This window comes from Malania oleifera, chromosome 5, assembly GCF_029873635.1.
Source record: "Malania oleifera isolate guangnan ecotype guangnan chromosome 5, ASM2987363v1, whole genome shotgun sequence".
In the NCBI taxonomy this organism is placed as follows: Eukaryota; Viridiplantae; Streptophyta; class Magnoliopsida; order Santalales; family Ximeniaceae; genus Malania; species Malania oleifera.
Window position 1 is genome coordinate 77,572,419 of NC_080421.1, and position 72,089 is coordinate 77,644,507.

Genomic DNA, 72,089 nt, shown 5'->3' on the forward strand with positions numbered 1-72,089 from the left:
CGAAGCTGCAAAGGAAGCGTTATGGCTTACCAGTTTACTCATGGAACTGGGTGTATAACAAAGTGGAGTTTTGCTGCGTTGTGACAGTTAGAGTTCCATCTACTTGGCGAAGAATCAAGTGTATCATGCTAGAACCAAACATATTGATGTAAGGTTCCACAAGATCTGGGAATTGATATCTTCAGGTGAACTTGTACTAGAGAAGGTTCACACATATGAGAACGCAACGGATATCTTGACGATACCGGTTACCACTGAAAAGTTCAAGCATTGCTTGTACTTGCTTCATGTCTCCAAGTGCTAAAAGGGAGACAGACCCAACCTAACATTTTAAGATCAAGGTAGAGCAACGGAATATGTTTTTAGTTTTCTCCTAAGGGGCATATATTCCCCAAGGTAGATATTGTTGTGTTTTGTGGCTCATATCTTTAAGAGGATGACATACACAAGGAGAAAAACAGAGTAAAATCAACATGCTGGGGGGAAATCGTCGACGGTTTCTCCATACTGTTGATGGTTTTGGTTGGGTTCCATAATGTTAGCTTTCGGTATTTATATGTCAAAGGAACCGTCGATGACTGACTAAACTTTGCTAAGACGATTTGGTCTCGGTATTAGTTTCGTTCTGGGCAGCGGGGCTGATTTCAAATTTTGAATTATGGATGTTAAGTTGGTTGAGGTTGGAGGGAAACCCTCTGAGAACTTTACATATACATTGTTCTAGGTGTATTTTCATTGTAAGAAGATCATTGTAAGTGTCTTTTGACACCAATATAGTAAAATATTTTGCCGATTGCTCCCATGAATGTAAGCATTGTCGAACCACGTAATTCTTTGTGTAGATTTATTTATTTTCATATATATTGTGTGGGTGTGTTTTGTATGTGGTTTTCATTGTTTGTTGCATTGATATTTTGCTATGCAAATACAATTTATACAACAATTATAAAAAAAATTATTATAATAATTTTATTTAGTGTTATATTTTTAAAATTTACTAGACATGACAATTGAAAAATAGTAAACATATTTTGTATTGGCTTTATTATTGTTCTTTTTAAAATTTATGTATATTTTTATTTTAATTATATTTAAATTCATATGATTATTTTATTTTAATTTTTTTTTACAATGTATAAATTAAATAATTTAATTCAAAAAAAACTATTTGTGAATATTAAAATTTGTGACAATAGTTTATCAAAACAACTAAAAAACATAAAATTTAATTTTTAATTTTTTTCCACAAACAACTTAAAACTGACAACAAAAATAGAAAACTAACAACCTAAATAAATGTGTTTTAAAAATTTGTTCCTTCATTGTTCAGAAATAGAAACAGAAAGAATAAAATGGCAACGATAGAAATAGGCCCACGTAGGGTCTATTTGCTTCTATTTCTATTTCATGTTTTGTGTTTTTATTTCAATGGAAAAATAGAGTACAGAAACACATTTGGTTATATTATCAATTTTTTTTTCTTTTGTTTGGCTTTCAATTGTTCTTGAAAAAATTGAAAACTAGGTTTTATGGCTTTCGATTATTCTCAAAAAATTTAAAAATTAGATTTTATAATTTTTAGTTATTTTGACAACTTATTACTACAATACTTTTAATATTTGTAATTAAATTTTTAATTAAGTCATTTATAATTTTACTTATTTTCTAATTCAAACTAAAGTACAATGATCATATAAATTTACTTTATAAATAAAATAAAAATATCCATCAATTTTTTTTGAAAAAAATGATAAAATCTGTTTAAAAATATTTTTTGACATTTTCCAATCTTTCTTGTAAAGTGAATTCTAAAATATAATAATTAAGTAAAATAATTATATTATTTTTTATTTTTATTATAATATTATTGATTTGTGTTATTTTATATTTTTATTATTTTAATCATATTTTATATTTGTTATTTGCTTCAAGAATAAAAAATGAGCATTTGTTCAATCAAAATTTTAATTTGTTCTTATTTTATAAACATTAACCATATAGTTTGTTGGTTTTTTATTTTTTATTTTTTATTTTTTGATTTTATTTTTGTAATTTTTGACAATAATGCCAAATAGTCCCCCTAATTTTAGTTTTTTCAAAATTAACTAAAAATCAACAATAAGTAGAATAAAAAACATAAATGGTACCATGCAACTGCCTTGTTTGGGCAAGCTGAATAATAATACACTTGCAGAAATCCAAAGTTATGCACAAGATATTGTTTCACCACATGCATTTTTTTGTTGGAGCACTCAACTAAACAAATTGGATAATGAGTCTGCCCCCAATTCTTTGCTATATTAATACCAATATTTAATTAAAATTTTGTAGTCTTAAGACTTTGAACCTTCAACGTAATGAAACAAAAAAAAAAACCTTGAATCTACTATTCGGTGATTTCTTGAAAATTTTATTAGACTAGATTCTATAAGTAGTTAATTTAATTCTTAGCCAGTTGACTTCTAACTCTACGTCAATGATGTTTGAAAATTCCCTTAAAATGGATTTTTAGCATACTTTATGAATCATAACCATGTAAGAATATAGAAAATAATTTGTGATATACATTGTGTAATTTCCAACAAGACAACCGAACTTCGAATCAAGTACTTTTTCTTTCCTTCTATTGCTTTTAATCAAGTATCAATTATGTGAAAACTGTTCAATCTTCTCTCTTCTTATCACTTTTATGTAGACGCACATATAATTAGTTCTTAATTAATTATTTTATGTAGTCACACATATCTCCATCACGTGATCATGAAGATTTCACACATATTAATATAAAAATCTCACATTCTCCCACTTAAGGCGCATCAAGAATCCATATACCTTTTATTTAATTAACATCACCATACGCTCGACAAATAACTAATATTGATTATGACAATTTTACATCAATCATCCAACACAATTCATTGCATGTATCACATGATTATCATTAATTTAAATAAGTCATCAATATCTTTTACCTCCCACCCTTTCTCTAGTAGTATGATATCTCAACTTTATGTGTTTTGATTGTCTTGAATGCTTATTATTTTAGAGAAGAAAACATCAAAGGATGCTTGATGTGCCTTGAAATAAAATCCATTATTCAAAATCTCAAAATGAAATTACTCATGCTACAAATTCCACTCCTATTACAAAAAAAAAAAAAAAAAAAGTTGTACTTATAAGTGAGCATACGATCATTTGTTCTTTGAAGATTTCACATTTCCTTTTTCGTAACTTTCTAGTGATCCATTGCTAAATTACTTTAATCAACATTCTAACATCAAAACAATTATCATGATGAGTACATTTATGAACTTCCAACAACATGTGCATATGGAATACCTGGCATTTGCATACGCTTAATTTTGCTAACAAGATTTTTAATTTTCACTTAATTTGTTACTTTTCATGACAGTGGATGGAAATGTTAAATTTTTTAAGAACATTTTTAATATAGTTCTTCTAATTTAAACCAATTATTATCTTAAATTTATCACAATAAAATTTAATGCTTAATACAAGTGAGGCATCTCTCATGTCTTTCATTTCAATGTTCTTAGGAAGAAATCCTTTAGTTTCATTAATAAATCAAGATTTATTCCTAGGATACTAGCAAGTAGTAAATCAGCCATTAAAGGTATATGAATAGACCCTTTAAGAGATAGATGAGAGCACGTCCAAGCTAGTGGAGGTAGGAAGAGGAAAAACCAAGTGTTTTTGTGTATTCTTTGGGTTAGAATAGAGGGGATTTGATTGGAAGGTTGAAGAAAGATCCTACTTCTCTCTTTTGTTCATTGGAGTGTGTTCAATCAAGAGTGTGCCCTCCACTTGATATATAGAGTTCGTTGCAACATAAGGTCAGTGTTCTAACTCTTTTTCCTAGCAGTGGTTAGGGTTCAATTCCTACCGCTCGAGCTATACATCCGCGATTTACCTCCTACGTGTTGGGTGTGGGCATGATTGGCGTAGGCAACATATTAGTTTGGGCAAAATGTCTAGGATACTATTGTTAATCTAAATATATATATATATATATATATATATATATATATATAAACTTTCTTCCTTTGTTTTTAGATATATAAATTCATTAACATCATTTTTTTTTTAATTTAAAGGAGTTAATGATATTATGAAACCTAAGGTACCATGGTGGGAAGCTTGTTCAAGTCTATGTATAGATTTCTTTAATCTACACACTAATTCATTATGCTCTATCACAGAACTAGCCCTATCGTATTTCTTAGTAATCATAGTTACCATTAATGTACTTGTTAATGTCTTACTGTAAGCTTAAAATTGTCTTTCAGAAGCTAAATATTTACACACCTATACAAATGTTGAGCATGATTTAACAAATATTCTTAGTCATTATACTTCTCATTATCATAAGGTTTATCTATTAGAATCCTCCCAACTTTCTATGTCAAATTTGTTCCAATTAGCTTTTGAGGTCCACCGACATGGAGAAATAGATCTAAATGTTTCATCATAATATTATGAGAACTTGTTCCTTCTAATGTAGGAAATCAAACCCTTCAACTCTAGAATTTTAGAAATATTATCTAATAGAGAAGTTAGAACAATAGCTTGTAAACATATCAAGAGTCACTAACAAAACTTAATGTGACATTTAGTTATACTTATTTTGAGCAATCTAGCACAACATTATATTTATCCTTCTGGCTAGATAGTGACACGTCATTGCTTTATTCTATAATACTTAGCAAGCTTTAATGCCATTTTTTTTTCAATTTAAATAAAAATAGATAATTAATCAAACATGAAAAAAAAACATATTAAATGTGGGGTGAGAATAAAAAATGCTTCAACTATTTCCCAAAATCAAGGAAAAATAGAAAAATTGTTGGCTTCATTAGTGATGACCATGCCTTTGTTAAACAAAAAGTTAATCATAATACTCCAAGTTATGAGTATCCGTTATGAAATTGAAGCTTTCAGTTCTTTTTATTCTATTGGAACAATATTATTTTATTGATCAATTTGGTAACTTCCAATTTGATTAAGAACACAATGATTGATTATATATATGTGTGTGTGTGTGTGTGTGTGTGTGTGTGTATAAAGATAATCTTTATATGAAGGCAACTTTTATCGATTCACAAAATTTGCTTGAACCTTATGGCTCTGATATTGCTTGTTAGAAAATTTTCGTAAGAAACATTTTTAACAGACTTTATGAACCATAACTATGTAAGGATATAGAAAATAATTCATGATATACCTTGCATCGTTCCCAAGACAATCAAACTTTGAAACAAGTACCTTTTCTTTCTTTATATTCTTTTTGATCAAGTATTAATTATGCAAAAACTGCTTAATCTTTTTTCCTCTTACCGACTTTTATGTTTGGTTTAATAATAGACATTCTATTAAATTTGGTTGAGTGGTAAGAGGGACCGAGAGTCCCTTATATAGTTCAAATACGGAGGGAGCAATTGACCATACCCATAGGTTGATCAGCCATTTGCATGCAAATTTTGAGAAAAATGCATTTTTTTGAAGTTTCAATCAAAATATTTGTCATAAAATTTGAATGCTAACATACTTAAACATTCCAACATGCATGAGTTACATATGGAAATGTTAAAAACATGTATTAATCAAACTTTACACTACAAAAATGCAAACATGCTTCTTATGCAAAAACTCAAATTAGAACTTGAAAAAAAATAGGATAAAGGGTTAGAACACTGAACTTATGTTGCAACAAACTCTATATATCAAGCGGAGGGCACACTCTTGATTGAACATACCCCAATGAACAAAAGAGAGAAGTGGGATCTCCCTTCAATCTTCCAATCAAATCCCCTCTATTCCAACCCAAAGAATGCACAAAAACACTTGGTTTTTCCTCTTCTTACCTCCACTAGCTTGGACGTGCTCTCATCGCTCTCCCAAAGGGTCTATTCATATACCTTCAATGGGATAGAGAGAAACATCATTTGAATTTGAATCTCAAACATTTGAATTCAAACTAACAACCACCAATTACCAATTGCTCTAATTGTTGCCTGACATGTGGCAACTTCTAAGACATGTGGCATGCTCAGATCCAGTGGCCAATCATATGCAAATAACCCAAAATTTTAAAATTTCACTAGGCTACTTGACCACTGCAAAATTTGGCCAATCGCTTGTGGGTGGCGCCAAATTGTAGAAAAATAAAAAGGGCCAATCGACCACTAAATCGTGATTGGTCAATTGCCATATGTTGCATCCTTTTTTTTTTTTTAAGTTAAAATTTTCATATACTCACTTCCATCCCTCTTCATTTTATTGGGTAAAAAATGACTATCAACAAAGACATGAAATGGTGACTCACATCCTAAAGTAAATAATATGTCATATGAATTATGAGGCAACTTTTGACATAATGTTTGTCAATGAAAGAGTTAGAAGATTGACGTAATGTATTTTTAAAGTATTTTACTATTAAAAAATAAGTTAGTACAAAAAATTATGTAATTTCAAAGTTATTTACATTATTACATTGTTTAAATTAGTTGGAATGGTTCAACTTCCCTTTACTATTTTTTTTAAGAAAATAATTTTCATTTAGAATAAGATAAAGAATGCTAGTATTTTTTTTTTTTCTAAATTGATTATACTTTTTTTCATGTTCTTAAATCTTTATGCACCAATGATTTTGTTGTAAGTTTTTTCTGCTTAATTTGGCATAGTCCAAGTCAATTGCACAATACACAACTTTCCAAATTACATTTCCTTTTCGCATACTAACATCACCAGTTGTCCATTACACAAAGTAGGAGTAAACATAATTTGGTTAAAACCGAATTAACCGTATTATTCGAGTATATTCGATTCGTTTGGTATGGTTGAAAATTTATTTGGTTCAGGTCGTTTTTGAGTTCAGTTAATTCAGTTAACCGAATTAACCGAATAGTATAATAAATAATTATATATATATTATATTAAAATATTTTATATATTATATATATAATATTTTTTATATATTAAAATTATATATAGTATTTATGTTATTTATATTTAATTATATTAAAAATCTATATTTATATATATTAAAATATTAAATCGGTTAAAATTGGTTAACTGATTTAATAAAAATTCGGTTCGGTCGGTTTTGAGTTTGGTTAATATGGAATTTTTGTCGGTTCGGTTAATGAGATTTTTTAATCGAAAGTTTTTGGTTAATTAATTGAATTCACCGAACCGATTCGACGCTCAGTCAAATCTTGGTATTATTCATTTGTACTTTACTTTACAATTTTGTGGGCATAAATAGCCACTATACATAATTGGAATGCTAAAGTTTAGGACTACTAATCTCTTAGCCATTAGAGCATATGTCTAATCTAGGAAACATATTTACAATCAATCTATATACGAAAGCATACCAACTTGAAAAGTCAAAACTTGTAGAATCTTTAACACTCCCCCTCAAGTTGGTGCGTAGATGTTGCTCATTCCCAATTTGTTGAGACCATCATGAAATGCTCAACTTGATATGGCCTTGGTAACTAGATCAGCAAGTTGTTCTTGAGACGAGACATGATGTGTTTCAATGATCCTTGCTCTTAGTTTCTCCTTGATGAAACTGTTAGCTTTACCGTGATCCCAAGAGGGGGGGTGAATTGGTATTTTTAAATTTTACCTCCTAGGTATTCCTTTCTAACAACAGTATGTTCACAAGCCTAGGGTCAATCTAATGCGATTAATGTAAATATACCTGAAATTAAATAAGGCAGTTTAAACAATCATATAAGCACTAGAAAGCAGTAAAGAGAGGATGACACAGAGATATGTTATCGAGGTTCGGCCAACTGCCTACGTCCCCGCCTTGGCTAACCAGCACAAGGATTATCACAATACCTTGCTCACTTAAACGGGTGGAGCAGCACCTATACAAACCAGGTCAAATTACCACAGGGCTGACCTCAACCTTTACACCAATCCTTACCAGGCTGGATTACGGCCCCCTCAGGCCACGCCTGGAATCTCTCAGATATATAATCAAAGGTACAATACAAGAGTGCTTTCACGTAAAGCAGATTTGTACCACAAATGCGCACAAACACAAAAACCACAGATGATTTAAAATGTAAGCTCTGTGTGGTCTAAATATGTCAACTCTCAACAATGTTTTCTATCTGTGTAGCAAGTACGTGAGAGAGTGTCAATAATAATTTGTGTACTACGGAATATTCAGTCAAGAGTGTTCACATAGAATATCAAACAAGCCTCAATATTATCAATCAATAGAATGCGTATATGCTTGGATTGCAAAAAGGATAATCTTTGTTTTCGGCAAATGATATATATACTTGTATAAATAATACCACAAAGATTGATATATCACACACACGAATATCTTTTCACAAATATATCACTATGAGCACCTCAAGATATTCGGTAATGTTTGAAAGTATTTTTGCAATCTCCAAACAAAGACGAACTTCCTAAGATATTGCAATGAGAATGCAATACTTGGGATGTCACAACAAGTCTTTCTTAGGGCAGGCTTATTGGCAAAGCCTCCTAAGAAAATTTAGGTTATGCTCTCAAAAATCGATTCAAATATGCAACAATATGGAGAGCTAACCTTTAAGTAAAAAGTACTCAATACACTTACAAATGATTTAGATGAATGAAGAGTGTAAGCTTGAGTAGGTTTCAAAAGAAGTGTGAGTAATGAGAGGCAAAAATGAGTATTTTGGCTTGAGAGAAATTTTGTTAATCTTTTTGCTAATACCTTCTTAAATCACCAAATGAAGGAGTATATATAGACATACTAAAATTTTTGACCGTTGGGGACTTATTAGGGATTTTTGGAAAAGATTAATGACACTTAAGATAATTTAACCCTGTTTAAAAAAATTATTAACCGCGATAAAAATAGGAGCAACCCGAGAGGTCCGGTCGACCAAAAGTGTTTCGGTCGACCGGGACTCAAGTAGCTCGGTCGACCGGGGGCATTTTGAACTGAGTGGTCGGTCGATTGGGAAAGGGCGATTTTCAAAAATACCGAGGTTCGGTTGACCGGGTCCTTTTTGAACTACAGGGCTCGATCGACCAGGTTGTTGGGAATTCTCCCAATACCCCTCGGTCGACCAGGTAGATGTAGTACAAATATGGTCGATCGACCGGGAGGTCAAAAAGTTGACTCCTAGGTGGTTCGGTCCACCGAGGTCAAATGACCTATAAGGGCTCGGTCGACCGGGCCTGGGTCAAATAGTTAACCTGGACCGGTTTCGGTCGACCGGGCCAAATTGAACTGAGTTGGCCGGTCGACTGAAAGTGCACCAAATGTGCATTTCGGTCCCTTCTTGCAACATTCAAACCCTATTCAAGTGCCTATTACATACAAGTGCAAAAGTGAGTGTCCTAAGGTCACTTGGGTCCAATTTGGAAACACCGAAAAACTCTGGTGCCGGTCGACCGATGGTTCACCCTAAGGTCTTTCTATGGTTCGGTTTGAGCTTGCAAATTAAATCATGCATGTGATGTGTGTGAGCTTATTACAAACTGAAAACCCTTATTACAGACAAATTTCATTTAAAAACTATTACAATTAAGAGTATGAAATTGTCTTCAAGTCTTTAAGCTTTTCACGTGCCACTGAAGATATGCTAATATGAACCTGCACATGAACTAGATATTTATTAAATACAATTGTATTTGTCATTATCAAAACCAGGGTATGACCTATAAGGTCAACAGAAACTTCCAAATGTTTGGTTTGATCGTGCTGAATTGGGTTGTGGGCAATATCACAAGCTGCCATGTTATCGCAATATAGCTTCATTGGGCTGTCACGCTTAATATTCAGATATTCTAATAAATTATGGATATATAATAATTCATATACTGCCTTAACCATTCCTCAGAACTCAGATTCAGCACTAGATAGAGCAACTATAACTTGCTTTTTGCTTCATCAAGTGACCAAATTTCCTCTTACAAATATGAAATATTTTTGTTGTAGGCCGCCTATATTTGATTGATCCTGTAATGACCCGAAAAATAATGGTATTTAAAAAATAAAGAGATAGGGAAATGGAAACAGGAACAGAAGGAGACAGTAGGCTTTGTCGACGACATTGCATTTTGGAGATAATAACTTGGAATTCTCATATAGGGCCTCATTGACGAACACAGGGAATTCGTCAACGAGCGCATAAGGGGACCTTGTTGACGATGGGGGGAAGTTCGTCGATGAAATTATTAAAGGACTTGTCGACGAGGTGACGTGTCTCGTCGACGAATCCAGCTCTATAAATAGTGAAAACCATGATTTTTGATGAAGAAATGGCGCAAGTAATCTCCTTTTTCTCTCTCTATGCCCTTCTCCCCTTCTCTCTTCAATTATGGGCCCATTTCTCACTGGATCGAAGATCTAAGGCTACCACGACGCTCTTGGCGAAATTCTCTACAAGTCTGCCGGAGCTGATCGTTGGAGAAGTTGGTTTGGATTTCGTCCCAATCTCAGGGTAAGACATTTTGTTCAGTATTTGTCTTTCCCTCAGTTATAAGAAATACAATACACAAAGAAATACTGATGTTTAGTTCTTGAGGTTTTGATTTTCAGGGTGTTGAGTGGAGAACCCTGCAGGTATCGGGCTAGAGTACAGTTGGGGCTTTTCAGAGACAAGGTAAGGGAAATATGTTATGCTAGGAGATTTACTTACGTTATCAGAAATTTTATATATGTATGTATGTATACCAAATATTATACATGATATGAATTTTTAAAGCATGTGCGGCCTGAGTATATGATATTGATATGGAGTTTTATGTAGTTTTTCAGTATTTCAAGTTATACAGATATAGTTAGATAATTGCAGATTTTATACAGACAGAATTTGTATACATATACAGTTTATTTCAGATGATCACATAGACAATTATATATATATATATATATATATATATTAGTATACAAATATTTATTTAGAACAGTATATATAGTGTATATAGAAAGTTATGTTTTCCTAAATGCCATAACACTTTGATTATACAGAAAGGAAGTACAGACAGATTATATAGAAAGAAAGTACAGATGGATTACACAGTTATAACATCAAGATGCTACAAATATTATCGTATTTATAGCACAACAATATAGTGTTATGGTTATTTTGGAAATATAATGAAAATAATATAAAGAGTATAGTATGTATATATATAGTATCAGATCTCTGCAGAAAGATTACAGACAGATACAATACAGACATAGAATACAGAGCACGGTACCGTTGCTAGATATAGATATAGTGCAACCACATATCTCAGATAGTGTGTGGGTATCGTCGATCGTGCTCGGAGAGTATGCAGCTCCCCAGTTCGCTGGGTGGAGGGGGCTAGTTTGACGAGGTAGCAGCCAGTCCCGAGCTTAGAAGTGTATGCAGTTTTGGCCGGACTGGAGTAGTGTAGAGTATAGTGACTTACCTGGAAGGCCAACCGGGTTAAGTCCCGCCTACGGGCCACGCAACCCTGTCATGAGGGGTTAAATCATGACATACAGAGTCCCAGGGAAAGAGCACAGTTATTTATATGTATACAGTTTTATAGATTTTGTTGTATATAGTATGATATAGCATTATGAATGATAGAAAGTTCAGATGATATAAATGTTTTAAACTACTATACATGTGTTTTATAGATTTTCTAGATCATGCAGTTTTATATATATTAATGTTATAGTTTTATGACTCGGTTACCACACACTAGTAATAGCATATTTCCACTTACTGAGCGTCGACTCACCCCATTACTTTAACATTTTTCAGGTGAGCCAGCTAGGCGAGCAGATCAGGCTCGCGGATAGAGATCCCCTGGTCACCCTAGTTATAGGGTAAGTTTTTGTGTAGGGTTTTGTATTTTTGGGGTGGTTGACACTGGAGAGAGAGAAGTATTATGTAGCTATGGTTGCAAATATTGAATTCTGGTGTTGTATATAGATATGTATATGTGGTTATGTGATTATGTTTTCTACTACTTAGGGGTGTCCATTATATTTAAATATTGGAGTAATCTGTTATTATTATTATAAAAAAAAATAGTGAGGATTTTGAGGACGTTACAATTTGGTATCAGAGCCTAGGTTGCAAGGTTTTGTAGACTTTAGAGTGCATCGGAAAACAATACCAGAATATAGGAAAAAAAATTTGAGGTTTTGTTTAGTGATCTGGATACAAGATTTCGTGATTGTTTCTGTGTTTTCCTTGGGGTGACGATTCCAGGAAAATCATAGTAAACTGTTGACGAGTCATGTGTTTAGGTTGCAGGATTGGATTGTGGGATAGGATTAAGGGGAAAAGTCGATAATGAATTTGAGGTTTTAGTTAAAGGAAATAAGCTAGATCTGTGTGGGAAATAGGATTCTAAAAACGTTGTTCTATATGTTTGCAGGATGGAACCAGGAGGCAGTAGCACTCACGCCAGTGGGGATGATGGAGCTGGACCTTCTGGCGCAGGAGGTGGAGATTCCGATGCTGTGCTACGTGGTGTGGCTCAGCAGGTTATGGCTGAGATAGCACGGAGCTCTAGAGAGCAGCGGGGTCCATCTCTAGTTTAGGGATGTACCATAGAGATTTATGAAGATGAATCTGCTGGCCTTTCTTAGAGCGGCTGATCCTGTAGTTGCTGAGAATTGGATACATGAGGTGGAGAAGATTATGATAGTACTCCACTGCGCCGATAAGCAGAGGGTCTTATATGCTACATATAGGTTGGCGGGGGAGGCCGAGAGATGATGGTCAGCCACGAGACTATTGGAGGAGCAGAGAGCGATACCAGTGCCGATGACCTGGGCCTGATTCAGGGACATGTTCTTTGATAGATATTATCCTACTTCAGTTAGAGATGCTCAAGTACAAGAGTTTCTGAGTCTATCCGAGGGGTCATTGACTGTCCAGTAGTACGCTGCGAGATTTATCGAGCTATCGCGTTTCTACCCCTATATTGTCCTAGACGAAGTGAAGAAGGCTAGAATGTTTGAGAGAAACTTGAGGCGTGATATTTATAGGTAGGTGGCAGTACTGAGGATCCAAGACTTCTCAGAGTTGGTTATCAGGGCTATTATAGCAAAGGAAAGTTTGCCCTGAGACACAGAGGCATAGAGTCATAGGAAGAGGACTGCACCCTTGAGTTATCAGGAGGGTCCTAGCTGAGGCCCTTGGAGAGGGAGTAGATTTGGCAGAGGCCAAAGACAGATGGTAGAGCATGTAGGATTTTAGGGCGGACAGCTTCCTGTCATTTGTCCTAGATGCGGGCGAAGACATCCTGGTGAGTGCCGACTGGGGGAAAATGTTTGTTATCGATGCGGGAGACCCAGTCATATGGTTTGATTCTGTCAGATGCCATCAAATTATGCACAGGCTCCTAGACTGTTTCGAGGTGGATATTAGGCACCCCGCGATGGTCAGCATATGAACACTGCGCCGGCGAGGGTCTATGCATTGACATCGGGAGATGTTGAGACAGCTGGAGACGCTGTCGTAGGTACTCTTACTGCTTGACCATATAAAATGATTGTTTTGTTTGATACAGGTGCCACCCACTCTTTTATATTGGAGGGATATGTGAAAATAGCTGGAATAAAGACACAATCATTAGATATAGAACTGTCTGTGGGCACGCTGGTGGGATCTGTGGTTAGATGCAGGAGGGTACTTCGGAATTTTTCAATAAATATTCAGGAGAGAGTGCTATTAGCTGATCTTGTGGTCTTGGATATGCAGGGATTTCATGTGATACTGGGCATGGATTGGTTAGCTATTTATCACGCTAGCATTGATTACCATAAAAAAGAAGTGATTTTCAGACCCCCGGGTGAGCTAGAATTTAGATTTGTGGGTTCAAGTGTGCGTGCCTCGCCACAACTAGTGTCGGCTATTCAGGTGAGGGGACTGCTATAAGGTGGTTGCCAGGGGTATGTCACATACATAAAAGAATCACCAAAAGAAGAATTGAGACAAATTGTCATACCAGTAGTGAGGGAATTCCTAGATGTATTTCCAGAAGAATTACCTAGTTTGCCACTTGATCATGAGATTGAGTTCACTATAGACCTGTTGCCGGGATCTGCGCCAATATCTAAAGTACCATATCGTATGGCTCCATTTGAGTTGAGAGAATTAAAAGATCGGCTACAGGAATTGCTGGACAAGGGTTTTATCAAGCCAATTGTGTCGCCTTGGGGAGTGCCAGTTCTGTTCGTGAAAAAGAAAGATGGGACCATGAGACTGTGTATGGATTATAGGGAGATCAATAAACTAACAGTTAAGAAAAAATATCGTCTCCCTAATATCGATGATTTATTTGATCAACTCCACGGGACCCAAGTTTACTCTAAAATTGATCTGCGGTCAGGCTACCATCAGGTGAAAGTTAGAGCAGAAGATATTTCGAAGACCACATTTCGTACGAGATACGGGCATTACGAATTCTTAGTGATGCCATTTGGGTTGACTAATGCACTAGCAGTATTCATGGATTTGATGAATCGGGTGTTTCACTAGTATTTGGATTAGTTTTTGGTTGTGTTTATTGATGATATACTGGTTTATTTAAGGAGTTTTGAGGAGCACGAGCATTATTTGAGACTGGTATTGCTGGTATTAAGGGAAAGGAAATTATATGCAAAATTCAAGAAATGTGAGTTCTAGTTAAGACAGGTTACTTTTCTTGGCCATGTGATCTCAAAAATAGGAATATCAGTTGATCTGAGTAAGATAGAATCTGTGGTGAGTTGGGAAAGGTTAGCAAATGTTCAGGAAGTCAGGAGTTTTCTGGGATTAGCAGGTTATTACCGGCGTTTTGTGGATGGTTTCTCCAGACTATTAGGTCCATTAACACGACTTACGAGAAAAAATGTAAAGTTTGACTGGACCGACGACTGTGAGCACAGTTTTCAGGAGTTAAAGCGGCGGTTAGTTTCAACTCCAGTATTGGCTATTCCTTTAGGGGAGGATGAATTTGTAATATACAGTGATGCCTCTTTGAAGGGTCTTGGATGCGTGTTAATGCAGCACAACAGGGTTATTGCATATGTGTCTAGGTAGTTTAAAGAATATGATAAAAATTATCTTGTGCATGATTTGGAGTTAGCTGCAGTGGTATATGCTCTCAAGATCTAGAGGCATTATTTATATGGAGGGAAGTGTAAGATTTTCACGGATCACAAGAGTCTAAAATATTACTTCACTCATAAATAGCTAAATATAAGACAAACAAGGTGGCTAGAACTTATTAAAGATTACGATTGCACCATTAGTTACCACCCGGGGAAAGCGAATGTGGTAGCTGATGCTCTGAGCAGAAAATCAGTGGGTCCAGTGTTAACAGCCGTTGTCTATTTTAGAATGGAAGTGGGACTACGTGTCTATGGATTTCGTTATGGGGTTACCACCAGTGCGGCAGGGATTGAATGCAATTTGGGTAGTTGTTGATCATTTGACAAAGACTGCCCAGTTTATCCCTATTAAAGTCAGCTATTCCATGGACAAAATGGCAGAAATTTATGTTTAGGAGATAGTTCGCATCCATGGTGTGCCGATATCCATAGTCTCAAACTGAGATCCTCGGTTCACTTCACGATTTTGGACGAGTTTTCAGGAGGCTATGGGTACACAATTAGCATTCAGCACTGCTTTCCATCCCCAGACAGATGGTCAGACTGCTTGAGGATATGCTTCGTGCTTGTGTGCTTGATTTTGGAGGCAGTTGGATTGATTTTATGCCGTTAGTCGAGTTTACTTACAATAATAGTTATCAGGCTAACATCGACATGGCACCATACGAGGCATTATATGGTAGGAGATGTCGTTCTCCTCTTTTCAAGGATAAAGTAGTTGAAAGGCGAGTTTTAGGTCCAGATATAATACAACAGGCATCCAACAAGGTCCGATTAATTAAAGAAAGAATCAGTATAGCACAAAGTTGGCAGAAAAGTTACGCAGATACTCACCGCCGAGAGTTAGAGTTTGATGTGGGAGATAGAGTATTTTTCAAGATAGCTCCTTTGAAAGGAGTTATGAGGTTTGGAAAGAAGGGCAAGTTGAGCCCTAGGTATATTGGCCCTTTTGAGATACTGGAGAGAATAGGGTCAGTTGCCTATAAGCTAGCTTTGCCGCCAGCTTTGGCTCGAATTTATGACGTGTTTCATATTGCTATGTTAAGGAAATACGTCCCAAACCCATCCCACATCATTAGCTATGCAGAGATAGAGCTTAAGGATTCATTGGCATATGAAGAAGTACCAGTACAGATTTTGGACAGAAAGATTCAGACTTTACACACTAAAGAAATACAGTTAGTTAAAGTTTTTGTGGAGGAATCACACCATAGAGGAAGCTTCTTGGGAGCTTGAGGAGCAGATCAGACAGAAATACCCGCAGTTATTCTAGGAGGTATAGAGGTAATCAGGTAAAGTATAATAGTTAGATAAGTTTCTTTTGCAGGTACATGTATTGATTTTAGTTAGTACATAGTTTTTAGTTTTTATATGTGTAATATCCCATAACATAAATGCAACCACGGTATTCCTCCGCCACAAGTGAGGGTAGGCAATAAAATAAGTAGACCATTTGCCTTTATGGGATAATAGATGGAGATACGGATAGTAAATTTCGAGGACGAAATTTTATAAGGAGGGGAGAATGTAATGACCCAAAAAATAATGGTATTTAAATAATAAAAAGAGAGGGAAATGGAAATAGGAACAGAAGGAGGCAGTAGGCTTCGTCGACGAACGTGACATTGCATTTTGGAGATAATAACTTGGAATTCTTATATAGGGCCTCATCGAAGGACACAAGGAATTCGTCGACGAGCGCATACTCGTCGACGAGAAGATACCGAGAAGGGTTTTTGGATAGTCTGAAATTCGTCGACGAGGGGGGAAGTTCGTCGATGAAATTATTAAAGGACTCGTCGATGAGGTGACGTGTCTCATCGATGAATCTGGCTTTATAAATAGTGAAAACCCTGATTTTTTTATGAAAAACTGGCACAAGCAATCTCCTTTTTCTTTCTCTACGCCCCTCTCCCCTTCTCTCTTCGATTCTGGGCCAGTTTCTCACCGGATCGAAGATCTAAGGCTACCATGACGCTCTTGGCAAAGTTCTCTGCAAGGCTACCACGAAGCTATTGGTTTGAATTTCGTCCCAATCTCAGGGTAAGACATTTTGTTCAATATTTGTCTTTCCCTCAATTAAAAGAAATATAATACACGAAGAAATACTGATGTTTTTTTCTGGAGGATTTGATTTTCAGGGTGTTGAGTGGAGAACACTGCAGGTATCGGGATAGAGTACAGTTGGGGTTTTTCAAAGACAAGGTAAAGGAAATATGTTATGCTAAGAGATTTACTTACATTATCAGAAATTTTATATATGTATGTATGTATACCAAATATTATACAGGATATGAATTTTTAAAGCATGTGCGGCCTGAGTATATGATATTGATATGAAGTTTTATGTAGTTTTTCAATATTTCAAGTTATACAAATATAGTTAGATAATTGCAGATTTTATACAGACAGAATTTGTATACATATACAATTTATTTCAGATGATTACATAGACAGTTATATATATATATATATTTAGAACAGTATATATAGTGTATATAGAAAGTTATGTTTTCGTAAATGCCATAACACTTTGATTATACAGAAAGGAAGTACAGACAGATTATATAGAAAGAAGTACACACGGATTACACAGTTATAGCATCAAGATGTTACAGATATTACATTATTTACAGTACAACAATATAGTGTTATGGTTATTTTGGAAATATAATGAAAATAATATAAAGAGTATAGTATGTATATATATAGTATCCGATCACATTTTCTTACCACTTTACTCACCTGTCTAGCTCTAAGCATCTCTAAATAACTGTGGATACTTCTGACATATCTCTAACTCTAACTCCCATGAAGCTTCCTTTACTGCATGATTATGCCACAATACCTTTACCAACAGAATTCTCTTCGTACGTAGCTCCTGCTCTTTACGATCTAGGATCTGTACCAATATCTCCTCATATGCTAATGTGTCCTCAAGCTCCAAAGACTCGTAACTGATCACATGCGAAGGATCCAGAACATACCTCCTAAGCATGGATATGTGGAAAACGTCGTGAATCCTAGATAGTGTTGGGGTAATTCTATCCTATACGTGTAATGACCTGCTTAACTAGATATTTTTTTTACACTAATATTCTACATGCTCTGATACCATGCTGGGGGTAAACCCAACTAAAACCTAAGCAGTAAGAAGCGGAAATCATGTAACATAACCATAAATCATTACATACAATACCAGAGTTCTAAAATGTTTTCCAATATATACAAATATAACTGTATTCCCAAAATATCCTCAACTGGTGAGGGCTATACAAAAACGTTCCCAAAAATGATACTCACTCTCTGACAGGGCACTACAGACGCCCCTCTATTTGCGAGCCTGATCTGCTCGCCTACCTGGATCACCTGAAAAATGTTTCAACATTGGGATGAGCCAAAGCTCAGTAAGAAGAAATATGCTATTACTAGTGTGTGGCAAATGAGCTACTATATATCATGAAATTTGTTTTCATATAAGCATGAATAATTGAATGTAAAAGTATAGTATAAATAATAAAATACACCACCTCTTTCCATGTTGCTTAATATAACAGTATTTTAGGTTTTAATTCAAAATACTTCTAGTGTACATAAGTAGGGTCTCTGTTTCTGTAAATCCGTACGTATGTAATAGTAACTGAGACTGTTCCTTGTGGCTATCTGTGTCATGATATGCCCCATCATGACAAGGTTGTGCGGCCCGTAGGTTGGATTTACCCTGGCTGGCCAACCAGGAATAAATCACTGAACTCCATCAGTCGACCTACCCACCTTAACCCATATCTGGATGGAGAGTCTAACCTCTTCAAGGGCTAGGTGGTCAACTTTACTACGTATTATCTGAATAGGTGGTTGTACTCATAAAGTAACATAGTATCTATAGCAACGGTACCATGCTCTGTAGCTGCAGTCCAACAGGGTTTGATATCATATAATATATTTCTATACATATCTATCTGATTTACCATGATTCTGAAGTATTCGTAATAACCATGATGCTGCATAACTGTACTGTAATTCATATGTCATAATACTGAAAACTGAATAATCATACATTGAAACTGCATAATTATAATACTGATATTCATGTATTATGGTACTGAGATCCGTATAATCATGGTACTATAATCCATAAAATCATGGTACTGAAATTTGTATAATCATAATACTGAAATTCGTAAAATCGTGAAACTAAATTCGTAAAACATATCCTCGTACCATGTACATATTCACAAGCCACACCATACCAAATACATAATTAAATAATTAACTAAACTGTATTATATTTTAAGAAATACCTAGCATAGCATATTTCCCTTACCTGACTACTAGGAAGCCCCTACGGAATACTAGCCTCACTACTGTAGGGCCTCCTACAAAACACCCTTAAACCAACATATGCCAGAACATAATATCAGTATTTCTCCGCCTACATTATTTTCTATAACTGTCATAAGGCCTAAAAGGGACTAAAAGACCTTAACTTGAATTTGGGACGAAATTCAACTCTGTTTTCTCGACGATCCACTCCGGAAGATTTGCAGAGAACTTTGTTAGGAGTGTCGTGGTAGCTTCGGATCGTAGAGAGAGAGAGAGAGAGAGAGAGAGGAGAGAGAGGGGCGTGAGGAATGACAAATATCTTGGTTTCCCTCCTTTTATACTGCCAAATTCGTCGAAGAGACGTGTCACCTCGTCGACAAGTCTTTCATAAAATTCGTTGACGAAGCCCTGTATTCGTCGACGAAGCCCTGTATTCGTCGATGAGTCCTTGTAATTTCTTGAATTTATTTTATTCTCCAAAATGCATCGCGTTCGTCGACAAAGTCTACGGCCTCCTTCTATTTCTGTATCTATTTTCTCTCCCTCTTATTATTAAAATGCTATTATTCTTCGGGTCACTATAATACACCTTTCATCAGTGCAATCTTAAAAAATATGACATCACCTATCTCGAACTTCAGATCTCGTTGGCGAGTATCCGCATAACTCTTCTGCTGACTTTGAGCTGTTTTTATTCTCTCCTTGATAACCTGGACCTTCTCAGCGGCCTACTGGACAAACTCTAGCCCTAAAATCTGCCACTCATCGACCTCATCCCAATACAATGGAGATTGGCATCTCGACCATCTAGTGCTTTATACGGTGCTATCCCAATGTTGGCCTAATAACTATTGTTGTAGGAGAACTCAACTAATGATGGATATCTGATCTAACTGCCACCGAAATCTAGTACACACGCCTGTAACATATCCTTTAAGATCTTGATGGTCCTCTATGACTGTCCATCCGTCTGCAGATGAAACGTTATACTGAATGCGAGTTGTGATCCTAACGCTTCGTGAAGACTCTTCTAGAATTGGGAAGTAAATCGTGGATCACTATCTGAAACAATAGACACTGGTACCCTATGCAATCTAACAATTTCCTGAACATATAGCTTTGCCAACCTATCCATGGAACAACTGACTTTAACCAGGATGAAATGGGCTGTCTTCGTTTAATCTGTCAACCACAACTCAAATTGCATTATGCCCGTGAAGTGCTGATGGCAAACCCGTGACAAAGTCCATGGAAATGTGCTCCCATTTCCATTTAAGGATAAAAAGTGGTTGCAACGAGCCTGCTGGCCTCTGGTGCTCGGCCTTCGCCTGTTAGCATATCAGGCACTACTCTACGAAACGAGCGATCTTTCTTTTCATATTAGACCATCAGAAAGATTCTCACAAATCCATGAACATCTTCGTACTTCCTGGATGTACTGTGTAGAGCGAATGATGTGCCTCCTCTAGAATGACCCGCTTGATCTTGACGTCATTCGGTACGCAGACCCTAGTATGGAATCTCAACATCCCATCATCCGAGATGTTGAAATGGTTTCAACCCATTCTGCACTCCCTCCATAACCTCTACTAGCTCTGAATCTTTCGTCTGAGCTGTTCTGATCCTTTCCCGTAAGGTCAGCTGTACCATCAAGTTAGTAATGAAAATCTAATGATTTCCTTCCACTAGTTTTATACCTAACCTTTCCAGGTCCATACCAATATGATGCTGAACACCCACTGTTGAGACTGACGCATCCACTGACTTTCGACTCAGAGCATCAACTACCACGTTAGCTTTTCCTGGGTGGTAACTAATGGTACAATTATAGTCCTTTATCAGCTCCAACCATCCCATCTACCTCATGTTCAGCTCATTCTGGGTGAAAAAAATATTTAAGACTTTTATGATCAGTAAAAATATCGCACCTTTCACCGTACAGGTAATGCCTCATGATCTTCAATGCATACACTACTACTACTAATTCCATATCGTGTGTTGGGTATTTCTTCTCGTACTCCTTGAGTTGTCGAGAAGCATAAGCAATTTCCTTTTCTTGTTGCATTAGAACACACCCGAGACTCTTCTTAGATGCATCACTAAAGATTACAAATCCACCATCCCCTGATGGAATGGTCAACACTGGTGCAGTAACCAGTCGTTGCTTCAGTTCCTGGAAACTCTAATCACACTTATTAGTCCATTCAAACTTTACGTTCTTCCTCGTGAGTCATGTTAATGGACCTGATAGTCTGGAGAACCCTACTACGAATCGTTAGTAGTATTCTGCAAGACCCAGAAAACTCTTGACCTCCTGAACATTCTTCGGTCTCGTCCAGTTCACTACCACTTCTATTTTACTCGGGTCCACTAATACCCCTTCTATGGACACTACATGCCCTAGGAATGCCACTTGCTCTAACCAGAACTCGCACTTCTTAAAATTTGCAAACAACTTCTTCTCCCTGAGTACCTAAAGTACCAACTTCAAATGAATTGCATGTTCCTCAGGACTCCTTGAATAAACCAGGATGTCGTCAATGAAAGCGACCAAAAATTGATTCAGATACTCGTGGAACACCCTGTTCAGCGAGTCCATAAATGCTGCAGGAGCATTGGTCAATCCGAAAGGCCATGCTAACCAGGAAATTCAATAGGTTCTTCAGAAAGAACTGTAGGCCATACAGAAAGTTTATAGATTCAGTATCTGAGAAGGGAGAGCCTAGTAAAAGAAAAGAAAAATCAAATACTCCCATATGCTATAATTGCAAAAAGGTCAGGCATATCAAACCTGATTGCTCGTTGCTGAAAAAGGAGTCTAGGAAAAAGAAGAAAGTCATGAAAGCAGACACTCATGGGATAAATAAAACAGCAGCAATTCAGATTCATATTGTAGTGACTTGGAGATTGCTAACTTGTGCCTGATGGCATGGGATGATGAGGTATTATCTTCTTGCTCCTTATCTTTATATTATTTTGATGATGATTGTGATTTTGATTGTAGAGACTCGGAAAATAATAACAATTAAATAATAGAGAGAAAGGAAGATTCGAAAAGGACACAACAGGGTTCGTCAATGAATGTCCTGGTTTCGTCGATGAACTCCCCTGTATGGTTTGTGGATGAGTCTCAGTGTCTCGTAGATGAAGAGATACCAAGAGGGGAAATTCAGAACCTTTGTCACGCCCCAAACCCGCAGATGGGTCCTAGCTGTGAATATAATAATCTAACATGTCTCTGTATCAATTAAACATACATGATACAATACTGAATGAGGGTCCAACCCCGTGGGGTACATGTAAACCCTATACTCCTTCACATACATATCCATACTCATCAAATACGCAGCAGAAAATGTCCTTTCTATACATATATCAAACCATACCAGAGTTTATACAGAACTAGAATATACGTTCTCAAAATTATAGTACATACTCCAGTTGTCTACAAAAGCCAACAATGACAACCCAGTTACAAAATTCATACTTACACAGGTACTAAACGCAGCGAACCGACACCCCCGCTTCCGAAAGCTAGGATGCTAGTTTCGGCTATCCAAAGGACCTAAAAAATATTTGCATATTTGGGGTGAGACACCTCTCAGTAAGGAAGAAAGCAGGTTATATCAGTGTGTGACATACGAGTGTTATTTCGGCATAAAACATAACACAATACAATACAATACAATACAATTCAATACAATTCCACTATTTTTCACAAATCTATTCCAGTACATACAATACCAAACATACGGTCAGTGTCGTCACACTTAAGCACCTGATACCCTGTAATAACCGAAGCCTCATAGCAATATTGTTGCCAGTATGGTGTAGCTCACACCCATCAGTGACTAGCCGAAAAGAACAAGCGATATTTCACATCCTCGTATATAGAGCCGGTCACTCTCACCCATGGTAATTAGCTGAGACATGGTGTCAACGTACGATAATTAGCCACCCCTAGCTGATTTACAAAGACTGAAACAATTTTGGAACTCATGTCTCTATACTCATCAGCGTACGGTAATTAGCCAACCTTAGCTATTTTTACAAAACCTGGAACATTTTACATACAACAGTTCATTCCACACTTATTTTGTATACAACAAATCCTATCATTTTCAGTTCAAGAATACAGTTTAATACAAATGTGGGTACAATCATCTCAATACTACAGTTTTAATACAACATATGGTCTCTACAACAAAATAGAGATGATACCCGAAACCCCCAAATTTTCTTAAAAATTGTAACCCAAAAATCCTCCATTTTCACCCGTTAGATTTTCCCAAATAAGTAATCAAAACATACATATGATCGTAAACTACAGGTTTGCCAATCTCGATTTCAAAAATAAACTGATATAAATAGAATTCTCTTACCTTTTCCCGAATACCAAAATACGAACTCTACGACCCCAAAACTACAAGCCGAGACACCAAATCCTAAACATCTAAGAATTATACTTCACTATAATTCTTACTACTACAGATAAACTGAAATAAAACTGAAATCAGACCCTTACCTTGGTAACTTGGTTTTGGGGTCAAAATCTGAAAATCCCCGAAACGAAGATCTGGTACACTATTCTCAAAGAGATTCCTTCCCTAATCCACGCAGTAACATCGGATCATCGAATCAAATGACAAACAACGAAGAATCAAAGGGAGAGAGAGAGAGAGAGAGAGAGAGAGAGAGAGAGAGAGAGAGAGAGAGAGAGAGAGAGAGAGAGAGAATTTTAGCTTACTTAGCTATGAAGCAATGAAATAGGATATTTATAGCCCTTTTGACCCGACCAACCTCGTCTATGAGATGGCACCTTCGTCGATGAATCATCCATACATTTCGTCGATAAACCGGCTCCTTTAGCGATGAACCCTATTCCGATATCTTACAACACGTTCAGTATCTCTTCGTTGACGAGGCTCTAAATTTTGGCGACGAAGAGTATGAGGGCCTTTGTCGATGAAGCCTGAAAAATTTACCTTTTTACCCTTTCTCATTTATTCAATCTACATATCTCGGGTCGGGTTCTTACACCTTTTGGTTCGTTGACGAGCTCATCATCTTCATTGACGAACTACCTCCTTCGGTTCATCAATGAGTCGATGTGTCTCGTCGACAAAGCCACGTGGCCATCTGTCTATATAGGTGCAAAAATCACATTTTCAGCAAGGAAAATACTTCTCTCTCTATTTTCTCTCTCTAGCTACGATTTCTCTCATTCTCTCTAAGATTTCGGCCCCATTTTTCTTCGGTTCGATGATAAGAAGTTACCACGATGATCCTGGAGAGATTCTCTACAACTTAGCTAGAGCAGAATTTTGGTTTGAGAAGTTTAGGCACTATCCCAAAATCAGGGTAAGTTATTTTAGGGTTTCTATTTGTAGTTATCAGCTGAACTCAGATTTTGTATGAGATGAGAATATACTAGTGTTTGAATTGATTAAACTAGGGTATTGTAATTTCAGGGTTTGGGTTTCCAAACACCACATGCATGGGTTGAAGATCCCAGTGGGTGTTTCCTCAAAAATTCGGGTAATATTGATAAATAAATAGTAGTTTATAATTTTATGGATAAAGAAATATGTGAGCTTGGGGAAAAGTTGAATATAGTTATTATCTGAGTTTGGATTGATTGATTTTGGGAATATATATTCTTTCAGCTTAATATACTGTAGGCGTGAGGATATAGTTGGAGTCATGCCTTCTAGTTAGTCAGGTAAGAGAAATATGTTATGCTAGTAATTTTAGGAATTTTACCAGTAAAACATATGTATTTTGGAATATTAAATTATGTGTTTTTAGGAAAAACTCTACAGATTATATGTTACTTATATTATCAGAAAATGCATATTATAGTTCATGGGTATTCCTATTTATTTAGTTGTGTGACATGAGTTAATAACAGATCAGTACAGAATTTATATAACATTTAAAATATCATGATTTACAATATACGCACAGAAAAATATTTTACAACATTTACAGAATACCATGATATACAGATTTCAGAACTATAACATTCAGATATTTTAGTTATTCAAATATTTCAGTTAGTCAGATACTTCAGTTATTCAGATACTACAGTTTATTCAGATAAGTTATTACAATGTTATGGTTATTTCAGTTGAAATAGAATCATAATAAAATAGTAAGATATATATATAGAATAGTATTATACAGTATCAGACCCTGATAGATTAGATCAGTTCTCAGAGCACGATACCGTAGCTATTTTAGATCAGAGTGCAACCACATATCTCAGATAGTGTGTGGATTTATCAGCAGTTGATCGTGCCTTGGGAGGTACTACAGACTCCTCGGTAGTCCGGGTTGAGGCGTATATATATATATAGATTTTCAGAATAACAGCAGATATATTTATAATTACAAGAAGTATGATTAAATAGAAAGTCCAGAAACTGTTGTACTTTAAGCCACATAGGTGTGAGTTATACAATATATTATTTTACATGCCATCTTAGTTTCATTTTTTTAATAGTATATTATTCATGTAAACTGAGCTGCCACACATTGGTAATAACATATTTTGTTTTACTGAGAGTCGTCTCATCCCAGTAATTTAACATATTTTAGGTGACCCAACTAGATGAGCAGATCAGGCTCAGAGGTAGAGGGGACGTTCTTATTGCCCTGTCTGTAGGGTAAGTGTTACAGGGAGATGTATTTTTGAGTAGATCTTAGGAGGTTTGGTGGATGTTTCTGGAGTGATGTGTATGTATATTTTGGGGAAAATACTGAAATTCTGGCATTGTATTTATGGTATTATGATCTTATATTTTTCGTTGCATAGGTGAGTTATTTTATGAACAAGTATTTCTCAAGGCCCACTTTGGGACTGAGATGTTATAGTAGAATTTTTATCAGGGGTATCAGAGTAATATGATTTTACAGTATAAAAAAAATGGTATGAATTTTTCAGGTCGTTACCCAGATAGCATGCTTACATTTAAAGAATTGTAATATGAATATATTCGTATATCTAAATTACTAAACAAAATGACCAAGGCAAATAATGTTATGAAAAAAAAAATGTGAAAATTGGTCAAAACTTTTTGAAATTGCAAATAATTCTCATGCTTCGATTCTTAAGGAAAGAGATTTGAAAATTGCTGAGCTTGAGAGAAAATTGGAGGATAGCTTCAAAATTGTTTATAAATTTACTGAGAGCCAACACAATTTTGAAAAACTTATTGCGGCCCAAAGAAACTCTCTTAGCAAAAAAGGTCTCGGATTTAATGGTATTGAAAACGTGAGACGACTTGATCTTTATTTGGGTCATTTCACTCGAAAATCAAAATCCCAAAAAAGATCCTCGGTGTCGAATGATATGTTTTAAATGCAAACAAATTGGTTATATTTAGTTTGACTGTCCACTTAGAAAAAGACATGTAAGAATTAAAAAGGTGTGGAGAGTTAAAGGTGATCTAGACACTAACCCCTTTGGACCCAACATAATTTGGGGACCACGTCAGTTACTTAGATTTTCTTGTAGGTGTGTTTGAGATCATCTTCATCCAAGGACAAGTGGTACTTGGATAGTGGCTGCTCATGGCATATGACCGGCGATAAGACCAAGTTCGCATCCATCACTTCTAAGGAAGTAGGATTCGTAACATTCGGGGATAACGCAAAAGGGAAAATCATCGGAGCAGGTAAGGTTGGTAAGGAACCTTCCCTTGTTATTGATAATGTATTACTTGTTGATGGCTTGAAACATAATTTGTTAAGTATTAATCAATTATGTGATAAAGGGTATAAAGTATCTTTTGAAAATGATAAATGCATCGTTGAGAGTAAGTCTGATAACAAAGTACTTTTTACTGCTGAACGTCATGAAAATGTATACACCACTAGTTTAGATAATTTAACTTTTCAACAAATTACATGTTTTTCTGCTATAAATGAAACTAGCTGGTTGTGTACACCACTAAGATAGGAACCCAGTGGTATTTTCTGTTTTTCAAGCGGCACACTTATCGCCGAGAAATGGAGGAGAGAGAGAGGATTGAACGGAGGAGAGAGAGAGCAATTTTGATGAGAGAGAGAGAGCCATGTGGGGGGGCCTTCTCAGGATACTTCCTCTTGAAGTATCCTGGTGTAACATATATATATATAATAATAATAATATTATTATTATTATTATTATATTATATTATTTAATTAATAATAAATATTAATTTATCAATTAAATAATTTATATTTTTATTTAATTAATCATTCATTTATTTTTTTTATTTTTATTTGTTTACACTTCCATGCATATAATTTTTGGGATCGTTACATGATATATGAGGCAAAACTTTCTCGAATACTATTGAAGGGATTCTCCCTTTGATGTTGTCTTTCAAAACTTTTAAATTTATTCCTATAACTATCAATGATTATACAAAAAAACTCCTTTAATTACCAACAATTATCTCAAAATAGTCATAAATTATATCAATTTTATTCCTATAAGTACTCATAATTATTCCCAGATATCCCTATAACTGTCTACAAGCATATCTCAAAATAGAGAAATTATTAGGTAGATTGAGTTTACCACGGTATCCATAGACTAATTCAATTAAATGATAACAACTCCTAAATAGACCAAATGAGCAAATTCTCATTATTTTTCCTTCTTATAATATATCCTTGTCTTCTTAATTTCTCATTTAGGAAATAAATACATCTTTTTTACCTTTTAAATATATATATATATATTTAAATTTATATATTTTTAAAATAAAAATAATACTAAAATCGGAAAAAGATTTGAGTTCAAGACATAACATGATCTTATTTACTTGAAGAAAGGGAAAAAAATTTAGTTATGAAAAAAAATAAATTAGCTAATAGAACATACATAAAATTGAGAATATATATTTACCAATATAAATATATATATAGTTGATATATAAGTAGATTATAAAATTTTTTCTTAACTTTTTGTAAATATGTCTTATGATTTTCTTGGTGAATTATCGAAAAGGAGTCAATAAGTGGGTTGCAATATTTTCATCCCTTCAATTTAGCACCATTTGGGGGAGTTCCAAGGCCTTGCCTAGATGGGAGTTATGGGTCATGGACTAAATAAATAAATATTATAATATAAATAATAATAAATATATTTTTATACATTTCATAATGAGATTGATTTTTAAAATATAATAGATATCATTTTTTTTTTCACAATTATTAGGAATATTGTAATAGTATTATAAGGTGGGTATTATAAGGTGGCGCATCTTAAAAATTAAGAAATGTTTTAGGATAACTTTATACTCTCAAATTTAGGTCCATAACACTTGGAAATGTAATTTTTTTTTAAAGAGTAGAGAGCATGGAGCGCGTGCTGATGCTAGTTTAAATAAAAAGTTTGGCCAGTGGATCGGTGTCTCATTTCCGCCGGCGCGAGCGTTACCCTCTCTTCCCTGTTCCTCACTCGCCTAGAGTCGGACAAATAATCGAGACTCATCGGTGCCTCTTCGCCGCAGACTTGGAGAATTTCAGTCCGGAGGGGAGATTATTTTCAAAAATTTCAGGGTAGGACAGGACAGACAAATGAATGCATTCGCTCATCGAGTTCTTCTTCTTCGTTCCGCGCATGGAGATTTCAACGGAGGCGGCCGAGTCCAGGGGACTCGACCTGCGGGGCTTGGGATTGTGAATGTTATGATCAGCATGAGAGACAGAGGCAAGAACCGAAAACCGTTGCAGAGAGGGAGGAACCTCAGCATCGAAGCCATTCAAACGGTTCAGGCATTGAAGCGAGGAGCAAGGAAGGATCCCCAGTCCCTGCACAATGTGTTCGACTCCATGCTCAAGCGGTTGTTGAAGTTCGATATGATGGCCGTCCTACGCGAACTCCTCCGCCAGAATGAATGCTTTCTCGCTCTTCAGGTTCAATTTGCCTTCTCTCTCCTTACCTTCTCTCTCCTTACTTCTTGTAACGTGTTTGCGGAAATTCCTAATTACTGCTTACTACTGCCTGAAACTTGATCCGATTCTCAACAAAGTGAATTCAGTAAATTGAAACGAAGAGCAGTTTTAATGCATCTGTTATTATCCCTCATTCGATTCAGGTTTTTGAAGAAGTTCGGAAGGAATCTTGGTATAAACCTCAGGTTTCCTTGTACGCCGACATGATATCAGTATTGGCTAGCGAGGGGCTGTTGGATGAGGTGGAACTTCTGTTCGCATACTTGAAAGTGGAATGTAGTTACTTAGAACTTGATACCGAGGGCTTCAATGGCCTTTTGACGGTTCTGATGAGTACCCCCAACACCACGGGCCTTGCAATGGAGTGGTTTTATTCGTCGAAGGAATTGGGATGGGATCTGGATAGGTCTTTCTTTAGAATACTCATCAATGGTTTAGAATCAAATGGAGAGACAGATCTTTCGGCAGTTGTGAGGCTGGAAGCTGAGAAGTATTTTGGTGTATCGACTTTGGATTTTCTGGAGGAAGAGACTAATTAATTAACTATACGCGCACAGTTGATTGGAAGCATCTTTTTCCGTTATAGCCCAAAAGCACAAGTACTGCAAGCAAAATTTGGAATGTTATGAGTTGGTTATTCATGCATGTGTGCATTTCAGGCTGGTAATCAATATGCTATGCGAACAGTGCTCTCTGTGATTTCACGGTAAGCACTTTCCATTTAAAATTTGCAATTCAGATGTTGTTTGAGATAAAAAAAAAATGCCTTTTATCATGTGCACAATAGACTAGAATTGCCATACTGACTAGGAAACAACATCAGACTTATGTAATGCATATAATTGTATGATTAGAGTTCCAATAGCATGTTTTGCTTATCACTTGAGTTCTATAACTATGTTTGGCAGTCTTTCTTTGAGCAATATTTATTAAATTTATTATCTGAAGGCCATCTGTGTCATAAAGCAATTAAGATTAGCAAATTAAAGCATTACATGTAGAGGGAAGGGAACCATGCCTTTTCCTTTGATAATTACGAAAATTCCATCAATATCAAGATTCGCTAGTGATGAATAGATGGTAAAAGAACCAACAAATCACATGGGAAAAAAAAAAAAAAAAGAAGGCAGAGAGCAGCACTAAAATTCCCCCCCTCTAATTTTCTAATTTTTCTTTCCCGTGATTTCTAGAAAATTTCGGGAGAACAACTGAAATTTGGTTCAAAATTTACCAAAATCTTGAAATTTCACTTGAATTTCTGCAAAACCAAATTTTTATCTCAATTTCATTTCAGGACCCCTCGAAATCTGAAAATTCGACCGAAATTTAAGTCCTTGGGTGTAATTGAACCATCAACAAGAGTGACTTAGTGTGTAAGGTAGTTTGTTTCAAGGACCCGAATAAATTAGGACGACCTATCATATGGGAGGACACACCAGAATCAATAACCCAAGGTGAAGAGGATGAAGAGGCAAGAAGCCCAGCTGTATCTGAATAGGCCACAGTAGTATTAGATGTAGATGATTGAGTTTGGAGTTGTTGAACCATGTGGACAGGATTGTTATACTCCTCTCGGGACAAAATAGATGATGTACTCAACTTGCCAGTGGAGTGGATAGGTACACCTGAGGTTGCAATGGTGGGATCACCCTTGGCAAGAGACTTATTGGCCCAAGTCGTTTTCCCATGGAGATCCCAACAACCATCCACGGTATGGTTTTCCTTACCACAATGTGCGCAAATGCGGGAATTGCCACGGTGAACTCCTTGTCTTGATACACTACCTTTGCCACGACTACTTTCCAAATTCCGTACTTCCTCCCGCACTTCCCTTACCATGGTTGGAGGTACTGCTAACCATGGATGAATTCTCATAAGAAGATGTTTGAGAAGAAGATTGAGAGCTGTCTTTGGTAATACATTGGATTCTAGCATGTGCTTCATTCATGGATGATATGGATTCACTAGCAAGAATCTAATCACGAATGGATTGAAGTTCTGGGCTCAACCCAGACAAAAACTTGACAGTCAAAAATTTTGCCCTTTGCCTCTTAATCATCTCAATGTTGGAGCTTATTGGTCGATAGATGTTGAGTTCCTCCCACATACCCTTCAAAGTGCTACAGGATTCACTAATGGACCTACCTTCTTGGTCATATTTGAACTTCTTATATATGTCAAAAGCTCTAGTTTGATTTTTATCTTGTGAGAAGCTTTCACGAACATCCCATACAGCCTCGGCTGTTCTATGAAACATTACATTTGCAGCAATTCGTGGCTCCATGCTATTCACAACCATACTAGCAATATGTCATTCTCCTTCATCCAATCTTCATAATCCTTGGAGTCCGGAGATGGTGGAGAATGCAACGAACACTTTGGACTTCCCTTTCATGCCAATACACACACACACACTGCCTGAGACCACAACAGGTAGTCGGAGGATTTGGCCTGTTTGATGCTTGTGATCTGTACATTAACAGTATCAGCTGAAGCTCTCTTTGTAGAGCAAGATTGTTAGAATCAGGATTCTAAGTGGGATTTTTGGAGGGGTTTCTAGGATCAAATCGTAGAATCGGATTGAGAATAATAAGATTCTACTTTCAGTGTAAAATAAATATTAAAAAATTAGATATGTGGAACTTTATGATGAGTGTTAAAAATAAAAACTTGATTAGTAACTTAGTAAGTATAAGAAGTTAAAAATACAATAAGAAGTTCAAGCAATAAAAAGAAGGAAAAGAAGAAGAGCAAGATAAAAGGAGAAGAGGAAGGAGAAGAATAGTGCTCAATGTTGAGTCTTTTGAAGAAGCAGATCTGTTTTGAAGCATACCTCTGCAGCTCTGCAGGGTCTGCTGGCTTGGCTCTTTTCTTGATAGTTTCTGATCGTAAAACAAGAACTCTGTGTTGAAGAGGACTGACATGTTCTTGTTGAACACCAAACAAGGAAGAGGACTGAGGACTGAGTTCTTGTCGAACACCAAGAACTCTGGTTGTCAAACTCAAAGGAAATGCTGCTCAAACAGCAAGACTGCTGGCTGCTGCTGATTGAACACCAGTCACCAGATGAAGGGCTCTCTGGTTGTCAAACAGGAGAGAAATTCTGGTGCTGGGTTGCTGAACTTCAATGAGGAGTATAAGACTGAGGTGTCAAACTCCAGGGAAGTCAGGTGCAGATTCTGCTGTGTTTTTGAACACTTTGGACCAAACATACACCTTTTGGGGCCTTTGGGCTGATAAAAACATGTATTGGGCTGTTTTATTGAAGTCCAAAAAGAAAAAAAAATCCCAATCCAGGTAACAGAGTAGGATCTGTATTTCTACCTACAATTCTATGATTCTACTGATTCTTTTATGATTCTACCCCGATTCTACTTGATTCCGATTTTTGTTGCAACTTGGATTGTTTGGGTGAATCTGGGTCGTAGAATTGTATGATTCTATGATCTGGTTGTGATTTTAATAACCATGCTGTAGAGGCAATAAAAAACACCTCCTATTATACACTACAATCAGCACACGCCAGTATAGGGAGCAAGTAACACAGCAATTCTGCAAAATCAGGCAGCACACACAGGCATGGAACAGCACTCCAAATCTTAAAAGTTTCAGAACTTGAGCAGGAAGCTGTTACCACAAAACTGAAGTTACAATATCCTAGTAGGAATCATAGGCATAAATAGTCTCACTAATCCTGTCAAAGCTGGCTTTGAGCACACAGTAGAGAAGACCACACTTTTGACCATGCAGAACAGGGCAGACCACAATGAAGCACTGCTGGCACTTAAAACAGCAGTGCAGACACTCCAAAACCAACCTGGCAGCAGCTAGAAGCATAGGCAGGCACAAAAACAGCAGCTAGAACATCATAACGGTATCATCACTGGACCAGCAGTCGAAGAAAACATCAGAGCAGCTACAGCAGTCTGCAAGAAACAGTAGGGTGTTGTCTTTACATGAGCAAACTACCATGATCCACACAACACCCACAAAAGTGGCTCACGGCTGAGAGGGAGAGGCCCTAAATGACTCAAACCAGAAAAAAAATTCTCTACTTTTAAGAGTTGACAAGGGAGAGAAAAAGAAAAAAGAGAGCAAGAGAGGGTTGTACTAGGTCAGATTAATCACGTTCAGAGAAACTGCTCCGATTCCATGTTGTAAATCTGAAATAAATTGAAGAACCAAGGAGAAAAATACAGAACTCACGGTTATAGATGAAGAGAAGATGAGAAGGAGAACAGAAAAGTCAGCAGAAAAATTTCTCTTGCCTTCCTAGTTATCTTAGATATACTGCAGAAAAATTCCTTCGGAAGCTGCTTCAAATTTCCTTTTTGGAACTTTATTTATTTTTTTTTCTCATAAGCTGAACATTGGAGAACCATTTACTATAATATTCCAAGAACTTGCAACTATCTGCAGGAACTTTTCATGTTTCGTCCAACAGTTAAGAAATCTGAAGGGGAATTTTGCATTATAAAACATTGCAAAATCTAGTCACCACAGCTGGACAGTGATCTGATAATCCAGGAGAGATAACTCCACCTTCAAGCTGGGAAAATCATGATAAATGCTGGGGGATACCATAACTCTGTCTAATTTTATTGCCAAATTATCTTCCTCTCTTTTATTAAACCAAGTAAACAGAGGGCCTATGAAAGGATTGTCATCCAAATTTGAATTATGCACAAAAGTTTGAAAATCTTTCTTGCCAGAGAGGGTATTATAAGATACAATAGTACTACTTTCATTAATCTCCTTTATGTTGTTAAAATCACCCATAACAAACTACAATATGTTGTTTATAGTCAGAATAATCGAGCAAAAATCCCGAAGAAGCCTTCTTTCTATCACATTAGTAGATGCATGGAGAAAAGTAACTCAGAATTTCATACCATTCATAGTGAGAAGGACAGTCAAAGCTTGCTTGTGCTTTCTCACTTCTATAACATTTACTGATCTGGGATTATATCCGACCCAAACCCTTGCAGTAAAACAATCTCTCTAATTTTGCAGAAATATCCAATCATGCTGAATGGCTTTTGTAGTTTCATTATTTTTTACAATCCTTATTTTTGCCTCCATGATGCCAATTATCTGAACTTCTTACATCTTTAAAATACTGCTTAATTCGTTAATTTTTAAGGAACTATTTAGTTCCCTAACATCCCAGAAGGCAATTGAACAGCTAATTTTAAAGAAGTATTTTCATTTTCTTCAATCCTATATTGCTTTTTAGGAGGTCTACCTTTTTCCTTCCCTTCTCCTCCTCCTGTTTGTACTTTGTTCCAATTGTACCAGTATTGATACTCTGAACACTGTGGACTGAATTTAAATTATTAGTTTCCACAACAGTTTTCTGCATCAAATTTCCTTGAGAAGCATCATTGATGTCTGTCATACCCTTTTTGATGACACTACCAGTTGGAATATGACTATATCTTTCCTCAACCCCAATACTTTTTTTTTTTTTCCTTTTCAAATTAGTAATAGCATTATCTTCTTTACTCATAACTTTGATAGAATTACAACTTGTTCGGAACCACTTATAGAAAAGTACTTTTTTAGAAAAAGTACTTATTTGAAAAATTAATTATCTAAAAGTAGTTTGAAATGGCTTATTATAAGTACTTAAAAAAAAAAAAAAAAATTTATAAAAATACTTATTTTCCTAAAAGAAAAAGTAGTTTGGAATGCTTTGAGTCCTTATCTTTTTGCTTTAGTGATGAACCAATTGACTAAGAGTATTCAAAAGGAGGTTCCATGGTGTATGTTGTTTGTAGATGATATTGTATTAATTGATGAAACTAGGGACAGGGTAGAGGCTGAATTAGAATTATGGAGAGAAGCTTTGGAATCTAGAGGCTTTAGGATAAGTAGAAATAAGATAGAATATATGAAATGTAATTTTAGTAATGATAGGAGGAATATTGGTGATAAAGTTAAACTTGATGATGAAGAAATAAATAGCACTTGTAGATTTCGATACCTTGGATCTATTATGCAAGCTGAAGGAGAAATTGAAGATGATGTAATGTATAGAGTTAAAGCAATTTGGGTAAAATGGAGAAGTGCTTCAAGTGTGCTCTGTGATCGTAGAATACCCTTAAAATTGAAAGGGAAGTTTTATAGGACAGCTATAAGACCAGCTATGCTATATGGATCGGAATGTTGGGCGACGAAGAAACATAATATCCAAAAAGTAAAAGTTGTCGAGATGAGAATGCTTAGATGGATGAGTGGTATAACATTGAAAGATAAATTAAGGAATGAACATATTCACGGTAAGTTAGGTGTAGCTCCTATAGAAGATAAGATAAGGGAGAGATAACTCAGATGATATGGACACTTGCAACGTAGGCAGCATAGTGCACCAGTGAGGAAGAGTGAGTTAGTTACTGTGGGGGGTAGTAGAAGGGGTAGAGGTAGATCTAAAATAATTTGGGAGGAGATAGTGAGTAAGATTTTAATATCCTTGAATCTGTCAAAAGAAATGCTCCGTGATTGCATAAATTGGCGAAAAATGATTCATATAGCCGACCCCACCCAGTGGGACTTAAGGCTTGGTTTTGTTGTTGTTTTTGTAAAAAGTAGTTTGGAAAAGGGCTTTTTGAAATAAGTATTATTGTGGTACGCCCCTTCCCAGGACCCCACATACTTGGGAGCTTTGTGCACTGGGATGTCCTTTTTTAAGTATAAATTAAATGCTACTTATAGATATAAATATTTATAAAAAAGTATTTTTACGAAAAAATACTTATTTTTTAAGACATTCCAAATGGGGGGCTTAACCAACACTTCCTTTTGTTGTTCATTTTTCAAACTACCAACTGCTGGCTTTCCCTATGCTTGTTTAGCGATCCACTTATTTTATTCTTTACAATCCTTAGTTGTATATTCAAAATTAGAACATTTTGTGCATTTCAAAAGGCTTCTACGCATACTCAATAACTGTTAAAGCTTGATATGCATTGTTGGCCCACTAACAACTTAAGCTTTTAGGTAAAGTGGTAATCTAACATGGTCTCAGAGTAAGATCCGACTTAAACCCTAATTGCATAACCATCACTAAATCAAACCCTAAATCTCAAAGTCTACTTTCTAGGCCCATCTTTGATCACTTCCCTGCCACTCTTGACATCAGGGGAGTTAAATGGGGGCCAACTAGACCTGACAAAATGGATAAAAATATGTTATTCTGAACTATATTCAACCTGTTTAAACCAACTCATAACTGAGCCACATGTTAAATGAGTTGAATATGATTTAAAATTTTCTTATTCGCCTTTAAATGAGTCGGTTGGCAGATTTAGGATTTTATCCAATGGATATCCGCGTATCTGCTAAAAACCAATATTTAAATTCATTGATAATCCCTTATGCTTATGCTTATTAGGCATCAATTCAATTAGCATAAGCTCTATTGGTCAAGGTCTAATCCCACACTCCCAATTCTTGCACTACTATATGCACCTCTAGGTCTGTCCCATGCCCACATTCAAACTCAAGCCCAAATACTCAATTTTCTCATGATTAAAACAAAAGCCTCTAAATTCATGTTTTGAAAAATAAAAAAAATTATAATTTTAAAAATAATTTAAGTTATTATGTTACAAAATAAATTGTTCATCGGATGGTAAAAAAAATTTAAATTAGGGATGGGAATGATTGATTATTGGTCATCTGCACGGATTATTTGTTCTGATCCTGTATTTAGGTAATAGGAAAGGCTAGTTTCATGCTTGTCTCAAAATTGAAAGTAACAAAAGAAAAGCTAAAGATATGGAATAGGAACAACTTTGGAAATGTCCAAGAGAAGAAGACTGTAATCCTTAATGGCATCAAGGAACTTGATGAGCAGGAGATAATCCAGTGTCTTGATGATGGATAGAGGGCCAAGAGAGCCCTACTTTAGAAGGAATTGAATGAGGTTATTAATCTTGAAGAAATATCTTGGAGGCAAAAACTAGAGCTTTATGGCTCAAGGAGGGGGACGGTAGTATAAAATTCTTTCATCGGACAACAAATGTTCATCTTAGACGTAACACCTTATCTAGCATTGAAATTGGGCGAATCACCTTGACTAGGGAAGAGGATTTTAGGAAAGCTAATTGTCATTCTTGTAAGGACCTTTATGTTGAACCTGAGGCTTGGGGACCTATGGTGGATGGCATCAATTTCAGATCTCTCAATTCGTACATTGCGGGGTGGCTTGAGAGACCCTTTGGTGAAATAGAAGTCCTCTAAGATGTTAAAAATTGCAATAGGGATAAAGCGCTTGGATCAGATGGCTTCTCCTTAGCTTTCTTTTAGGCTAACTGAAGCTTTTTCAAGCACGACATTTTAAATGTGTTCGAGGAGTTTCATAGATCAAGAAAATTTGTTTGTTGCATCAATACCACCTTTTTCACTCTTGTTCTAAAGAAAGTTGTGTTTGTTAACATCAAGGATTTCCACCCTATTAGCTTGGTGGGAAGCATTTATAAAATCATCGCCAAAGTCCTAGCCTAGAGGTTCAAAAAAGCAATACCAGAATTCATTGGTTAGTATTAGGCTATCAACGTGCTTTTGTGGCTAGAAGACAGATTATGGATGCTGCCCTTACTGCTAATGAGGTGGTGGATGTCTATTTGAAGGAGGGAAAAAGGGGAATAGAGTGCAAACTGGATATGTTGAAAACATTTGATCATGTCAACTGAAACTTCCTTCTTTATCTCCTAAAGAAAATGGGTGTTGGGGGCCTTTTCTGTTTATTTTGGTTATGGAGGTGCTTAGCCTCATGTTGATGAAAGCTACTCAAGGATGGAAGAAATGGAAGGCTTACAGAAGTTCTCATCTACTTTTCGCAAATGATATTGTCATTTTTTGTGAAGATGATTCACTTCATATCCTCAACCTCCAATGCTTTTTGGTAGGGTTTGAGGCTGTCTCAGGCTTGAAAGTGAACCTTGGTAAAAGTGAGCTTATTCCAGTTGGAGAGAACATTTTTGGGGGGGGCGGGGGGGGGGGGGGGGTGCTTTTCATTGCTAGTCTTTTGGGTTGCAAGATGGGATCCTGAAAACTGAGGTGTAGTCCCAAGAGGGGGGTGAATTGGGTTTAAAAAATTCCTTTTAATTCTTTTCAAGAATCCTTAACCTCTTTTAGTTCTTTTAATGAATTTTTGACTTCTTGTTGATTTATCCAATATACAACAAATACTTAAAACAATATTCAATCCACAACCATATACCAACAAAGTCACCAATACAACACAAGTAAATAAAACTTAAACAATCAATCAACCATTCATCAATCAAAGTGTTCAATCCACAAATCCCCAATCAAGATAGCTTTTTGGTAATTTTCAGCTTTTCAGGTTTTGTTAACAGCCCTGTGTATATGAAATTTTATGCAAGCCCTGTAGATAATGAAATTGTTTCTTCAATGCAAACCACAACTCAAATTCCCAACAGCTCAGAATTTAAATAAACTCTTAGTTAATTTGTCTTTGGGTATTAACCAATCAACGTACTCCCTTTGAGGTTTCCGCAAAGTATTGATCAACCAATGTACTCCCTTTCAGTTTACACAATCCCAAATCAAAATTAAACTTTGGTTTATTTAATTTCCAATCCACGTAGTTTTTATGATTAAGGAATTAAAAAACATCCACGCAGTTTATATGTTTGCTGAAAATAAAGAGAGTAAGGGAAAGAGAGTGAGACTTGGTTTTTTACGAGGTTCGGCTTATCCCCAGCCTACGTCCTCGCCTTTGGTAAACCACCAAAGGATTCACTAAACCAGTTCCTTTCTGGGCGGAACAAAACCGTTACACACTCCTTTAGTAGGCTAGAGCCCACCTCTCCAAGTGATACCTCACACTCGGTCACTTCTTCAATAGGCTATAGTAATCACCTCTCCAAGCGATACTCCACGCTTGGTCAACGATCCAAACACCTTGAATCGTCCAAGAACTACAAGAAATACGAAGTAAACGCAGCGTACAAGAATACTCTCAAACAGAGCAGATTAGTACGATAGTCAATACTATGTACTTCAAGAATTTAAATATCAAAATGAAATAGAATTAAAGCTCAAGATAAGAGATCACCAAGGGTTCTTTAGTGATTGAGAAAACTCAGTATTAGAACTGTAGGCTTATGAATCAGTAGCAATTCAGATGAATTCTCCCCGATGGAGTGTAAGCAAGAAAGAGCTTTGTGAGAGATTGAGAGTTGAATGCTTGAATGCTGTGTGATTGCTTGGTTAATTAATTCCTTGGGTTAAAGGAGTATTTATAGACTTTTAAGAGTGAGTTTCCTTGTTTCCCAAGTTACTTGGAGTGTCCACCAAGTTTTTATAACGTTCACATTTGAAAAACTAATTTTTAGAATTTTCCTGTTGAAGTTTAAAATTCAAATTCCCGTAGGGTCAGTCGGTTGGACAGGCAACTGGGTAGGCATTTTACACAGGGTCATTCGGTTGGACAGGCGGCTGAGACATTTTTGTCTCCAAAAATAAATTTTAGGAAGTTGTTAGTCGGCTGACTGAACACGGTTCAAAAAGAGTCAGGCGGTTGGGCTTGTCAGTCGGTTGACTGATCTTAGTTCAAAATGTCATTTGGCTGGACATATATTCAACTTAAGGTTTTTGTCAGTCGGCTGAGCAAATATAGCCTGTTTAGGTCAGTCGGCTGACCAATTTTATTTTCTGAAAAATTTTTATTTTTTATTTTTAAACCCTTGTTATTTGAAAGAATCAAATGTAACTTTTCAAAAACATTTTCCAGGGTTTTAAAAAATTTAAAAACTGGTCTCTAAGTCCATATTCAACCCTAAAAGAGCTTCAAAAATATTTCAAAAGATATTTAAAATATGAAGCACTTACATAAAGACTTCTAAGACTTTGGACATTCTTGGCGCTTGAGTCTTCATGCTTGTTTTTTGAGCTCTTTCGCTTTGCTTTTCTTTGGCTCTCTTGCTTTGCTTTTCTTTGGCTCTCTTGTCTTCAAACTCTAAACTTTTAGCACGTTCTCTTTAACATCCACACTCTCATGATCTTCAAGCTTTAATAGATATTATCTTTGCATCCATTGACTCATCTTTAAAATTCTCATTCTTAAATCCTGAAATATTATTACTTAACCAAATATGTTAAGTTCCACTTGTTTGTTAGCATCAAAATAGGATGTTAAGCCTTGTAAGGCCAACAGATCCTTTCCCATTAACTACCTCGGTCTCTCCCTTGGAGCCAAATTCTAAGACAAAGGAGTTTGGGACCCCATTATTGAGAAGTTTGAAAGGAGATTGGCGGGATTTAAAAGAAATTTCTTACCAAAAGGAAGTAGACTCACCTTTATCAGGAGCACTTTGATGAATCTTCTAGTCTATTTCATGTCCCTCCTTCCCTCACTGGCCTTAGTTGCTAGGAAATTGAGGGAATATAGAGAAGATTTCTTTGGGGAAGCTTAGGGGAGGAGTTTAAATATCACCTTGTTAGATGGGGAGTGGTTAAACAATCCATATATTCGGGAGGTCTGGGCTGAAATCCCTCCTCACTTTCAATAAAACCCTCCTCAAGAAGTGGTTATAGGGGTTCATGAAGGAGAAAGAGCACTTTTGGTGGGATATTATTGTTTCTAAATATGGGCTCGAGCATAATGGCTGGACTATAGACAATAGTGAGGGACCCTATGAAGTGGGAGTTTGGAAATTCATCAGGAAAGGATGGCAGTCCACATATGGAAATATTTTAACCTTGACAATCTGCAGAAAATGTGGCTTACATTCACGAATAGGTGTTTTCTTTGCATGACTATGATGTAGAATCAATCAACCACATTCTTCTCCACTAGTCTTGGAACTTGTGGAATATGGTTCTATCCTTGACTGGACATTAGTGGGTTACGGCAAAATCTGTAGAAGGGGAGGTTTGGGCTTGGCAAGGCATCAAAGCCACCAAGGAGAAGCGGAAGGCTTTGAACCTCATCCCTCTCACCATCTTTTGGTGTGCTTGGAAAGAAAGAAATAAGAGAGCCTTCAATGATACAACTACTCCGCTTTAGATTTGCAAAGAGCAGTGGATTGCTGTTGTTTACAGTTGGCTTAGTGGGCAAATTGTTAATGATCTTAATGTAATGCTTGATGTTTGAGACACTGTACAGTGATTGATGTTTTGTACCATGGGATGGTATCCCCTTGATGCCTTGCTAATATAGAATTCTCTTTACTGATAAAAAAAAAAAACGCAAACCTGCTGCTGTAGAAGGATCATCAGTATCACCAAAGTCCAGGAGCAGGTTCAGGAGTTGCAGGAAAAAGCTGCAGTCACCGGAAAAATCCTTTATGCTACTGTCCTCTTCAAAATATCAAGAAATATCTCCTATTTTGCAAAACTAACCACATAGCAACCCACAGAACCTGCTGATCTGCTAGCTTGCAAAATTTCACAGCCAGAGGAGCCTCCATGTGCCACCATGCATTGGCCAAAAGCCGGCACTGCTGACCCCACATCCTGGCATGTGAAAGTCTTTTGAGCAGTCATTTTGCTTCACTTTCCAATTTAATATATCAAGCCTTAACACTCCCCTGCACGTGCAGCCAGACAACACATGGAGAGATACACACATCATAGATAACACCCATTACAAGGAATACAATAATTTTTTAAACACCACATAATGAACATGACGACAAGACAAGAATCTTGGACCTCCTGGTAATCAGCTGTGATACTATTTTAGGTAAAGTGGTAATCTAACATGATATCAAAGCTGGTTACCAGGAGGTCTTGGGTTCTAGTCTGGTTGCCTGCGGTTACTATGTGGTGTTTAAAAAAATTATTGTATTCCTTGTAATGGGTGTATCTATCGTGTATTTATCTCTCCACGTGCTGTCGGGCTGCACGTGTGGGGGGAAGTGTTAAAGCTTGATATACAGTGTTGGTCCACAACCTAATAGTTTAAACTTTCAGGTAAAGTGGTAATCTAACAATAACAATGGTTAAGATTTCTCCATTTAGCATTTTCAAAATAGATTTAGGAAGATTTGTATTCATATCAATCTCAACACATTTTCACAAATGATAAATTCCTCATCTGTCTGGTATAAGAATCTAGATGGAGAGGTTTTCCAATTGCTCTTGCATATGATTGAGCCCCTGCTTATGTCCAATATATTGAGACAAAATTTAACCCAAGTAAGAATTTTATTCAAGTTTAGAGACTCTAATTCACTACTTGGGTTCCATTCAGATAAGAAAATTGGATTATTTTTGATGAACCAAGTCCGTTCTCAAGTATCCATATCATATCTTCTTCTTTATAAATCTAAAGATGTATGTTCCTGAAGGCAAATAAAAAAATCTCAACACTGCCAACTTTCTCAAGATTTTGTCAACAATATTCTTCACATAGGTAAATGGTGGTGGTTTTCCCAGAAATTGTACAAAAAGAGAGCCATTCCATTTATCAGAGGCAACGTCAAATACATCCTGAGGAGGATCAATCAAGATCTTACCATCTTTTCTTGTTGGTTCATAGTATTTCAGACCTGGTTCTTGAATTTTTGAAGAATCAAATAAATCCTTCCAAGATGTTGCAAGATGTGACGTCTGTTCAGCATTTTTAATCATCTTTGATTCTTGAAAATCATCTGATTGCCAGTTCTTTGAACTCTATTAATTTCTGTAGATCAATACCAGCGAGCAAAATTTCCTCGAGGTAGAACAACCTTCACCATCTACGCTCTTTGAAATAAGATTCATCTTTGTAATTATACTGGGAGCTGAGAGATCGAAATCAGATTTCGAATATGATTGAGACTTACTGATATCAGCTACAGAGAATGGGAGATGTTTCAGATGAAGGCTGGGTTGCTGGCAAGAAGCTCCATTTTGGGGGGAGGGTGGGTGGCAGCAGGGTAGTTAGGTTGATAAATTTAATCTTATTTTTAGATAGTAGGTGAAAAGTTTTAATTTAACAATTAGTTTCAGGCAACACTCACCAATTAAAATAATAAAGCATGCACAGTATAAATAAAGACAGAAATCAAAGTGTAAGGGTGAGAGAGACAACTATTATATTTTAGTGATTCAACCCAAAACCTGATGTCTATGGCCACTCTAGGATTACCATTTCCTTAAAGATCCCCGTGAACTGCCAAGGAGTCACCTTCCTTAAGCAAGAAACATAACCTTACTTTATGCAATTAATACCCATCCTCACACATTCCGAAAGTTTCAGACACCCAAAGCTAACCACGATATTATGATAGCTCACACAATCATAGTCAATAGCTCCCAAAAAACCTTACAAAGGTGAATAATCAATAATGAGTTTCAGTAAAACTGAGTGGGCTAGAGTGAGGGAGAGCAACTAAAACAAATTCAAATTTAAATGTCTTGCTAAATTATCAAGATAATATTAAAATCTACAGTGATAGTAATTATCTTTATTTAAAAGAGGAAAAACCAATCAAGATACAATTCTTACAATTACCAAGAACGACGAGAGTAATTCAAAGATTGAATTTTGAATTTCAAGTCCAAACTACTGCAATAATTTACACATGTCTTCTTCAAATTTATTTGAAATAACTCACTTATGATTTGAATTGCAAAATGCAAGAAAGGATAGAATGTGTATGAAGATCAATGTGGTATTGTGGTGTAATAGATAATGAAATGTATTTTCTAAAAGGAAATTGTTGGATCATGCCTTCATGCTCTTCTTTGTTCTCTTTCCACCTCCCCTTGTGCCCCCAATATGAGGATGTTGTCAGATTCTTAATATGCATTTTCTCTGACCCAACTTCTCTATGCTCAAGCTGAGTCTCAGGAGCTGTTAATCATGGTTTGGAGTGGTATTTAGTATCTCTATAAAGGGTCTTAATTGCATTTTCTTGAATTTCTTGTACAATGCATGCAAACTAGAGATGCGTTATCCAATCACACAATACGGCTCGTTATGGTCTTTGTTACTCCCAAAGTCCAGATTGGGTGCATTGCATTTTTTGGGAGGAGGCTGATATCTTTTCTGGATTTCCTCTTCTTTTTGTCAGAAATGTCTTATTTACTGTTTTTTTTCATAAAAGAAGCAATTTCATAAAGGAGAAATGAGATGCTAAGTGGAGGACAATATACCATCCTAAAATATAAAAGAGAAATATTTGCTTTATTTTGTTGCAGCAGTCTTCAAAGTAATGGTGAATTTTTATTTTCATCTTATATATATTTATTTTATTAATTATGAAATTTTACTTAATGTGTATAGTTATCATCTCTTTGTTCCTTGGGGCTGTTCGAACAGGTGTCTGTACATCACAAGTTCAGGAAGCCCATTCCCACAGCAACTGACAGCTCTAATACATGGTGAGTGTTGCTAGAAGGAGCTATTAAGAAAGCAAATGGAAAACTTGGCAGACCAGATATCTTTCTGCTTCAGCAGATGCCCGCAACTTCTTAGAACGGGGCTTGCCTGCAATTGGATTCTCTCGTATGGCAAATACTCCTATTCTACTTCTTGACCATAATGCAGTAAGCATTGATATCTATAATGTTTTGATACTTTCGCATGTTATGTGCACACCTACAAATTCATGCCCCTTCGTTTTCCTAATTTTATATAAATTTATTACTTGTATATGATGAACATACACCATGCCAGAGATTAGCTTAATGCTGGTGTTTCTCCTAGCATTCCATAGTGATCCCTCATAACATACAATGCTTAGTTTGCAAACATGAATTCCGGACCTTGAATTTGGATTTGATGAATTTGGACAAATTTCAAGAAAATATTATATTACGTCTTGTCCAAATTCAATGCAAACCGAAATCCAAATCCTCTCCAAACATAGGTAAAAGTAAATACATGTACATGGTATTTAATAAATTATTTCTACCATATCAATGCGAGTCCAGGTTGAGATGAAAAATACATAGATGTGTTCTATGTTTGTCATCCCATCCCATAAACATCGAGCAATTCATGCTAGGTAGCCCTCTATAAGCCATATACACTCCAAGATCTAACGAAGGTGTGGGGATTCAATATTAATGTTTATTATACAACCCTCCGGAGACTTAGCTAGCAATTTGTTGACTCAAATCTTTTGAAGTTCATGCTAAATGCAATTTGCAGCTAGTCAAACCTGACTTTCATATAATTTTCCATTCTCTGATATTTCTAAGCTAAAATGAGTATCTGAAGGGAATTGGTAAGCTTTTGGTGAGCATTCTAGAGATGAAACAGCCAGAGAGGAGTTGTGAGGGAGTGGTGGAGAGGTATTTTCCTCATCTTCTGCACAAAATATTTGATGAATGAATTGGGAGTCTGTCTGTCTTTGCCTGAAATGAGGAAGGGAGGGGATTTGTCAATCGTGTTTGCTGAGAGAGAATCTGATTCCATCATCGCCAGTTAATTTACTTTGCTGAAAATTGTGCAGGCTACAGTTTAGAGTATGCATTTGCAATAGACAGTTGATACTCAGTATGGTATCATAGTTTTTGTTCACTTGAATATACTGTTGAAATTCTAAATTTGTTCTTGTCCATCGGTGATCTTGTGGTTATGAAAACAAAATACTCTATTTTGACTTTTTGAGCTATGGTAAATGTGAGGACTGGTACAAAATAGACGAACAACAAGGCTCATTAACATCATCACTATGTAAAATTATAGAAACAAAAATTAAAAATTCGGAACAAAAGCTAAAAATTGAAAACTAGCTACTTATTGTAAAGCTATGACAATTTAAAAATCTAATTGAATAAATGTTCATTTTTATTATTGAATTAAATGACAAAAAAATGATTAAAATAAAAAAAATGTGGAAAATATGAATTAAAATATTAGAAAATAAAAATGAATTCTATATATTTACTTAGTCATTGTATTTGAAAATACTTTGTGCTCGAAAACAATTTTATTGTGCATGAAGATTGAAAAATAGTAAAAATATTTTTTTAAATAAAATTTATTTTTACAAAATCTTAGAAAATTTATCGATATTTTTGTTTTAATTAAATTTTAAATTACATGATCATTTTATTTTAATTTTAATAAAAAAATAGTTTAAAAAATAAAAATTAAAAATATTAAAAATAAAAAATTATAATTATTCTACTTAATTGTATATTCCAAAACTAATTTTTATGCTCTAATATTGGCATCAAGTTTTGAGGATCAGTCGGGTTGCCAACATTTTGGTGACTATTTTCGAATCAAATAAGTATAGATAACCAAGTTTCTAACTTGCTTTTGTTTTTTGTTTTTTTTAGAAAATTGAGTCGTCACTTTATTTTAATTTTTGAAAAGATAAAAAGGGAAACTATTTTGAAAAGAGATTAGGTTTGGGAGTATAATTGTGAATAGAGAAGGTAATGTTTTAAACATTTTCTTAATTTGAATTCAAAACATTAGCACCCTAAAACACTCAATTCTCTTGAATGGTTATTGTGCTTACTTTGTGTGTATCTCCCTTTTTTGAAAATAAGATTTTGAAAGAAAATATTTACATTTTTAAAAATGTCTAAAAACTCAAATTTTAGAAAACTAGGCGGTCAATTGCTTGCAAAGATTAGTCAACTGCCCACTGTAATTTTCCATTTTCCTTTGTATGTTTATTTAAGAAAACTTCCTGTTCTTAATCCCTTTCAAAAAAGCTTTTGTAGGATTCATGCAGAGGTTCAAATTTTATGAGAACCCTACTATTTGAGTGCCAAATCAAATTGAACATAAAAAACACAAAAAATGAACATAAAATAAAACGAGAAGAATGAATTTTTGTTTTTTGTTTTTTATTTTTTGTCTTTTGTTTGGTGTAATTGAATCTATAAAATAGATTGCTTACATATTCTCAAAAGAGGAATCAAGCCACATATAGTTCTTAAAAATATTTTTCAAAATAAATTTAGAAAATATTTTTTTGTGGATTACTTTGTAAACTTCCTTGAAAATACTTGAAAACTTTTGACTTGTAAAAACTTGAAATATGAGCTACGAACCTACCTTGAAAACTCTACTTAAACTTGGAGAACAACTAAAAGTCACATCATGGGTGTATGACTCCAAGGTTTGAAGAAAAACTTAATAAAAAATGTGAACAATTTTAAGAAAATGAATGAACTTGATCATATAATGTGAAAACATAGTTTTTTATGAAAAGAATCACAAAAATCTCACATAATTGTTAGTAATAGATTTGACTGCACTCAAATGAATGTAGAGATTCAATATATGACAAAACTTCGAAGAAGAATGTATAAAAGATACAAAAAAGCACCTTTCAAGATTTGGTGGTTGATTGTCTTTAGAGGCCTAATGGATTGTTTGGTAGCCAGCGACTATTTAAAAAAAGAAAAAAGAAACAAAAGCCAATCAATTGCCTGCATTGTAATTTCTCTAATATGTGTCATTTTTTGACACTTTTTACATGCTTCTTTTCACACATTCGAAAAATAAACATTTAAATAATTACACGACATAAGTAACAGTATGAAAACCATGAAAAAACTTGGTAGATCTCATAAAAAATACATGCCTTTAATGATCATGCATACCAAATTTATGCAAATGAATGAAACTTGAAAAAGAGAAGGATTAGACACCGTCCTTGTGATGAAATAGCGCTCTATAGATCAAGCGAGGACCTCTCTCTTTTAAGAAAAATTACAAAAGTACTTTTCAAAAAATGAAGAAATGAGAATTTCCTTATTATTTTCTTTCAAAATAAAGTCCTCTTAGAAACCCCTTTTTTCCTGCCCTCACTTGAAGTTCCTTACCAATTGCCATTGTCAATAGTTGAAAGGTGGTATTAAATGGGCATGTGGCAAGCTCAAAATTGCTAGCTAATCAAAGAAAAAACAACTCAAAATTTCAAATATTGGTGAGGCCGGTCGACCACATACGGGTCATGCCAAAGGTCAAAAATGGAGGGAAGGCCGATTGGCCGTCCAAATGGACCGGTTGTCTGCCTTAAGTAAATTTGCTTTCTTTTTTATTTTTTCTTTAACCTTTTTGTGCACTCAACTTGGTCTTTTGTTTTGAAAGGTAAAAAAATGACTATGGATAGTACAACAACAACAACAACAACAACAACAACAACAAAACCAAACTTTAGTACCACTAAGTGGGGTCAGCTATATGAATCATGTTCTGCCAATTTATGCGATCATTGACCATTTCTTTTGATAGATTCAAGAATATTAAATCCTTATTTACTATTTTCTCTCAAGTTATTTTAGGTCTATCCCTACTCTTTCTATTGCCTCCCACAATAATTAAGTCACTCTTTCTCACAGGTGCACTATAAGGCCTACGTTGCAAGTGTCCATACCATCTGAGTTGTCACTCCTTTATCTTATTTTTTATAGGAGCTACACCTAACTTACCACGAATATGTTCATTCCACGACTATGGACAATCTAAAAGCAATTTGATTCTGCATGAAAATTGAAAAATAGTAAGAATATTTTTAATTGAATTTTATTGTTTTTGGATCTTAGAAAATTTATGTATATATTTTTTAATTACATTTTAAATTCATATGGTCATTTAATTTTAATTTTAATTAAAAATTATTTATAATACAATTAATTTAATCCAAAAATGTAACTTTAGCTATAAAAGTATTGCGATACTATGTTACCAAAATAATTAAAAATTATAAAAGCTAGTTCTCAATTTTTGTTAAAATAGATAAAAGCCAATAGTAGAAATAAAAAAAAAAAATTAATAACATAAACAAATATCGTGAAAGCTTCTTGCATTCAAGGGAAAGTCAACATTTGGAGCTAAACATACCTAGACATGTTTAAAAAATTTTGGACCTGCAGTTGATCCCTTATTTATTTATTTCTTTGTCAAGCTTTTAAACGCCACCATCATGGATCTCCTATTCCGATTTGCAAGCATACCTTAATCCTCACACCTTTATTAGTACTTCCAAAACTACCTTGATGTGTAAGGAGATGACAAAAAATCTCATTACATTTCAAGATATATGATCAGAATTGACAAATGCAAAAGATTGAAGGGATTTACATGGGTAAATAGAAAAGCATCTAGCAACCCATGAGAGCATTCCTAGTTAAAATTTGTTTACATTTCAGTTGAACTCTTAAAATGGGTTGTATTACAGATAGTAGAGAGTTGATGAATGCTCTCGTCCCTTCCCTTACTCTTTTTCATCTCTGTCTTTTGAATGTGGGGTTTGACAAGAAATTTGAACTCAAATATAATCACTCTAATCTTATGTTTGGAAGCGTGAATTTTAAATCTCAGATCTAGATTTGTCATTTGTGTGGATTTGGATGAAATTTGACATAATTTTTTGTAATACATTTTGTTCAAGTTCGCATAAAAGCCAAATTCAAGATGATGAAAGCGATATATGAGGGGTCTGTCAATGTATGCACACACACCATGCAGTAAAAGATAGTTACGCCATAATGGGGGCCAACCTTGAGTAAGTGCAACTCAATTACCCTAATATTTGCAATAGATATCAAAGATGGGTGTAGGTTAGACTAATGATCTTTTTTTATGACCCAGTAACCTTAATTCAAGATAGATCTTGGAATCCAATCAAAGAGACGAAAGGGATGATGTATAAAGAGGAAAATGAGTTAAGTTTAATTAAACCCTAGCATCCATGACATCCAAGAGCTTTTTTTTTTTTTTTTTTTTTCAAATCCTATCTTCGGTTGCCTTGTGTATTCATTTCTACAAGAAAACCCATTTAAGGAGGCTCATGCTCAACATAGGAGGTCATAACCTTGATCATTGATTATTGGTGCAAATATAGATGGTCCAACCTAGGTCAATTTTTGCATCAACAATTTGTGCAAATATAGATGGTCCGACCTAGGTCAAATTTTGCATCAACAATTTGATGTTGTCTATGGTAAACAATAACAACAATGCCATGATATAGTCACACCCTATAAGAGATAAAAAAAAAGGAAAAGCTAATTTAGAGGTTTCCCACCTTGGCGACCCTTCCTAGCAAAGAGAATTAGGGCCTTAGGTTCACTCGGGCATGCTCTCTTCACTTAGCAAAAATTTCAAGCCATGCAAGACTAGATGAAAATTTTGTAGAAAATGTTCGAGTATTGTTAGAGTGCACCCCCTAAATAAGCGAAGAGTAGATTAGGTACACTAACTAATCATCCCTGGTGAGATGATAAAGCTCTAGAGGCATAGGTGAGTTAGCTAGCTTGCTAACTAGGCATGATGAAGGCCAACTAAACAACATGAATCTGGACAAAGGAAAATGCATGTTGGCGAGGGTAGCTAAAGGACTTAGACAGAGGCAAAGGGAACTAAATGAAGAACCAAGAAGGAGAATCAAGGAAACCCTATATATGAGGAAGATAATGTACACTACAAGAAATAAGGTTATTAGTAACAGTTTTAGACTGTGACTAATAATAAAAAAATCGTCACTAATAGTATTAGTCACGGTTTGATCAGTATTAGTGACGGTTATAACTTTGTCATCATATCTGCGACTACTAATAATTATTAGTGATGGACGATTCAAACCGTCACTAATAGTAGAGTATTAGTGGCGGAAGACAACCGTCGCTTATATCGTAAGACCGTCACTATAAATCATACATATTTTCTGCTTAAATTCATCACTAAAGTCGAAGTATTAGTGATGGTCAATAAACCGTCACTAATGTTATGCTTTTAGTGATGGTTACTAAAACCATCACTAATAATATAATATTAGTAATTGTTATAAAACTGTTACTAATATTGTGCCTTTAGTGACGAATTTGAACTCAGAAAATGTTGATTCTATAGTGACAATTTTAGACTTTTATAAACCGTCACTAAAAGTTCATCCTACTAGTATTAGTAACGGTTTTGCAAACCGTCACTAATACTTTGAAATAAATAATTTTTTTTTAAAATTCCTCTAAAAACCTGTAATTACATTGTGGCACATAAAATTAAACCATAATTACTAAAATATTCATAAATTATTCAAAATTCAAATACAAATTATTCAAATTTCAAATACATATATACAAATACAAATTGAAATTAAAAAAATAAAAAATAATTATATTCAGTAACAAAGAATACAGGAAAAAGGCAAAATTAAAGTTGCGCGCATCCGACCGGACTGTAGTGCTTGTCATTGTCGTAGTGGTGTGATAGCCATAAACCCTACAAAATAATAATTATACAAGAATTTAGTATACAATGTTATAGTATATATGTATATACTATAATTAAATATGATTTGATAGAAAAATGATCAGACATTCGGACATAGTGTAAAAAAATGATACAATTGCAAATAACTAAATTTGATCAGTCGAAAGTCACCCCACTCGGTTCGAACCTCGTATGACCGAACTGTAAGCTAAGTTTACTAATTAGTTTGTTTGTATTCTAACTTTACTTCTAAGTGGGGAAAAAACTCTCGAGGAGTTTTTGGGCATCGTCAGATACGACACTTTCAATTCGATGTGACGGTTGTGTCGGGACTGACCAAACTCAGTTTGGACCTCGTATACTCAAATTGGACACTTGGGTGATTCAATTCAATTAAGTGTACTAAGTTCACTTCTAAGCGTATAATTTTTAATTGGCATGAAATTTTTGGGTACCGTCAGTTCCAGCATGTCCAGTTCAATGTGACAGATGTGTCGGGACTGACCAAACTCAGTTTGGACCTCGTATGCCTGACTTGGACACCTGAGTGCTTAAAATAAACTAAGTTTACTAAGTTTGTATGTATTTTAACTTTGCTTCTAAGTGGGGAAAAGGCTCTCAGGAAGGATTTTTGTGCACCGTCAAATTCAGCATGTCCAGTTCAATGTGACAGATGTGTTGGGACTGGCCAAACTCAGTTTGGAGCTCGTATGCCTGAATTAGACACTTAGGTGGTTAAATTCAACTAAGTGTACTAAGTTCACCTCTAAGCGTATAATTTTCAATTGGCATAGAATTTTTGGGTACCGTAAGTTTCAGCATGTCCAATTCGATGTGACAGACGTGTTGGGACTGAGCAAACTCAGTTTGGACCTCGTGTGCTTGACTTGGACAACTGAGTGCTTAAAATTGAAATAAGTTTACTAAGTTTGTATGTATTCTAACTTTGCTTCTAAGTGGGGAAAAAGCTCTTGGGGAGGAGTTTTTGTGCATCGTTATATTCAGCATGTTTAGTTCGATGTGACGTACATATCGGGATTGATCGAACTCAATTTGGATCTCGTATGCCCGAATTAGACACTTGGGTGGTTAAATTCAACTAAGTGTACTAAGTTCACCTATAAGTGTATAACTTTAAATTGGCATGGAATTTTTGGGCACCATTAGATCCAGCACGTTTAGGTTAATGTCACGGATGTGTCAAGATTGACCACGCTCGATTTGGACCTCGTATGCCCGATTTGGACACTTGAGTGCTTAAAATGAACTAAGTTTACTAAGTTTGTTTCCATTTTAACTTTGCTTCTAAGTGGGGAAAAATCTCTCAGGGAGGAATTTTTTGGCGATTGTTAGATCCGGCACATCTAGTTCGATGTAACGGACATGTTGGGACTGACCGAACTCAGTTTGGACCTTATATGCCTGAATTGGACATCTAGATGATTAAATTTAACTAAGTGTACTAAGTTCGCCTCTAAGCGTATAATTTTCAATTGATATTGATTTTTTTGGCACCGTAAGATTTGGTACGTCCAGGTCAATGTCAAGGAAGTGTTGGGATTGACCATGCTCGGTTTGGACCTCGTATGCCCGATTTGGACACTTGAGTGCTTAAAATGAACTAAGTTTACTAAGTTTGTTTCTATTAACTTTGCTTTTAAGTGGGGAAAAAGCTCTTGGGAAGGAGTTCAAATCCGACATGTCCCATTTGATGTAACAGACGTGTTGGGACTAACCGACTTAGTTTGGACCTTGTAAGCCCGAATTGGACACTTGTGTGGTTAAATTTAACTAAGTGTAATAAGTTCGCCTCTAAGCGTATAATTTTCAATTGACATGAAGTTTTTTTGGCACCGTTAGATTCAGCAAGTCCAAGTCAATACCACGGACATGTCGGGACTGAACACGCTCGGTTTGGACCTCGTATGCCCGATTTGGACCTCGTATGCCCGATTTGGACCTCGTATGCTCAATTTGGACACCTGAGTGCTTAAAATGAGTTAAGTTTACTAAGTTTGTTTTTATTCTAACAATAAAAATATTATTATGTGAATTGCTACAGAAATTGGATCTATTAATTCATTGCATACACAATACATATAATAAAATATGAAAATATAACTGTATAATTACATTGTGTAATTTAGAACAACCTAATTTTAAAATTTCCCACACAAATTTTCCTACCGCATATTGAGTATACCTTCTAATTAGAGGAGGAGCCACTAGCATCATCTGGACGAGATTGGCGCATCATTTGTTCCATCTGCGCTTTTTAGTTCTTAATGGCTTCCATTTTCACTTCAACGTTGGACACCTTCGCTTGCCAGGTGGAGACCTATTCTTTAAGCTACTGGTTCTCCATTTCCATCGTCTACATCTGGAGAACCATCTCCTCCTTTTGAGATTCGACTTCCCTATGCGCTCGGTCAAGCTCAGCACGAGACATCGCGATCGAAGAAGATGACGATGTTGGGGCGATGTGTCCACTACCAAGACCATTTAACTAGCCCCCCATGGGTTCCCCAAGTACCTTCCAACAGATGTCATTATTTGAAATTGGCTGACTTCCCTATAGAACTGGTGCATTCCTTAGATAGACCATTCTCGCCTATTTTCAATCATGAAAAAAGTAGAAAATAAAGAAATAAGAATACAACTTTGACGTTTTGAATAAAATAATGAATTAAATAATATATTTGACTTACATGTTTGCTTTGTAGACCTCGGGCACCACTCTCCCTATAGCCTCAAATGTGTTCTTTGATAAAGATCCGGCATCGGTTCCTGGTCGCCAGTCTTGGGATCACGCTACATTATCATGTAAAATGTCATTAATATTAATTCAGAGGTGTAAATATAAATAACACTAAAAGTAGAGTAGTGATCCCAAGAGGGGGGGGGGGGTGAATTGGGTTATTTAAAAATTTTAAGTTCTTTTTAAATTCTTTTACTTACTTGTTTAGTACTTACAACAAAACTTAGGTATATCAATCAATTATCAACCAAAACACACAACAGTTTACTGAAAACTTAAACAATCCAATCAACCACACAATACCAACAATCAAAATAACCAAGAAGTTGCAACTCTTTGAATTGCTTTCAGCTTTTGTAATTAGCCTTGTAATTTGTATGCAAGCCTTGCTTTGGAATGATTTTTATTGCGTTTCTCTTAATTAAGAATTTCTCAAATTAACCAACGTACTCCCTTGTGGGTTTCTGCAAACGGTTAGTTGAAACGTACTTTCTATAGATTAAGAGTCTTCTTTGAATTCAGTGTTTAAGCCCTGCAACCTGCACTTAGTATACACAAGAATATATATAATGCAGAAATTAAAAGAGTAGGGTTGAGAAGAACACCAAGTTTTTACGAGGTTCGGCTTATCCCCAACCTTCGTCCTCGCCTTTGGTCAATTCCACCATAGGATTCCACTACTACTTTCCGAGTGGAGCAAGCCTTTCACAACAATCCCTATTTTTTAGGAAGAGAAACCTCTCCAAATGATCAACCCACACTTGGTACAACGATCCAAATCAGATTTGAACCATCAAAGTACAACGAGAAGGCTACAAGAATTTGAGTACAATGAAACTCTTAAAACAGAGCAGATTTGTACAAGTTAGAGCACAAAATATAGTTCAATCAAATAATAAGATAGAAAGTATGAAGCTCAAGTATAGAGATCACCAAGGGTTCTTTTAGTGATTGATAAAACTCAGTGTTAGAATTGTAGGTTGATGATTCAGCAACAATTTCAGAAGATATCTCCCGAATGGAGTGAGCAATAGAGAACTTTGAGAGAGATTGAGAGTTTGAATACAAGAATGTTGTGTGATTGCTTGGTGATTAATTTCTTAGGGTTAAGGGAGTATTTATAGGCCTTTTAGGATTAGTTTCCTTGTTCCCCAAGTTACTTGGAGTGTCCATTAAGTTTTATAACGTTCATATTTGAACGTTCAAACTGGCCAGTCGGCCGGACATACCAGGTTGTCAGTCGACTGACTAACTCTAGTTCAAACTATCAGTCGACTGAGCAGGTTTGTTCATTCTTTGGTGTTTGCTAGTCGGCTAGCCAATCTTAGTATGTTCTGGTCAGTTGGCTGACCAGTTTCATTTTCTAAAAAAACTTCCATTTTTTATTTTTAAACTCTAGTTATTTGAAAGGCTCAAATATAGCTTTTAAAAAATATTTTCAAGGGTTTTTCAAGAACTGGTCTCTAAGTTTTTGCATCCTAAAAAGCTTCATATTTCTAAATCATATTTGAATTGAAGTACTTACAAACAACTTTGCTTAGTATAACTTTTAAGTACTAAGTCTTCAAGTCTCTTGAGGTTTAGCTTGACTTCGAGTCCCACTTAACCTTTAAGCTTTTCATTTATCTTTTATTGCTTCAATACTCTGAGAAGCTGTCACTTGATTAACTTTGATTTGCTTCCATGAGAAACATAAGTGTAGTTTTTCTTAATCTTGAAATAAAGTCACTCAACAACATATATTAAAATATCATTCATTTGTTATCATCAAAACAAGATTGAAAAACCTAGTTAGGCCAAGAACCTCTCCCTTTTTGATGATGAGAAACGAGGAGGAAAGATGAGGGTTCCTTTGAAAAAAAAACTCCCCCTTACTATAAGCATTCTTTCAATATTTTAAGCATGTGACATCAAATACATATAGCATGTGGAAATGTTCAATATGCTTAAAGTCAAAGATATTCAATATGCAAATAATGGACTCAATCATAGCTCATCATAAGGCTTAACCATTGTTCAACATGTTCAATCAATATTGTAGATACATATTCATCATAAATATTCCATATATTCAATATAACATTTTTGCTTTTCACAATCTCTCCCCTTTTGGACATCATTCAAAACAAGGGGAAAGAATTAGGTCATAAGAAATAACGAAAGTAGAGCAACCAAGCTAAGTGTTTTGTCATACAAAGTGCCAAAATACAATAAAAAAGTTACTAGTTTCAGATTTTTAAGAAACAACATCAGCTTTCATTATCAGGATGATGTTCTTCTTCTACTGCATTTCTTCTGCTGCATTCCTTTTTTTGTTGCTTTGGAGTCCTCATCATCACTCCCATCATCACTGGAAGAAGCTGAACTGATATTGATAGGATTAGTGGTACGAGAGGAACTGACTAAGTGTTTCTCAATGTGACTCAAACGTTCATCAAGTGAGGAGTAATTAGCTTGAAAGGAAGAAAAGTTGGTTTGAAGGGATTGGAGCCCTATTTGCATGGTTTGGATGAAGGTGGTGAATTGCTGATAAAAAGGATTAAACCATGCAGGAGTAATGGTAATAGGGGGTTGACCTACTTGACCTCCACTTCCCTTTAGAATCCATCCATGCTCATACTTTTCATAACCCATTAATATGAGAGTTGTGGAATTGAAAATGTCATAATGAGTGCGTTTCACAAAGAAATCAGAAGAGGAGGATACTTGGAGTTTTGAAAAAAGTATGTTTAGGATTCCTCCATAGGGAAGGGTGACTCATCGTGTTTCCACATGAGATATCATCCATTGAAGCATAAGACTCGGTAAGCCTAGTTTCTTGCCCTTGAACAAGCACCAGAGGACAAAGCAGCCTGCATAGGAGATATATGCGCGTGATTCAGCTTGAGGAAGTATATTATATGTGACGATTTTTTGTAAAATTTGAACTTGAAGATTCAAATGTTTGTATATTGGAGGATTATCAAAAGAAATAGGCTCGGTGTTCAATATCAAGGGGAGGAATTCTTCTGGAGTGAAACCCTGTTCTAAAATCTAAGAAGTACCAAAAGGAGGACATTCAAAATCTCCTTTGGTGATTTTAAAAATTTTTGCAAGGGATTCGAAAGTGAGAGAGATGAATTTTCCTATCACCTTGGTAAAAAGTCCGTTTTCTTCCTTAACAAGATTTGCGTAGAAAATTTTAACAATGTTTGGGAAGTGTCCTTTGACTTGATAGAGAATGAAAATTTTCCATCCTAAGGCCTCGAATAAGGAAATTATATGTGAGAAATCAGATGTAAAAAATGAAGCATCAAGGATTTTACCTAGGATTGGATCCGTTGTGCTTAGATGATTTTGATAAAAGCTCTTGGCATGCGGGGTTCTAAGCCATTGCTCGATCGAAGAATCTTCAGTGGATTGAGATGAGGTAGAGGGTTTCTTACTTCCTACGGCCTTGATTCTTGGCATTTTGGAACTTCTATGGAAAACTGAAGGTGGATTTGCCAAGGCAGTGTTAGACTTTGGAAATGGAAGATAAGATTTTGGTGATTTTTGGAAGAGGAGGAATTGAGGAAATTGAGAGAAAGAGAGCACAGGTGAGAACAAACCCTAGGTTAGTTGGCTGACCACTCGAATGACTCGAGTTTTTTATAAATGAGTCTAAGGTTTTTCCATTAGTCATTTGGTTGACTTCAAGGTTAGTTGGTTGACTGGTCTTTGTTAAAAAAATAGGTCAGTCAGTTGGCCGGGTCTTGGGTCAGGCGAATGATTGTAACACTCTTCTCATGCATTTGTTTAGTCAGTCGGCTAGGCTTGTGGTTAGTCGGCTGACTGTTGATCTTTCTTAAATTTTTACTCAATTTCTCTACTGTGTAATAGATCAAACTCTCTTCTAATGGTTATGAATCTATCTTCTGAGAGAGGTTTAGTGAAGATATCAGCCCATTGATCATTTGTATTGATAAATTCAAGAGATATGTCTTCTTTTTGAACATGATCTCTTAGAAAATGATGTCTTATGTCAATGTGCTTGGTTCTTGAGTGTGAAATAGGATTTTTAGATATGTTTATCGTACTTGTGTTGTCATACTTAATTGGTATTGTTTGATAATCTAGATTGAAATCTTTTAACTGTTGTTTCATGTATAGTGTTTGTGCACAACAACTCCTGGTTGGTACATATTCAACCTCAATAGTTGACAAGGTTACAAAGTTTTGTTTCTTTGAAAACCAAGATACTAATGATCTTCCTAAGAAGTAACATGTGCCCACTTGTACTCTTTCTATCAATTTTGTATCCGGCATAATTTGCATCCGAATAGCTAATCATTTCAAAGTCGGTGTCTTATGGATACCATAGTCCTAGTTCAATTGTCCTTAATAAGCATCTTAGAATTCTTTTTATAGCAACTTGATGAGATTCCTTAGGTGTTGATTGAAATCTAGCACACAAGCACACACTAAATATAATATCGGGTCTACTAGCTATTAAATACAATAAGCTTCCTATCATTCATCGACAATGTTTTGTGTCAACAAGTTTTCCTTTTTCATCCTAATCAAGGCTTGTGGAGGTGCTCATAGGGGTTCCTATAGATTTACTTCCTTCCATATCAAAATTTTTCAACATATCTCTAATGTATGTGGTTTGATTTATGAATGTTCCATTTTTAGTTTACTTGATTTGTAATCCTAGGAAGTAATTTAGCTATCCCATCAAACTCATTTTAAACTCTTTTTGCATGCATTTTGCAAATTGTTTACATAGATCTTCATTTGTAGCACCAAATATGATATCATCCACATATATTTGAACTATTAGCATGTCTTTAGTCTTAATGAATAGAGTGCTATCTACTTTTCCTCTTGCAAAGTCATTGTTAAGTAAAAATTTACTTAATCTTTCATACCAAGCTCTAGGAGCTTGTTTTAAACCATACAAAGTTTTAGTTAATTTTAATACTTGATCAGGATATTTTATATCTTCAAAACCTGGAGGTTGTTTTACATATTTAAGAATGCACATTTCACATCCATTTGATATAACTTGAATTCCTTATGGGCTGCATAGGCTAGAAGCATTCTAATTGCTTCCATTCTTGCTACGGGGGCAAAAGTTTCATCATAATCAATACCTTCTTCTTGATTATATCCTTGAGCTACTAGCCAGACTTTGATTCTAACAATTATCCCATTTTCATCCTTCTTATTTCTAAAAACCCATTTAGTTCCTATGATTGAATGATCTTTAGGTTTAGACACTAATTGCCATACTTGACTTCTTTCAAATTGATTTAGTTCTTCTTGCATAGCTATAATCCATGAATCATCATTTAATGTTTCTTCTACATTTTTAGGCTCATCTTGAGATAGAAATGCGTAGTGATTGCATAAATTTTTCAAGGATGACCTAGTAGTTATACCTTTTGATGGTTCTCCGATTATTTGTTCTTTTGGATGATTTCTAACGTATCTCCATTCTTTTGGTAATTCAGAATTTTCTATGGGTTTATCATTTAGAGTCTCTTCAATGATTTCTTCCTTTTCTTTTGCTTCTTCTTTTGTTTCAACTATTTCTAAGTCTTCTGATTTTTGAGTGGGTTGTATATCTTCAGCTTTTGGTGTTTTGTTGAAAGGGTTTTCTTCATCGAAGGTTACATGTATTGATTAAACAATAGTAAGTGTCCTTTTATTGTATATCCTAAAGACTTTACTTTTTAATGAATATCCTAAAAATATTCCTTCATCAGCTTTTGCATTGAATTTTCCTAACTCATCTTTATCGTTCAATACAAAGCATTTACATCCGAACATATGAAAATATGAAATATTTGGCCTTCTACCATTCCACAGTTCATATGGCGTTTTATTAGCTTTGATCTTATAGATACTCTATTAATTACATAGCATGCGGTATTTACCGCTTCAGCCCAAAAATATTTGGGTAAATTATGTTCGTTTAACATAGTTTTAGCCATTTCTTATAGTGTTCGGTTCTTTCTTTCTACAACTCCATTTTGTTGTGGAGTTCTAGGTGCTGAAAATTTATGGCTAATACCATGTGCATTACAAAATTTTTCGACATCCTTATTGTTGAATTCTCTACCTTGATCACTCCTTATGTTTGACACATTATATCCTTTTTGATTTTAGAGTTTCTTACATAAATTTATTAGTAAGTTACAAGCTTCATCTTTGGAGGCTAAAAATAATACCCAAGTGAACCTAGAATAGTCATCTACTATTACAAAGACATATTGCTTACCTCCTAAACTTTGGGTTCTAGTAGGACCAAATAAGTCTAGATGAATGAGTTCTAAGGGTCTACTAGAAGAGATATGTTTTTTTTTTCTTTTTAAAGCTTGTTTTAATTTGTTTACCTAGTTGACATGTGTCACAAATTTTATCCTTTACAAATTTTGAATTAGGTAGTCCCTTGACCAAATTCTTTTTAGATAATTTTGATAGTAAGTCCATGCTTGCATGTCCTAGCTTTCTATGCCAAAGCCAACTGGCTTCATTTATGGCAGCCAAGCATGTTACACTTTGATCAACTAGATCATCAAGGTTTATGCAATATACATTATTTACCCTATAAGCTATGAATAAGATTTCTTGTTTATTAGGATTTTGAACTAAACATTTGTCTTGCTTAAAGATTATGTCAAATCCTTTATCACTAAGTTGACTTATACTTAAAAGATTATGTTTTAGTCCATGTACTAACAACACATCATCAATAGTGAGTGAGGGTTCTTTGCCTATTTTACCGATTCCAATAATTTTACCCTTATCATTGTCTCCAAAGGTGACATATCCCCCATTTTTTTGTACTAATGTAGTGAACTTGGATCTATCTCCAGTCATATGTCTTGAACACTCCTTGTCCAAGTACCACTTTTCCTTTGATGGTGTTGTCCTAAAGCATACCTACAATGAAGGATTCACTGTGTTACTTTTTGGAATCCAAACTTTCTTAATTTTTTTTAAATCATATCTAGTTCTATTACTTACTTTCCATTCATTTTTAACTTTAACATACTTCTTTTTAAGAGGACAATTAAACATGACGTGTCCTTTGTTTTTACACAAGTAGCATGTGGTATGTTCATGTATATTAGTTGAGGATGTGCTAGCATAGTGTTTTGCCTCTTTTACAAAATACCCCATGAACAATTTCTTCTTTCTTTTATTTGTGATTCCATTAAAATTGATTCCTTCTTTATTACCCTTTATTCTTTGTTGTCCAACCATCTTTTCGAAATTTTCTTTTCCTTTAGTGAAGTTGTGAATAATCTTCTCTTTATCTTCAATTGTCTTTTTAAGATCAATTATTTCTTAATCTTTCTTGTTTTGATCATTTACTTGTAGCTTAACTAATTCTTGTGACATATCATTTATTTTCTCCATTAGATTATCAATATGAGTTTCTTTTTCTTTTTCAATAGATTTAGATGATTCTAGTTGGCTTTTAAGATTTTCATTTTGTTCCTTCAAGGCTATATTCCTTTTAGAAACTTTTATAAATCTATTGTGAACAGCAAATAACTCAACTTGAAGTTCCTTGTAAGTTGGCATACTATCACAAGAGTCGTTGCATGATTCATTACTTGATTCTTTTGAGGAGGAGTAATAGGGATTTACCTCTTCATTGTGTGCCATAAAACACATGTTTGCCATCTCTTGTTCGCTGGTTTCGCCTTCAGATTCACTCGAGCTCATGTCATCCCATGTGGCTTTCATTGCTGTTTTCTTCTTCTTCTTCTCCTTCTTGAGCTGAGGACAATCTAGCTTGATGTGTCCTACCTTTTTGCAGTGACAACACGTCAGTGGATCATTTCTATGTTTGTTCTCTTTCTTACTCGTTTCACCTTTTTCAGCTTTTGCTCCTCTGAATTTTCTAGAGAACTTTTTGTTTCTTTTATAGAATTTTCTGAGTTTTTTAGTAATAAAGGCTAGTTCATCTTGATCTAAGTCACTTGATTCACTATCTTCATTATTTGAGCTTTCTTTTGATGCTTTTAGAGCTATGGATTTCTTATTCTTATTTTTAGGATTTCTTTCTTTTAAAGTCATTTCGTAAGTGAGTAGTGACTATAAGTTCATCTAGAGATGTGTTTTTAAGATTTCTTCCTTCAGTTATGACCGTAGCCTTTGGTTCCCATATGGGTAGAAGACCTCTAAGAATCTTACGGATCATCTCATAGGTAGAGTATGTTTTCCCTAAAGCATTGAGAGAATTTATTATGTGGGTGAATCTAGTATACATACTAGTGATTGATTCATTCGGATTCATTTTAAAAGTTTCATATTCACTAGTTAGCATGTCGATCCTATTATCTCTAACATCTTTGGTTCCTTCATAGGTTACTCTCAACTTGTCCCAAATTTCTTTAGCAGTTTTGCAACCCATGACTCTATTAAATTCATTAATGTCTAGAGCACAATATAAAACATTAATTGCACTTGAATTTACTTGTAGCATTTTGTGATCAATTTCAGTCATGTCTTTTTCTTCCTTAGGGATTTATTTTCCATCTACTAACTTGGTAGGAATTAAGTCACCATTTGTGACAACCTTCCAAGCCTTCCAATCTATAGTTTGAAGGTAAATTCTTATACGTTGTTTTCAAAAAGTACAATTCAGGCCACAAAAGATTGGTGGTCAGGTTGAGGATTGACCCTCTCCGAAGGGAACTATTCCTAGGTGTGCTATTCCGATCTTTGTATAGCTTATGGTTAAGATTTACTATAACTTAACTCTGATATCAATTGAAAGTAGAATAGTGATCCCAAGAGGGAGGGGAATTGGGTTATTTAAAAATTTTAAGTTCTTTTTAAATTCTTTTACTTACTTGTTTAGTACTTACATCAAAACTTAAGTAAATAAATCAATTATCAACCAAAACACACATCAATTTGCTAAAAACTTAAACAATCCAATAAACCACACAATACCAACAACCAAAATAATCAAGAAGTTGCAACTCTTTGAATTGATTTCAGCTTTTGTAATTAGCCTTGTAATTTGCATGCAAGCCCACCTTTGGATTGATTTTTATTGCGTTTCTCTTAATTAACATTTCTGCAAATTAACCAACGTATTCCCTTGTGGGTTTCCGTAAACGGTTAATTGAAATATACTTTCTATAAATTAAGAGTCTTCTTTGAATTCAGTGTTTAAGCCCTGCAACCTGCACTTAGTATACACAAGAATATATATAGTGCAGAAATTAAAAGAGTAGGGTTGAGAAGAACACCAAGTTTTTATGAGGTTTGGTTTATCCCCAGCCTACATCCTCGCCTTTGGTCCATTTCACCAAAGGATTCCACTAATCGCTCTTTTTTAGGAAGGAAAACCTCTCTAAGCAATCAACCCACGCTTGGTACAACGATCCAAATTAGCTTTGAACCATCAAAGTACAACGAGAAGACTACAAGAATCTGAGTACAATGAAACTATCAAAACAGAGCAGATTTGTACAAGTTAGAGCAAAAAATATACTTCAATCAAATAATAAGATAGAAAGTATAAAGGTCAAGTATAGAGATGACCAACGGTTCTTTTAGTGATTGAGAAAACTCAGTGTTAGAATCGTAGGTTGATGATTCAGTAGCAATTTCAGAAGATATCTCCCAGATGGAGTGTGAGCATAGAGAACTTTGAGAGAGATTGGGAGTTTGAATACAAGAATGCTATGTGATTGCTTGATGATTAATTTCTTGGGGTTAAGGGAGTATTTATAAACTTTTTAGGATTAGTTTCCTTATTCTCCAAGTTACTTGGAGTGTCCACCAAGTTTGTATAACGTTCAAATTTTAAAAAAACTAATTTTTAGAATTTTCCCGTTGAAGTTTAAAAATTAAAAATCCTGTGGAGTCAGTCGGCTGGACAGGCGACTGGGTAGTTCATTTCTCAGAGTCAGTCGGCTGGACAAGCGGTTGAGGCCTTTCTGTTTTCCAAAAATTAAATTCTGTAAAATATCAGTCGGCTGACTCAGCCACGTTCAAAATGGTCAGTCGACTGGACAGACCAGGTTGTCAGTCGGCTGGCCAATCTTAGTGTGTTCTGGTCAATTAACTGACCAGTTTCATTTTCTAAAAAAAAAATTTCATTTTTTAATTTAAACTCTAGTTATTTGAAAGGCTCAAATATAACTTTTCAAAAACATTTTCAAGGGTTTTTCAAGAACTGGTCTCTAACTCTTTGTATCCTAAAGAGCTTCATATTTCTAATTCATATTTGAATTGAAGTACTTACAAACGACTTTACTGAATATGACTTTTAAATACTAAGTCTTCAAGTCTCTTGAGGTTTAGCTTGACTTCGAGTCCCACATAGCCTTTAAGCTTTTCATTTGTCTTTTATTGCTTCAATACTCTGAGAAACTTTCACTTGATTGGCTTTAATTTCTAGCTTGCTTCCATAACAAACATGAGTGTAGTTTTTCTTAATCCTGAAATAAAGTCATGACTCGTTCTGAGTTGTGCTTCCAAGTGCAGAAGTGTCAAGTTGTATCAAGGATGAGTCCAAGATTGTATTCCACAGGGATCACTGAGTATCAAAGTATTCGCGAAAGTTTAGTGAAATCCTGTTGCTGTAAAATATAAGTTGAAAATATTTTTGGTCTTTTATGATTTTAAAAACAGTAAACAAAGAGAGAGAAACTTAAGTAAACTATCAAAATGAAACTAAAATTTTATCAAATTTCCAAAAATGTAAATCTAATAACGCAACCAAAACTAAACAGATTAACTGAAACAGTTTTACCAAACACTCGGGTTACGGGTGAAAGTCTGCTTGCTTCCATCGTTTACTAATTCCCTAGGCCTTACTCCTCTTCTTGTTAATCCAATCAAGGCATTAATAAGATGAAATTTTATTACTAAGCTCGAGTAAATTTGCCACATCCAAATGGAAGAAAATATAAACTCTCATTAAGCATCAACCGAATGTCGTGTAAATTAGTTGATGAAAATCCTAAATTAAATCAAGGTTTTGATGTGCCTAACGTCAACAACAAAACAAGAAATAAGAGCTAGCGATTTATCAACGATACCTTAAATTTTTGGTTTTAACCAAATAAAAGTTTAACAATAATATCATAGGATAACTAATAAACCATGGAACGCAAACGACATCGACCCACACCCCGAGTTACCGAACTTAGCCACTCATGCTTGCAATAAAAAAAACAAGTATGGAAATCCTAGTCTACTTAAGGAAATACCTAAACACGCATTATTAAAGATGGCAACTACAAATAAGGAATTAAAACATGCAATGGAAACTCAATCAAACACACACACTCACACTAAAAAATCAAACCTTTAATATGGATCAACAATTCAAACCAAGAATTCGAACAAAAATGCAAACACATAAAAAATCTAAACTTTGAATGATACCGAAAAAATAAAAATACGAACTTTGACAAAACTGAAAAATATGAACTTTGACGAAACTGACTCTAACTAAATTAATTAAATAACTTGGAACATTAAACTAATCTACGGAACAATATTTAACCGAAAGAGAATAAAAAAAAACAATTAAACTTCAATAATAATAAAACACAATAAATAATATTCGAAATCTAACAATTCCAATAGACTCAAACAAAAAGTTAACAATATTTAACTGTTTAATTAGTAGTAATAAAAGTAAGAGTAAAGAATAAAAATGAGAGCAGAATTCACGGTAGTTGCAGGAGTGGTCTGCTGCTTTGGTGGTCTTCAATGGCAGAGATGGGCTGTAGGGGCTGGATTGTTGGTGGCCGAAGCAGAGAAGCTCGGATGGTTGTGCTATGTTCTGTTGGTGCTGGTCCTCTACAGCACTGCTGCTGTTTTTTGGTGTTGCTTTCACTTGCTCTCCTCCAAGCTGCTGCACAGCAGCTCTGGTGTAGGCAGAGGAGAGTTGGCTCGGCTGTTGCTAATGCTGGAGGTGCAGGCAGAGGGGTTGTTGCTGGTGGAGATGGTGTAGGGGCTGGTGTGAGGAAAAACAGAGGAGAAGGAAAAGAGGAAAGAGAACAAAGAAGAGAGATAAGAGAAGGAGAGATAGGAGCAGGAAGGAGAGGCCAGCGGGAAAGAAAGAAAAGACAAGAAAAAAAACTAAGAGAAGAAGAAGAAGATGATGAAGATGAAGAGAATGAAGAAGGCTGCGCTTGGGTTCCTTTTAAAAGAACATTGTAGTGCCCTACCCGGATTAGCCAACCCAACCCGGCCATGCATGGCCGGGTCACATCAAATTCCCTTTCATATATATTATTTTTCATTTTATTTGCTCTCGGTTCATCACAAATATGACTCTTCTGGAACCCATTTCTCACAAAACTCAAAACACAAAAGTTGTAGAGAATCCTTTCCTCTTTCTCCAGAAATTTGAATCGTCTCGATCGGAGCTCGTACGGAAGAGTTATGCATAAAATACGAACAGGTGTCGGTTTTGGTTCCTGAAAATTTTCCTGCGATAAAATATTACCAAAAATTTATAAATTGCACAATAAAACTGAAGAATGATAATTTTGGCACTTTATTAAAATATTGGACAATTTTGGACATTTAATTAAAAATATAAACCGTAAAGCCCGAGTTAAGACGTTCAATTACGCAATTTCAGCGCGTAATCAAGTCACTCAACAAAACATGTTAAAATATCCTTCATTTGTTATCATCAAAACAAGATTGAAAACCTAATTAGGCCAACAAACACTTGTCAAGTAATGCTCAAACATATAAATATAGCAATTACCTTTCAATGACTGACAAACAGCTTCGACCCACCACAATGTGTCGTCTTTAGTTTGATGTGGTTATCAGCATTTTTCTTACAGATAGCTTACGAAAAATATGTAATGACTTTTCATTAATTAGCAGCATCAATACGATAAAGCAGTTATAACAATACAAACACATCACCTGATAGGCCGGGTCGTGGAAATGGTGACACACCACCTCCCAATTCTTCAGGGTGATCGTATCGCATGGGTGAGCCTCAACCTTATCGCTTATCTTCCTAAAATGCTTGTGCATTTCAGTGCGAAAGCTCTTGAATCGAGTGCACAAATGTGTGTTCGCCGCCTTTTAGACATGGTTGGGCTAAAAATGTCCATATCAAACTTTACCTACATATGAAATACATATAGAATGTTAGACAGTTAATTGTGTAGTATATTAAAAGTAAAAGAAATGTTTTGGAGTTACTTATCAAGATGCACTCGTAGAGAACCAAGCACTGCGCCTCTGTTACCTATGGCTAGTTGAAGCAGGTGACTGAGGCATATTGTCGGCATATAATGCCGAGCTCTTGTGCCCAGCTTGTGCACCAATCATTTAGTGGGGCCGCGTAACCTAGAGGAATATCGATCCGGATTTGCTGCCCCCCATTCCTCTTCAAGTGTTATTTTAGGGTCGTGTTCTTTGCTGCACCACGACCTAACCTCGTCATCTGTATCCCCTTAGGTTGATGCTGCAAGACGAGTTAATTAAGAACAATACCATTATCATGCACGTGTACGATCATCAATATATTATCCTAAATCAAATACTCGTAACCTTACCAATGCTGCTCATTATGGTGGGAAACTCACCCTGGGTCTGATGCCTTGCTGATGGATCAACATCCTCGGGTAGGGGTCCTAAGGGCTCAGACGGTGCCGCATGAGGACCGACGTCCTTCGTTGGTCTTGAGGACGCCGGATCATCCTCGAGGGACAATGTAGTGGAGAGCCTGGAGTGAAGTCGGGTACGACGACCTCTTGGTGCCATGCCTGAAAAATAATATACAAGTAAATATAAGAAGATTGGATATTAGATGGATGCATAGTAAATATATTTACAATTATTTACACATGTCAAATACATGGTGACAACATAACATGCTCACCCCCTCTATACGTCCTCAACATTGGTATTGTCCTCACTTTCTAGTATATTTTCCTTTTCACTATAGTACTCGACCATATTTTCATCTTCCTTATCAGTTTCATCATTGTCGATGAAGTCAATGTGTACATAAGGTTCAATTCCAATGTCAACAGTCCCTGCATGTTCTGCCATGACACCAACCCTATTCAATGGCATAGGATCAGCTCCTTCCTCAGCAACACTGACAACAGATTATGTTGCTGCACTAACAGATGGCTCATAGTCCTGGAAAGCATCCTTGCTGACACTCTTCTCCGCATATACAACTTCTATAGTATCATGCAAACTTTAGGGAGGAATTTTTTTGGGTCACATGCCATTCACCCTTCAATTTTGTGTTCTTAAGGTAGAACACTTGTTCTACATGCGTCGTTAGTACAAAATAGTCATTTTGATACCATGTCTTGCTAAAATTGACACTGGTAAAGTAGACATTCGTGTTTATCCCAATTTTTTTTATTGCTAATGTACCACTAGGTACACTTGAACACGTGGATGAGTCAGTTGGCTCCATAGTGAAGCTCTATAAAGTCATCCAAGATACCAAAGTAGTCAATTTCCTCACCTCCTTCTGCGCCTAGCACTGCAACCCCACAGTTTTGGGTTCTTCTATGCAGTTTGAGGGACTTCGTATGAAATCGTAAGCCGTTGACAATGCAACCGCTGTAGCGGTTAACTCGTTGATCGGGGTCACATGCCAATGCATACAAATCTTTACTTGCCATTGGTTCTTTATTGTAATACATGATTTTCATCTATTAAATAAAAAAGGAGTTTAGACGAGTAAACCGTTAATATTGAAAATGTACATTGCTTCGAACTCACATAAAATTTGTTACTTACATGGCTCCCAAACCAATTGACAAATTCCTTCTTATGTCTTTTGTCAAAATTCCTTTCATTTTGGGTCAGAAGTTCAATTTTATGTTCACTATATGCATCAAAAGTACATGTTAATGTCAACTAAGTAGACATATTTTAGGAATGTCAAGCTTGATTGATTGAAGAATCCTGGACCGTCCATTTCATTCTTTCATCCAACGATTGTTTTCCATTTGCTTAATTAGTGGAGGGGCATTGATGTAATTTGACTAGAAATTAATTGTAAATGCAAAACAGCAGGGGGCATGGGGTGTTGGTTTGATAATTTTTGTTTGCAGCTTCAGAAAGAAAAGGGCAGCGCAGAGGACGTCTTCCCTTTCCAATCACAAGTCATCACCAATGCGAGACGCCTGCAGCTAGTTTTCTTCAGCTGCGCAGGAGAGTGAAGCTGCACGAGAGAAGGAGATGGCAGCGGAGGTTCGGCATTGGGGGGATCTCCAACCTCCAGCGGAGGCTCGTGCAAGGGTAAGGCAAGGTAAGCATAAATTTAGTTTCTAGGGAGGGATTTCTTGTAAGGAAATCAGGGAGGAGTATAGGGAGAAACCTAGGGTTATTCGTAGGTGCGAAGGGGGGGTTTCTTGGATTATTCTTGGGCTGATTTCCAGAGGAGATCGGTAAGATAAGAAAGTGTAAATCTGTGTGTACTTGTATTTATTTCCGTTGAATTTAATATAGTGTCTCTGGAGGTAAGTTTCTGCCGTGGATGTAGGCCAATTTTTGGGCCAAACCACGTAAATGTGTTCTTGTGGATTGTGCTTGTGACATGTTTATATTTTTCTGAATTTATTGTTGATTGGTTGAATATTATTTGGTAAACATATATTTTTCTTGATTAGGCTTAGCACACACGCACACGTTAAAATAAACAGGTTTTCGTTTAGGTGTTATTGTAGTTGATGCTTAGATTAAAATCTAAAAATTCAATTAGCAATCAGCTGAATTACACACAACAAGTGGTATCAGAGCCTAGCTATGTGATGGGGACCACTAAGTTTGAAATAGAAAAATTCACAAGAAAAAATGACTTTGGTTTATGGAGGATTAAGATGTGTGCCATCTTGGTACAGCAGGGGCTTGAGGAGGTTCTTCTTGGAGAAAAGAAAGGGGCTTCCACTTCACAAGAGGGGAAACCAAGTTTTCCCTCCACTGACCAAGTGAAGCCCAAAATCCTTCAAAAGGCACATAGTGCCATTATCTTGTCCCTAGGAGACAAAGTGCTTAGGGAAGTTGCTAATGAGGATACGGCAGCTGGAGTGTGGTCAAAACTAGAAAGTTTGTACATGACAAAATCCCTAGCAAATAGACTCCATAAGAAGACTAGACTCTACACCTTTAGAATGACCCCTGGAACATCGATTGATGAACATTTAGATGAATTTAATAAAATTCTTTTGGATCTTGCTAATATTGATATTAATATAGATGAAGAAGACCAGATAATTCTTTTATTGAGTTCTCTTGATTCCACATATGATCATATTAAAGAAACTATGATGTATGGGAGAGAGAGGTTGACTTTAGAAGGTGTGCAAGCCGTTTTGCACTCTAGGGAATTGCACACTAAGTTTGAGTCTAAATCAGGGTCAAGGGAAGGGTTAAATGTGAGAGGTAGGCCTAAAAAGAGGAACAAGAAAGGGAAAGACAATGGGTCTAGATCAAAGTCTAAGACAAGGCACTAAAATGTTTTGCATGTCACAAGGAAGGACATTTTAGGAGGGACTGCCCTGAGAGGAAAGATGGTGCAAATGCCACCACCTCTAAATCAAAGGGTAAGGCAGCTATAGTTTTAGATGGGTATGATAGTGCGGAAGTGTTGAATGTCTCTAATAAAGATTTGCGAAAAGAATGGATATTAGATTTAGGATGTTCCTTCCATATGTGTCCATTGAGAAACTGGTTTGAGTCCTTTACATGCTTAGAAGGAGGTCATGTTATCCTAGGAAACAATAAGTCATGTAAAATACAGGGTATAGGGATTGTGAGACTTCTAATGCATGATGGGATGGAAAGAGTGCTAAGAGATGTGAGGTACATACCTGAGTTGAAGAGAAACTTGATTTCTCTTGGTAGCTTAGATAAGACAGGGTACACATTTAAGTCTGAAGGAGGTAGCCTAAGAGTTTGTAGAGGTTCACTGATAGTGATGAAAGGGGTGCTAAAGAATGGGTTGTACACCTTAGTAGGAAAGATAGTGATTGGTGAGGCTTCACCTATCAATCACAGGGTAGAAAATTAGGTTTCCTTGTGGCATAGGAGGCTAGGACATGTTAGCCAACAGGGCCTAAAGGAGTTGGAAAAACAGGGGCTCCGTGGAGATAGGAAACTTGAGGAATTGTCATTCTGTGAGGAGTGTGTCTTGGGTAAGTCTACTAGGTTAGTTTTAATAAGTCCACTCACACCACGAAACAAACTCTTGATTACATACATTCAGACTTGTGGGGGCCTGCTATGGTTAATTCTCATGGTGGTTCTAGGTATTTTCTGTCAATTATAGATGACTTTTCTAGGAAAGTATGGGTTTATATTCTAAAATATAAAAGTGATTCTTTTTAAAAGTTTAAAGAATAGAAAATCTTAGTTGAAAATCAAGTTGGCAAAAAAGTTAAAACACTGAGAACAGACAATGGATTAGAATACTTGTCAAATGAATTTTCTGAATTTTGTAAAGTTGAGGGCATAGCTAGACATAGGATTGTTAGGGATACTCTTCAACAGAATGTATTAGCTGAAAGGATGAATATGACTATTTTGGAAAGGGTAAGATGCATGTTAGCCACATCAGGTTTGCCCAAGACCTTTTGGGCAGAGGCGGTGACCATTGCTGTAAATCTTATTAATAGGTGTTTTTCCACAACTTTAAATTATAAAACCCCTCAAGAAATTTGGTCGGGTAAACCTGTTGATTATCAGGGTTTAAAAGTTTTTGGGTGCGTAGCCTATGCCCACATTAGAACTAATAAATTAGAGCCTAGGGCTATTAC

At 35.6% G+C, this 72,089-nt stretch overlaps 1 protein-coding gene across 2 annotated transcripts; it reads left to right on the top strand.

Annotated features, from left to right (window-relative positions):
- Positions 1-28,817: 28,817 nt before the first annotated feature.
- LOC131155368 (protein THYLAKOID ASSEMBLY 8, chloroplastic-like) lies at positions 28,818-45,024 on the top strand. 2 transcript variants are annotated; one of them, XR_009136791.1, is made up of 3 exons: positions 28,818-29,371; positions 29,554-30,116; positions 44,694-45,024. XR_009136791.1 is itself a non-coding variant. In XM_058108442.1 (2 exons), the coding sequence occupies exons 1-2, from the start codon at positions 29,033-29,035 to the stop codon at positions 29,947-29,949; spliced, it is 735 nt and encodes a 244-aa protein (XP_057964425.1). In that variant the 5' UTR covers positions 28,824-29,032; the 3' UTR covers positions 29,950-30,333. The 2 variants fall into 2 exon arrangements, 1 of the variants encoding a protein (XP_057964425.1); XM_058108442.1 differs by lacking the exon at positions 44,694-45,024 and having other exon boundaries at positions 28,824-29,371; positions 29,554-30,333.
- The last annotated feature ends 27,065 nt before the right edge of the window (positions 45,025-72,089 follow it).

Bases quoted from the DNA above. Each gene is read 5' to 3' on its own strand.
- LOC131155368 (XM_058108442.1), top strand. From the start codon at position 29,033: ATGAATGCATTCGCTCATCGAGTTCTTCTTCTTCGTTCCGCGCATGGA. The intron at 29,372-29,553 runs GTTCAATTTGCC...CATTCGATTCAG, and splicing joins AATGCTTTCTCGCTCTTCAG to GTTTTTGAAGAAGTTCGGAA.